We start from the raw sequence: 69,809 nt of genomic DNA, 5'->3' as shown, positions 1-69,809 counted from the left end.
GTATCAGAAAGAGACATTATAAGAGACCATATGAAATGTAATAAAGAGAAAAGTCAACCAATAGACAGAGATGCTAAGATGATTAAGTCAGATGTGTTGGGTGGTGGTGGTGGTGGATGGCGCCCTCTACTGGTGAGAAACAGTAGGACAGGGTGAGATGTGAGCAGAGCTGTGCAGGTTCGAATAACATCCATGCAGACAGACAGGAGAGTGAGACATACATGGTTATTAACTAGAACTAGCAGAGATCAGCATGCAAGCCTACAGAAAAGGAAGAGAGGAAAGAAAGGAAGAAAAGCTCAGTTAGAGGTGACTGTTTGGTGGCATCGTGAGGACCAGATGGATGTCCAAACTCACAGTGATTTGGAGGTGGGCTTCTTCACTTTTGGCCACTTTCTGCGTTGAAACTGCCTGATGTACAAGCGACAATAAGACAGACTGTTACCCAGCCCATTCAAGCAGAGGAAAATAAGCCCTCAACCCTCTCCCAACCTCAGTCAGAAGGAGTGCAGAGACAGTCAAGCATACGTACAGTGTACCCCCCAGGTTAGAAAAGTACTCAGTCCCCCCAAACCAGCTGTCATGCAAAGAAGCAGAGGAAAGCAAGAGAAACAGCACACCAAAAAACACTCTCAAACGCAATCGCCCCACACCTATGTATTCTCTAAGTGTTGTGTATTTTGTCAATGTATTCTAGACCAAGTATGTGTGCTATCTTTTAGGAATATTTATATAAATCTTATATAGTACTAATATCTAATAAATAGTGAAGTGCTGAGTGGTGTTCAAGTCAATGAGTAAAGATACCTGTATTCATCAAAGCTGCTTCGCTCTTTACCTCCTGAAGAAGAGACAATAGCAGTGGTTAGAAAACATATGAACAGATTCCTATCAATGAAGGCACAGAGACCTAGTTAAGAGAGGTTTTTAAATGGTTTAGAAAGAGCAGTCGTTTTAAAGCCAAAATGGTATCTGAAATTCAAATAAATACAAAAAAGAAAAACGGAATTGACCTTAATTAAAAGGAACAAAACACATTCCAGAGGGAGAGGTTGTAATTGTTTAAAATGCAGTTATAGAACTGGTACATGAGAAGTAATGCAAGAACAGAAAGCAAGGCAGGACTTGGGTCTGGTGGTGAGTATGATGGTGATGAGGATGACAAACAGAGATCATTCGTCTGTAGTCACAACCCACAACAACCTGGCATAGTGTGTGTGTGTGTGTTAAAGGAACTCACCCAGCTCCAGGTTGCGGGTGCGGGGGTTGCACTGCTTGTGGCCCTTGCAGCTGCGGAGCTCCATGAGTTGAACGTGGAGCTGGTTTAGAATGGTTCGGTCCAACGTGTTCACAGCATTCATCAGCTACACACAGAAAGAGAGAGAGAGTCCGGGTGGGTGAGAGAGAGCGAGAGAGAGAGTCCGGGTGGGTGAGTGAGAGAGAGAGAGTCCGGGTGGGTGAGTGAGAGAGAGAGAGAGAGAGTCCGGGTGGGTGAGAGCGAGAGAGAGAGAGAGTCCGGGTGTGTGTGAGAGAGAGAGAGAGTCCGTGTGGGTGAGAGCGAGAGAGAGAGTCCGGGTGGGTGAGTGAGAGAGAGAGAGAGAGAGAAGAGAGAGAGAGAGAGAGAGAGAGAGAGAGAGAGAGAGAGAGAGAGAGAGAGAGAGAGTCCAGGTCGGTGAGAGATGAATAGTACTGGTCTTCATACTGGTCTAACATCTCTTATATAATAGCTGATTTTCAGTTTGCTATCTTGAAACAAGGCAACAGGCAACCCCTGGGCACAGACGTCAATTCAATGTCTATTCCACGTTGGTTCAACGTAATTTAATTGAAATGAAGTGGAAACATTAGAAAAACATATTAGAAAACATCTTTACAGAGGAGTGATTGTGGTGAGGATTGAGTACTGACCTGGTAGGGATCTGTGTTGAGGTCAAAGTACTCCAGGAAGCCAGTAGCAAACTCGCAGAAGAGGAAGTTGTGTGTCTCGTTGATGGTCCTTAGACACCAGTAGGTGTTGTTGTTGGCACTGGTGCAGGCACAGAACGGACCCACTGCAGACAGAGAATAGTCAGTAATGCTAGTGTGTACTGTATGTGTGTTTGTGAGTGTGTGTGTGTGTAGTGTCTTACTGGTCCAGAAGGGGGCGGTCTGCCAGTGCTGGTTGTCGTGGGTGAAGCAGGTGAGACCAGGCATGCTACAGGTGTCGTTGTTCCTCAGACGTTTCAGCAGCTTCCGCATCTTCTTCCTCCTCTTCTGCTCTTTCAGCAACCACGTCTTCTTATCCTGACCCTTCCTGATGACGTCACACACATAGAAATACACACATCATACAGTGGCACAATGAAACATTCAAATAAACTCAGCAAAAAAAGAAACGTCCTCTCACTGTCAACTGCGTTTATTTTCAGCAAACTTAACATGTGTTAATATTTGTATGAACATAACAAGATTCAACAACTGAGACATAAACTGAACAAGTTCCACAGACGTGACTGACAGAAATGGAATAATGTGTCTCTGAACAAAGGGGGGTTTAAAATCAAAAGTAACAGTCAGTATCTAGTGTGGCCACCAGCTGCATTAAGTACTGCAGTGCATCTCCTCATGGACTGCACCAGATTTGCCAGTTCTTGCTGTGAGATGTTACCCCACTCTTCCACCAAGGCACCTGCAAGTTCCCGGACATTTCTGGGGGGGAATGGCCCTAGCCCTCACCCTCCGATCCAACAGGTCCCAGACGTGCTCAATGGGATTGAGATCCGGGCTCTTCGCTGGCCATGGCAGAACACTGACATTCCTGTCTTGCAGGAAATCACGCACAGAACGAGCAGTATGGCTGGTGGCATTGTCATGCTGGAGGGTCATGTCAGGATGAACCTGCAGGAAGGGTACCACATGAGGGAGGAGGATGTCTTCCCTGTAACGCACAGCATTGAGATTGCCTGCAATGACAACAAGGTCAGTCCGATGATGCTGTGACACACCGCCCCAGACCATGACAGACCCTCCACCTCCAAATCGATCCCGCGCCAGAGTACAGGCTTCGGTGTAACACTCATTCCTTCGACGATGAACGCGAATCCGACCATCACCCCGGTGAGACAAAACCGCGACTCGTCAGTGAAGAGCACTTTTTACCAGTCCTGTCTGGTCCAGCGACGGTGGGTTTGTGCCCATAGGCGACGTTGTTGCCGGTGATGTCTGGTGAGCACCTGCCTTACAACAGGCCTACTAGCCCTCAGTCCAGCCTCTCTCAGCCTATTGCGGACAGTCTGAGCACTGATGGAGGGATTGTGCATTCCTGGTGTAACTCGGGCAGTTGTTGTTGCCATCATGTACCTGTCCCGCAGGTGTGATGTTCGGATGTACCGATCCTGTGCAGGTGTTGTTACACGTGGTCTGCCACTGCCAGGACGATCAGCTGTCCGTCCTGTCTCCCTGTAGCACTGTCTTAGGCGTCTCACAGTACAGACATTGCAATTTATTGCCCTGGCCACATCTGCAGTCCTCATGCCTCCTTGAGCATGCCTAAGGCACGTTCACGCAGATGAGCAGGGACCCTGGGCATCTTTCTTTTGGTGTTTTTCAGACCTTAATTGCCTACCGTCTGTAAGCTGTTAGTGTCTTAATGACCGTTCCACAGGTGCATGTTCATTAATTGTTTATGGTTCATTGAACAAGCATGGGAAACAGTGTTTAAACCCTTTACAATGAAGATCTGTGAACTTATTTGGATTTTTACTAATTATCTTTGAAAGACAGGGTCCTGAAAAAGGGACGTTTCTTTTTTTGCTGAGTTTATATTGTAGATATACAATCATTACACAGGCATAAGCACACATACAGTAAATGCCCCTTTCTTATTCACAAACCCACACCCTTACCTGAATGGGTGAATGCTGCCTCCGTTGTGCCTGAGCTTACTCTTGTACTTAGACTTGTAGCTGAAACACAGACGGATATTTACATAATCAGTCTTTATGAGCATGGAGAAAAGCTATTCAAGTCTGGTAGAGTGCCGTTATGTTTACTGTAAATGCATTTAATGCTGGCGTTTAGTGTGTGGAAGGATATTGGTAATAAAGCAGCTGAACATGAACTGTGGATTCCTAAGAGTTGTTTGGTCCTTACATGTAGCGGTTGCAGTCACACTCCTCTGGGCGGGCTTTCTTCAGGTGACCCCTAACCTCTCTTAGGTTCTTGATCTTTGTCTGCAAGGTCTCAATCTGACAGAGATGCAGGGCATTAGATAGAGAAATATCACAACAATGTGGTCTTCTGTAGCTCAGTTGGTAGAGCATGGCGCTTGCAGTGCCAGGAGTTCGATTCCTGGGACCACCCGTACGTAAAATGTATGCAGGCATGACTGTAAATCGTTTGGAATAAAGTGTCTGCTAAATGGCTTTTGCACTGAGTGTACAAAACATTAGGTACAATTGAGACATTAATTGTGTATTTGTGCCATTCAGAGGGTGAATGGGCAAGACAAAATATTTAAGTGCCTTTGAACGGGGTCAGGTGCACCTGTTTGTGTCAAGAACTGCAACACTGCTGGGTTTTTCACGCTCAACAGTTTCCCGTGTGTATCAAGAATGGTCCACCACCCAAAGGACATCCAGCCAACATCACACAACTATGGGAAGCATTGGCATCAACATGGGCCAGCATCCCTGTGGAACGCTTTCGATACCTTGTAGAGTCCATGCCCCGACGAATTGAGGCTGTTCTGAGGGCAAAAGGGGATGCAACTCAATATTAGGAAGGTGTTCCTAATGTTTTGTACATTCAGTGGATTACAACACTGAGGGTGGCATTCAACACAGGAACTGAATCTGTGTATATATGTGTCAATAGCAGGCTATATTCAACTAATTAATAATAATAATGATGCTGTCCATAATTGTAATTGATTTCGTTGTCAGTCATTGATTGTCATTACACGATCACTGTGACCACTGAAGATAATCAACTGCATTGAGGAATAAAACATCAGTTATGTGAGTGGCTGAGAAGACTAACCTCGTGATCGATGTGGAGTTTGTGGTCCTTCCAGGCCTGCAGGGACTTATAGATCCCTGTATCACACTTCACTGTGTCATTGGCCAGAATAGAGCACCTGAGGACAGGATACACAGTGAGCATTTAGCCTAATCAATAACTAACACAACAACACATTCAACATGCAGTACTAGCACACTACAAACAAACCCACCCATCCACATAGAACATCGACACACTCCCTGACCTGTGTGTGACTTTGATGCCAGAAGGCACAATAGCTAGACTGTTGCTGCTAGTCTTGGGGGTGACGGTGACAGTGACCCCCATGCCACTGAAGTCATCCTCAGTGTCGTCGCGTGGGGTCCTGTCCCCAGCCTGGCTGAGGTTCCTGGGGGCCGGTACAGGTTGGTAGCCATCCTCCAAGTCTACAGCATACAGGTCCCCTCCTATCTCCATCTCCACAGAGCGGGAGTAACGGTTACGGGCGTAGCTCTTGATGGCTTTCATCTCTGTCAGGAGGAGGGCAGGGTGAGTTAGTGGAGGGATTTCTACAGTCAGTATATAAACCCTATCAGGCCCTATGGTACTCATTAAAATGTGCAATATGTAGAAATCGCTCCGCCATTTACTGGTTGCCAAAATTCTATCATCATGTTCACCTAATTTCAGTTTATGTGACAAAACAAGCAATGTATAGTGTAGAGTAGGGGTATTCAAATCTTACCCTATGAGGTCTGGAGCCTGCTGGCTTTCTGTTCTACCTTATAATTAATTGTACCCACCTGGTGTCCCAGGTCTAAATCTGTCCCTGATTAGAGGGGAAAAATGAAACAGCAGTGGAACTGGCGTTGAGGTCCAGATTTTAATTTGAGGGGTGTAGAGAATCATTGTAAAATATATACTGTATATATATATATATATATATATTTTTTAAAATAACCAAACACACATTGTATTTTCAGCTGTTTGAAGCTGGTGTGTGAAACCGAAAGTAAAAAGAAGCAAAAGCTAAACTTAAACACAGAAATCATCAGAATAGCGCACATAGAATGGATCTACCACTTATCAGACTTGCTTTCAATAAGAATGACAGATTACATTTTTATGTGAATTTGGTCGGGTCGCCCACAAAGTTATATACTCAACATTTAAATAATGACTGTGGGTGAAGGTATTATTGTCTCCACAAGGTGATGCCCACATTCCACATCAGTTATAAGAAGCGAGTGACTGTACAGTATTCATGCAAGGTTGAGTGAGTGAGGAACATTTTGTGAAGCAGAATTTTGTGTGTTTACATGAGTGTGTGAGAAGTGTGTGACAAGAGTGTGCCACACATTCTTTCCACTCCACTTACTCTTCTTGGAGAGCAGCTTCTTCTTTTTAAAGGTGCTGAGTCTGAAGCTGGGGTACTGGTCACAGTTACAGCCGTCGGGCTCTGTGTTGCGCTCTGCCTTGCGCTGGGGGTAGTACTTGGACTTGATGTTGGCAGGGCCTTCCTTCTGGGCTGCAGACATGCTGGCCATGCCCTTACACTTATACAGCCTCAGCTTCCCTGTGGCATCCTCCAAACACTGCCACTTCTGCAGGGAGACAGAGGAGAGGGGGACAGAGGTTAACACTGAGAGAAACATATAGTGGATCTTTCCACACACCCCGTGCTTCTCAAGGTGAAATTACTCACAGGTGGAAACAAGCGACGCTAAGTAGCCTAATATTAACTTCCATTCCCCCGTCTGTGATGTTGTTTCAACTGCAATTAACAGGTGATGATGACAAACCATGGCACGGCGGAGAGGAGAGGGCCTGTATTTGACAAGATGCTAGTCTCTTTCCCTTCTCATCTCTGCTTCCACACCATCCCATTCTGTCATAATGAACAGGCAGCTACAGTAGTAGTGTACACAGACAGAGCACCGAGCAGGGCTGCTGCAGCTCCGTCTCAATCTAATTATTATACAGATTCTGTTGACACTTTCTCTGTCAGTGGTTACTTGTGAAATTACAGACAGAGCTTTCTAATTAACATATTTGATGTCAGATGGAAAAAAATAGTAGACGTGTCAAATAGGAAATCCAGCAGCATCCAAGAGAGAGTAAGAGAGCCACTGACAGTGAGAAAGGACTTTCTACTCCAGAAGAGACAGGAACAAAAAGGAGTGAGAGAGAGGGAGATTGATAGGTTGGATACAGAGACACCTCAGGGACTACTGTTCAATGGTCAATCTTGGTAAGATAGATCTAAGTGCTTGAAATTGCAGGTGTGTTTGATCTGACAGCTAGAGAACTGTCACACACACTCCGCCACTGTCTGTCATTAGCGAGGTGGGGGGAGTGTGTGTTTGCGTGTATGTGTGTGTGTCCTGGGAGGCATAGCTAAGGCAACAGACCTGACTCAAAGCCTAATCACCTGAAACACAGCTCTTTAGTTTCAAAGCCTGGTCCTCCTGTCTGTCTGTCATTGGGGACAGAGATTGATAAAAGCACCTGTCTATCCTGTCTAATCCCAGTGAGAAACCAACCTGCATGGTATATTCAGTCTCCTTTCCTCCCCCATACCGCTCCAAAAGAACACCCAGCAGCTCACTATCTCTCTACACCAGCAGGTGATCAAGAGGATACAGAGCCTTTTTAAGTAGATTCTCAGACACCAATTAACTGATACGTATGGAGGTGAGATGCCAAACTGAGAGACGGATGATAGGAAGTGACTTACAGTGCATTCGGAAAGTATTCAGACCCCTTGACTTTTTCCACATGTTGTTACGTTACAGCCTTAATTCTAAAATGGATTAAATTGTTTTTTTTCTCCTCATCAATATTTCTCCCATTCTTCTCTGCAGATCCTCTCAAACTCTGTCAGGTTGGATGGGGAGTGTCACTGCACAGCTATTTTCAGGTCTCTCCAGCAATGTTAAATCGGAGCTCTGGAGCAGGTTTTCATCAAGGATCTCTCTGTACTTTGCTCTGTTCATCTTTCCCTCGATCCTGACTAGTCTTCCAGTCCCTGCCGCTGAAAAACATCCCCACAGCATGATGCTGTCACCACCATACTTCACCGTAGGGATGATGTCAGGTTTCTTCCAGACGTGTCGCTTGACATTCAGGCCTAAGAGTTCAATCTTGGTTTCATCAGACCAGAGAATCTTGTTTCTCATGGTCAGAGAGTCCTTTAGGTGCTTTTTGGCAAACTCCAAGCGGGCTGTCATGTGCCTTTTACTGAGGAGTGGCTTCCGTCTGGCCACTCTACCATAAAGGCCTGATTGATGGAGTGGTGCAGAGATGGTTGTCCTTCTGGAAGGTTCTGCCATCTCCACAGAGGAACTATGGAGCTCTGTCAAAGTGACCATCGGGTTCTTGGTCACCTCCCTGACCAAGGCCCTTCTCCCCCGATTGCTCAGTTTAGCCGGGCGGCCAGGTCTAGGAAGAGTCTTAGTGGTTCCAAACTTCTTTCATTTAAGAATGATGGATGCCACTGTGTTCTTGGGGACCTTCAATGCTGCATAAATGTTTTGGTACCCTTCACCAGATCTGTGCCTCGACACAATCCTGTCTCGGAGCTCTACGGACAATTCCTTCGACCTCATGGCTTGGTATTTGCTCTGACATGCACTGTCAACTGTAGGACCTTGTATAGACAGGTGTGTGCCTTTCCAAATCATGTCCAATCAATTGAATTTACCACAGGTGGACTCCAATCAAATTGTAGAAACATCTCAAGGATGATCAATGGAAACAGGATGCACCTGAGCTCAACTTCGAGTCTCATAGCAAAGGGTCTGAATACTTATGTAAATAAGGTATTTCTGTTTTTAATTTTTAATACATTTGCAATAATTTCTAAAAACCTGTTTTCGCTTTGTCATTATGGTGTATTGTGTGTAGATTGATGAGGACATTTTTTATTTAATCCATTTTAGAATAAGGCTGTAACGTAACAAAATGTGGAAAAAGTCAAGGGGTCTGAATACTTTCCAAATGCACTGTATCAACCGTCAAGAGTCTTAGTATGTTTTAAGTGTCTTCAGTCTAGAGTGTTATACTTGTGTGTCTGTGTTAATATGAGTGTGAGTGTGTGTGTTGCTGTGAATTTGACTGTTAATTGAAGTGTGAGCATATAATGTGTGTGTGCATGGCTGCCTACCTGTCCCAGCTGTTGGCAGGGTGTCTGGTACTCTGCTCTCTGACACAGGTCCTTGACCCGCTGGTACTTAGGCAGGAAGTTCTCCTCCTGTGCCACATCCTTCCCTGGAGGCACATCACGTATGTGGAGCAACTTCCTGTGAAAACACACACACACAGTTATGGAACTATACTGAACAAAAATATAAAACGCAACATGTAATGTGTTGGTCCCATGTTTCACGAGCTGAAATAAAAGACAGCAGAAATTCCAAAACACACAAAAATAGTATTTTTCAAATGTTGTTCACAAATTCATTTACATCCCTGTTAGTGAGCATTTCTCCTTTGCCAAGATAATCCATCCACCTGACAGGTGTGGCATTTCAAGAAGCTGATTAAACAGCATTGTCATTACCCAGGTGCACCTTGTGCTGGGGACAATAAAAGGCCACTCTGAAATGTACAGTTTTGTCACAAAACACAATGCCACAGATGTCTCAAGTTTTGAGAGAGCGTGCAATTGGCATGCAGACTGCAGGAGAAGTGTGCTCTTCACGGATTAATCCCGTTTTCAACTGTACCGGGCAGATGGCAGACAGTGGGCAAACAGTTTGCTGATGTCAACGTTGTGAACAGAGTGCCCTATGGTGGCGGTGGGGTTATGATATGAGTAGGCATAAGGTACGGACAAAGAACACAATTGCATTTTATCGATGGCAATTTGAATGCACAGAGATACCGTGACGAGATCCTAAGGCCCATTGTTGTGCCATTCATCCGCCGCCATTACCTCATGTTTCAGCATAATAATGCATGGCCCCATGTCGCAAGGATCTGTACACAATTCCTGGAAGCTGAAAATGGCCCAGTTCTTCCATGGCCTGCATACTCACCAAACATGTCACCCATTGACCATGTTTGGGATGCTCTGGATCGACGTGTACGACAGCGTGTTCCAATTCCCGGCAATATCCAGCAACTTCGCACAGCCATTGAAGCGGAGTGGGACAACATTCCACAGGCCACAATCAACAGCCTGATCAACTCCATGTGAAGGAGATGAGTCGCGCTGCATGAGGCAAATGGTGGTCACACCAGATACTGACTGGTTATCTGATCCATGCTCTACCTTTTTTTTAAGGTATCTGTGACCAACAGATGCATATCTGTATTCCCAGTGAAATCCATAGATTAGGGCCTAATGGATTTATTACAATTGACTGATTTCCTTATATGAACTGTAACTCAGTAAAATCTTAGAAATTGTTGCATGTTGCATTATACATATTTTTTCAGTGTATATACTATACTAGGCTGTTACTGTATGGTCCTGGATGCTGATTAGTCATGACAATATTCTGTAAACCACAGCTTTGCCTGATATGGTTTGATATCAAGTATCAGTAGGGTAATATTAAGGCAAGAAACTCATTAAATAATGTGGCATTGAGACTTTCCTACTCCATAACCTTCCACACACTCAGATGAATGTAACCAGATTACTTAATGGGCACACAGAGACATAAAAAATAAACTGAGTATGGTTATTTAAAACATTGAGATTATTTCCTGTGACTCACCCTCTCTCCACCAGGAATGAGTCTCTCCACACCTTCCCCTTCTTGTTCACCTGGAACCTGAAAATCATGAGAGAAAAGGACAAATCGATCAGCCATCTCCTTCATTGACCAGGTTCTACATTCAGAACACAATGTAACGCTTGAAGAAATGAGAATTCCTACACTGTGTAGAGCGACAGCCTCCAATGACGACAAAATGCAACAGGTTGGAACGGATATCAAAAACAGCCCTGGGTCAAATTATCTCAGATGAAGAACTATCGATACCACCTTCAGATGTTCTTTTGGAAAAGGACGGGAAAAAAGAAAGTGATCGAACGTAGAAGAAAATAAAAGAAAGTGTGTGGAATAAATTGGTCTCTTGTCTGGGTGCTCTGACCTTCTCCTGGCAGGGTGTTCAGATATGAGTTATCGATCCATCGGCCCCCTCCCTCCCTCTTTCTCCCTTGCCCTTTCTTTCTTTCTCCATCTCTCTTCTTTCATTGCCTTTTCTCTCGGTCTCCATCTCTCTCTCATCTCTGTAAGGGGCATTCTCATCACAGCCAGCAGCAGTGACCAGGCACACACCCAGCACAGCTCTGCTCTCCTCCATCCCACCCAGTCTCTCGCCCTCCTCTCTTCCGCAAACCCATCCCCACAGCCCCACATCAGGCCAGCCAGCTAGACTCCTCTGCCTGCCAGACAATTTCACAGGCTGGAGAGTCCATCTCTCACTGATTGCAGCTGCAGAGCTGGAAGAGAGAATAGAGAATCCCTCAACACATACACACACACATACTCATTATCCGCTGGTGAAAGGCTTTCCTTCACTCAGTGGCGTTGGCAGGGCAGCTCCTGTAGTTATTACTACAGGTCACCGTTGACACTTCTTGGAAGAATGGAGAAGGATTATTTAATATTTTCTTAGATTTTTTTTTTCATTAACGAAAGCAATATCCAGGCTGGGCAGGAGGAAAAAGTGTCGCTGGGATGTGGATGTAATCTCAATGGACGCCATGGTAACTTGGCAGGCCGAGCCAGGTCCAATGATTGGTGCGGTGCCACAGTTTTGAGGAACCCTGAGGGAACTCAGACCTGTCAGTGGCCAGTGCCAATGTACGACTCATAATAATATAATCACCTAGAGGATATATAGCTACTTCTATCAGTGATCTATGGCCTGCCAACATACAGAATACACACATCATATGAGTGTGCCATGAAAGGTCCATGGGCAGGGTGTTTCCCTTTTTGTTCCATATCCCACCTGTTGACTGGTCTCTCTATGTCCAGCAGCTTGAGGATGGACTTGCCGTCCATGTCAGGAGGGACGTCCATGCCAGCGATGTCCAGGATGGTGGGTGCCAGGTCAATGTTCAGCACCATGTGAGGGTTGCTATGGAGACGCAGGGAGAGATAAGGGGATAAAGGTCATTAGCGAGCATCGTCAGATGGTATCTGGTCAGTTAAAGTCAGCTGATAAGAGAGAGGGAGAGTGGGGTCTTTTTGAAGAGCGAGAGAGAGAGAAAGACTGAGAGAGAAACAGAGAGAGAGAGCGAGAGTAGAGGAGGCAGGGGAAGATAACAGATCATAATCTTATGAAGCTGACAAATAACTGCTCCAGAGATCTATAGTCCAGGCAGGAGGGAACATGACCCTCAGGACAGCAAGAGGAAAAGGAAGGGGGGGGGGGGGGGTATTTAACCCTTAAGGCGTCAGTATGCTTCAGTTCGGCTGGCGCCAAATCCAACGTGTGTGCTTGCATACTCCCTTAAAAGACCTTCGCTTCAAATCAAATCAAATTGTATTGGCCACATGCGCCGAATACAACAGGTGCAGACATTACAGTGAAATGCTTACTTACTTAATGCTTGGAAGAGAAGAAAAGCGGCAATAGTGTTTGTCCATTTTGAGACACTGTATTCCTCAAAATAGTCCAAACTAATCTAACATATCTCAAGAAATCTGTCATTAATTTTGAGGTTTTTGCAGAGGAGATCTTAGTCAAGCAATTTTACATCTAACTAAGATGTTTGGTGCAGTATTTCTCTATGAAAAAATGTGCATGAAAACTAGTCATCTGTCGTTGAAGGACAACAAATACTTTATTGAAGAATCCCTACTGTTGACCAATCACCGACGAAGGGGCGTAGACTTCCGCTACCGACTTCGGCTTGCCTCAGAAAAAAGAATGTGTGCCCGAACAGCCGAAATCACCGTTACCGAAGTCCAAAACAAACAAAAACGTCACAAAATGTTGTCATAATATATGCACAAACTCCTCCGAACTGTTTCGGCTGGGTAGCATGCGGACGCCCTTAACCAGTCCAATCACCATAAATATACACTGCTCAAAAAAATAAAGGGAACACTTAAACAACACAATGTAACTCCAAATCAATCACACTTCTGTGAAATCAAACTGTCCACTTAGGAAGCAACACTGATTGACAATAAATGTCACATGCTGTTGTGCAAATGGAATAGACAACAGGTGGAAATTATAGGCAATTAGCAAGACACCCCCAATAAAGAAGTGGTTCTGCAGGTGGTGACCACAGACCACTTCTCAGTTCCAATGCTTCCTGGCTGATGTTTTGGTCACTTTTGAATGCTGGCGGTGCTTTCACTCTAGTGGTAGCATGAGACGGAGTCTACAACCCACACAAGTGGCTCAGGTAGTGCAGCTCATCCAGGATGGCACATCAATGCGAGCTGTGGCAAGAAGGTTTGCTGTGTCTGTCAGCGTAGTGTCCAGAGCATGGAGGCGCTACCAGGAGACAGGCCAGTACATCAGGAGACGTGGAGGAGGCCGTAGGAGGGCAACAACCAAGCAGCAGGACCGCTACCTCCGCCTTTGTGCAAGGAGGAGCAGGAGGAGCACTGCCAGAGCCCTGCAAAATGACCACCAGCAGGCCACAAATGTGCATGTGTCTGCTCAAACGGTCAGAAACAGACTCCATGAGGGTGATATGAGGGCCCGACGTCCACAGGTGGGGGTTGTGCTTACAGCCCAATACCGTGCAGGACGTTTGGCATTTGCCAGAGAACACCAAGATTGGCAAATTCGCCACTGGTGCCCTGTGCTCTTCACAGATGAAAGTAGGTTCACACTGAGCACATGTGACAGACATGACAGAGTCTGGAGACGCCGTGGAGAACGTTCTGCTGCCTGCAACATCCTCCAGCATGACCAGTTTGGCGGTGGGTCAGTCATGGTGTGGGGTGGCATTTCTTTGGGGGGCCGCACAGCCCTCCATGTGCTCGCCAGAGGTAGCCTGACTGCCATTAGGTACCGAGATGAGATCCTCAGACCCCTTGTGAGACCATATGCTGGTGCGGTTGGCCCTGGGTTCCTCCTAATGCAAGACAATGCTAGACCTCATGTGGCTGGAGTGTGTCAGCAGTTCCTGCAAGAGGAAGGCATTGATGCTATGGACTGTCCCGCCCGTTCCCCAGACCTGAATCAAATTGAGCACATCTGGGACATCATGTCTCGCTCCATCCACCAACGCCACGTTGCACCACAGGCTGTCCAGGAGTTGGCGGATGCTTTAGTCCAGGTCTGGGAGGAGATCCCTCAGGAGACCATCCACCACCTCATCAGGAGCATGCCCAGGTGTTGTAGGGAGGTCATAAAGGCACGTGGAGGCCACACACACTACTGAGCCTCATTTTGACTTGTTTTAAGGACATTACATCAAAGTTGGATCAGCCTGGAGTGTGGTTTTCCACTTTAATTTTGAGGGTGACTCCAAATCCAGACCTCCATGGGTTGATAAATTTGATTTCCATTGATAATTTTTGTGTGATTTTGTTGTCAGCACATTCAACTATGTAAAGAAAAAAGTAGTTAATAATATTATTTCATTCATTCAGATCTAGGATGTGTTGTTTAAGTGTTCCCTTTATTTTTTTGAGCAGTGTATTATCTTTACAATCCCTCTAAATGTATATCCCCCATCCTAGGCCCCCTCCCCCCTCCCTAAATCTTCACCCCACTCCGCCCACTTTTTCACACTAACTGAGAAATCTCATGATCTCCTCGTGAAATGGCTTTTGCTGCGTAATCTGCTTTTCCAGGGAACAGAGTGCAGAGACACACACACACCCTGCCGGTGGTAAACAACACTAATGTAATTCAATCCAAAACCTTGTGAGGGAGTAAGGGGAGGAGAGAAAAGGAGAGAAGGGGAGGGGAGGGGAGGGGAGAGGAAGGAGAGGAGAGAAGGGGAGGGAAGAGGAAGGAGAGGAGAGAAGGGGAGGGGAGAGGAAGGAGAGGATACTAAGGAAGTCTCAAGGTTTTGCTCGCCTGAGGTAGAGTATCTCATGATAAGCTGTAGACCACACTATTTACCAAGAGAGTTTTCTTCTATATTTTTCGTAGCTATCTATATACAACCACAAACCAATGCTGGCACTAAGACTGCACTCAAGGAGCTGTATAAGGCCATAAGTAAACAGGAAAATGCTCATCCAGAGGCAGCGCTCCTAGTGGCCGGTGACTTTATTGCAGGGAAACTTAAATCCGTTCTACCTAATTTCTACCAGCATATTAAATGTGCAACCAGAGGAAAAAAAACTCTAGACCACCTTTACTCCACACACAGAGACGCATACAAAGCTCTCCCTCGCCCTCCATTTGGCAAATCTGACCATAACTCTATCCTCCTGATTCCTGCTTATAAGCAAAAACTAAAGCAGGAAGCACCAGTGACTCGGTTAATAAAAAAGTGGTCAGATGACGCAGATGCTAAGTTACAGGACTGTTTTGCAAGCACAGACTGGAATATGTTCCGGGATTCTTCAGATAGCATTGAGGAGTATGCCACATCAGTCACTGGCTTCATCAATAAGTGCATCGATGACGTCATCCCCACAGTGACCGTACGTACATACCCCAACCAGAAGCCATGGATTACAGGCAACATCCGCACTGAGCTAAAGGCTAGAGCTGCCGCTTTCAAGGAGCGGGACTCTAACCCGGACGCTTATAAGAAATCCCGCTATGCCCTCCGACGAACCATCAAACAGGCAAAGAGTCAATACAGGACTAAGATTGAATCGTACTACACCGGGTCTGACGCTCGTCGGATGTGGCAGGGCTTGAAAACTATTACAGACTACAAAGGGAAGCACAGCAACGAGCTGCCCAGTGACACAAGCCTACCAGACGAGCTAAATCACTTCTATGCTCGCTTCGAGGCAAGCAACACTGAAGCATGCATGAGAGCACCAGCTGTTCCGGATGACTATGTGATCACACTCTCCATAGCCGATGTGAGTAAGACTTTTAAGCAGGTCAACATTCACAAGGCTGCAGGGCCAGACGGATTACCAGGACGTGTACTCCGAGCATGTGCTGACCAACTGGCAAGTGTCTTCACTGACATTTTCAACATGTCCCTGACTGAGTCTGTAATACCAACATGTTTCAAGCAGACCACCATAGTCCCTGTGCCCAAGGACACTAAGATTACCTGCCTAAATGACTACCGACCTGTAGCACTTACGTCTGTAGCTATGAAGTGCTTTGAAAGGCTGGTCATGGCTCACATCAACACCATTATCCCAAAAACCCTAGACCCACTCCAATTTGCATATTGCCCCAACAGATCCACAGATGATGCAATCTCTATTGCACTCCACACTGCCCTTTCCCACCTGGACAAGAGGAACACCTACGTGAGAATGCTATTTATTGACTACAGCTCAACCATAGTGCCCTCAAAGCTCATCACTAAGCTAAGGATCCTGGGACTAAACACCTCCCTCTGCAACTGGATCCTGGACTTCCTGACGGGCCGCCCCCAGGTGGTAAGGGTAGGTAACAACACATCTGCCACGCTGATCCTCAACACGGGGGCCCCTCAGTGTTGCGTGCTCAGTCCCCTCCTGTTCACCCATGACTGCATGGCCAGGCACGACTCCAACACCATCATTAAGTTTGCCGATGACACAACAGTGGTAGGCCTGATCACCGACAACGATGAGACAGCATATAGGGAGGAGGTCAGAGACCTGGCTGTGTGGTGCCAGAATAACAACCTCTCCCTCAACGTGATCAAGACAATGGAAATGATTGTGGACTACAGGAAAAAAAAGAGGACTGAGCACGCCCCCATTCTCATCGACGGGGCTGTAGTGGAACAGGTTGAGAGCTTCAAGTTCCTTGGTGTCCACATCACTAATGAATGATCATGGTCCAAACACACCAAGACAGTCGTGAAGAGGGCACGACAAAGCCTATTCCCCCTCAGGAGAATGAAAAGATTTGGCATGGGTCCACAGATCCTCAGAAAGTTCTACAGCTGCACCATCGAGAGCATCCTGACTGGTTGCATCACCGCCTGGTATGGCAACTGCTCGGCCTCCGACTGCAAGGCACTACAGAGGGTAGTGCGTACGGCCCAGTACATCACTGGGGCCAAGCTTCCTGCCATCCAGGACCTCTATACCAGGCGGTGTCAGAGGAAGGCCCTAAAAATTGTCAAAGACTCCAGCCACCCTAGTCATAGACTGTTCTCTCTGCTACCGCACGGCAAGCGGTACCGGAGCGCCAAGTGTAGGTCCAAAAGGCTTCTTAACAGCTTCTACCCCCAAGCCATAAGACTCCTGAACAGCTAATCATGGCTCCCCGGAAAATTTGCACTGCCCCCCCACCCCCACCCCGTCCCCCTTTTTTACTCTGCCGCTACTCTGTTTATTATTCATGCATAGTCACTTTAACTCTACCCACATGTACATATTACCGCAATTACCTCGACTATTCGGGGGCCCCCGCACATTGACTCTGCACCTGTACCCCCATGTATATAGCCTCTCTACTGTTATTTTATTTTATAATAATAATAATAATAATATGCCATTTAGCAGACGCTTTTATCCAAAGCGACTTACAGTCATGCATGCATTATTTTTTTTTGTGTATGGGTGGTCCCGGGGATCGAACCAACTACCTTGGCGTTACAAGCGCCGTGCTCTACCAGCTGAGCTACAGAGGACCACTGCTGCTCTTTAGTTATTTGCTTAGATTTTTTTTGCTTAACACTTTTTTTATTTGTTTTACTTTGCATTGTTGGTTAAGGGCTTGTAAGTAAGCATTTCACTGTAATGTCTACACCTGTTGTATTCGGCGCATGTGGCAAATACAATTTGATTTGATTTGATTTGAGAAGTGGAGGGGAGACGGAGAGCCAGAGGATTGGGGAGAGGTGGGTTCAGGTTGAGGCTGGGGTGGGGGGATGAGACTGGCTGTGCATTGCTGAGAGGTGACGACATAGAGCAGCAGTACAGAGGGACATGGATGATGGTCTGAGTGACCTGTCCCCTGGCTCTACAGGGCTTAACACTGAGTGGTGATGTTAAACTGACTACTTTAAAACCAAATTGAAACAGTTTCTTGACTGTGTCCATCTCGCTAATAATCAATCACCGAAATGAAAGCTAGACAGTCAAGGAGCATAGAAAATTCAAAAAACGATCAATAGAGGACTATGTTTTGCACATTTTGACGGCAAGAAAATATAACACATTTTCAGTGCGGACCTCGTTGAAGACCGAATGCGCCCCCCGGGGCAAAATGAGTTTGACACCCCTGATCTAAATAATCCAAGCTGGATCAGGACTGGGTCTAGAGAAACAAATGAGATCAAAACAAAGTCAATCACTGTGATCAGGCAGATGTTACTGTTGTTCTATTGAACTCCTCATCCTTCCCCCTCCCTCTGTCAGTCAGTCGGTCTCTGTCTGTTACTCGGTCTCTGTCTGTCTGTCGGTCTCTGTCTGTCTGTCTGTCTGTCTGCCTGTCTGTCTGTCTGTCTGTCTGTCTGTGTTTGTCTGTCTGTCAGTCAGTCAGTCGGTCTCTGTCTGTCTGTCAGTCAGTCAGTCAGTCAGTCTCTGTCTGTCTGTCTGTCACTGTCTGTCTGTCTGTCTGTCGTCTATGTCTGTATGTCGGTCGGTCTCTGTCTGTCGGTCGGTCTCTGTCTGTCGGTCGGTCTCGGTCGGTCTCTGTGTGTCGGTCGGTCTCTGTCGGTCGGTCTCTGTCGATCGGTCTCTGTCTGTCGGTCGGTCTCTGTCGGTCGGTCGGTCTCGGTTTTTTCGGTCTCGGTCTGTCGGTCGGTCGTTCTCTGTCGGTCGGTCGGTCGGTCTCTGTCGGTCGGTCTCTGTTGGTCGGTCGGTCTCTGTCTGTCGGTCGGTCGGTCTCTGTTGATTGGTCGGTCTCAGTCTGTCGGTCGGTCGGTCTCTGTCGGTCGGTTGGTCTCAGTCTGTCAGTCTCTGTCTGTCGGTCAGTCTCTGTCGGTCGGTCTCTGTCAGTCGGTCGATCTCTGTCTGTCGGTCGGTCTCTGCTTGTCGGTCGGTCTGTCGCTGTCTGTCTGTCGGTCTGTCTCTGTTTGTCGGTCTGTCGGTCTCTGTCTGTCAGTCGGTCAGTCTCTGTCTATCTGTCAGTCGGTCGATCTCTGTCTGTCTGTCAGTCGGTCTCTGTCTGTCTCTCTGTCAATCTCTGTCTGTCAGTCGGTCTGTCGGTCGGTCTGTCGGTCTGTCAGTCAGTCGGTCTCTGTCAGTCTGTCTGTCTGTCTGTCTGTCTGTCTGTCTGTCTGTCTGTCAGTCAGTCGGTTGGTCTGTCGGTCTGTCAGTCGGTCTCTGTCTGTCTGTCAGTCGGTCTCTGTCTGTCTCTCTGTCAGTCTCTGTCTGTCAGTCGGTCCGTCAGTCTCTGTTTGTCAGTCGGTCGGTCTCTGTCTGTCAGTCAGTCGGTCGGTCGGTCGGTCGGTCGGTGTCTGTCTGTCAGTCGGTCTTTGTCTGTCACTCGGTCTCTGTCAGTCGGTCTCTGTCTGTCTGTCAGTCGGTCTCTGTCTGTCGGTTGGTCTCTGTCTGTCGGCCGGTCAGTCTGTCTGTCCGTCTGTCTGTCAGTCTCTGTCTGTCGGTCGGCCGGTTGGTCGGTCTCTGTCTGTCTGTCTGTCGGTCTCTGTCTGTCGGTTGGTCTCTGTCTGTCTGTCAGTCAGTCAGTCGGTCTCTGTCTGTCACTCGGCCTCTGTCTATCTTTCTGTCTGTCGGTCTCTGTTTGTCTGTCGGTCTCTGTCTGTCTGTCGGACTCTGTCTGTCGGTCAGTCTCGGTCAGTCGGTCTATGTCGGTCGGTTGGTCGGTCTCTGCTTGTCGGTCGGTCTGTCACTGTCTGTCTGTCTGTCGGTCTGTCGGTCTCTGTCTGTCTGTCTGTCTGTCGGTCGGTCTCTGTCTGTCTGTCGGTCGGTCGGTCGGTCTCTGTCTGTCTGTCTGTCTGTCTGTCTGTCTGTCTGTCAGTCGGTCGGTCTCTGTTTGTCAGTCGGTCTCTGTCTGTCTGTCAGTCTCTGTCTGTCAGTCTGTCTGTCTGTCTGTCAGTCAGTCTCTTTCTGTCTGTCTGTCTGTCTATCTGTCGGTCTCTATCTGTCAGTCCAGTCAGTCATTCGGCCTCTAGCTGTCAGTCAGTCAGTCGGTCGGTCTCTGTCAGTCTGTCAGTCAGTTAGTCGGTGTCTGTCTGTCTGTCTGTCACTGTCTGTCTGTCTGTCGGTCTCTGTCTGTCTCTCGGTCGGTCTCTGTCTGTCTGTTAGTCTCTGTCGGTCTCTGATTGTCTGTCGGTCTCTGTCTGTCGGTCTCGGTCGGTCTCTGTCTGTCGGTCGGTCTCTGTCGGTCTCTGTCTGTCGTCGGTCTCTGTCTGTCGGTCGGTCAGTCTCTGTCGGTCGGTCGGTCTCTGTCGGTCGGTCGGTCGGTCTCTGTCTGTCGGTCGGCCGATCTCTGTCTGTCGGTCGGCCGGTCTCTGTCGGTCGGTCTGTCTCTGTCGGTCGGTCTGTCTCTGTCGGTCGGTCTCTGTCGGTCGGTCGGTCTCTGTCGGTCTGTCGGTCTCTTTCGGTCTGTTGGTCGGTCTCTGTCTGTCTGTCTGTCTGTCTCTCTGTCTGTCTGTCTGTCTGTCTGTCTGTCAGTCTGTCAGTCGGTCTCTGTCAGTCGGTCTGTCTGTCTGTCTGTTGGTCTCTGTCTGTCTGTTATGATTATTTATTGCACTATTAGGCTATGAGCTACAGTTAAACTTTCCACTCAAATTGTGAAGACGTTATATATTGATGGCTCCATAATAAACATGATATTGATATTTGTGGGTATGATAATAAATGATAATAACAGCCTAATAGTCATCATCACCATCATTATCCTTGTAATTTACATTGTCATTATCTACTAGCCTATGTATTACTATACAAATGGATTTGCCTGATTTAATAATGGCTTAAGTAATTGTATTCAATATATTGTAATTTGGTTATTAATGAGAAAACGGACTATCCTAAAACAGCTGTCTCTCATCTGCGGCAGCTGTGTGCATATGACTTATTTATGACTATGTAATTCAGGGACAAGATTGTAGACCTACACAAGGCTGGAATGGGCTACAAGACCATCGCCAAGCAGCTTGGTGAGAAGGTGACAACAGTTGGTGCGATTATTCGCAAATGGAAGAAACACAAAAGAACTGTCAATCTCCTCCCGGCCTGGGGCTCCATGCAAGATCTCACCTCGTGGAGTTGCAATGATCATGAGAACGATGAGGAATCAGCCCAGAACTACACGGGAGGATCTTGTCAATGATCTCAAGGCAACTGGGACCATAGTCACCAAGAAAACAATTTGTAACAGTCGGATGGTCTCAGTCTGTTTGTAAGTCGGTTTCTGTCTGTCTCTCTGTCAGTCACTGTCAGTCAGTCAGTCAGTCGTCAGTCAGTCAGTCAGTCTCTGTCTGCCTGTCTGTCTGTCTGTCTGTCTGTCTGTCTGCCTGTCTGTCTGTCTGTCTGTCTGTCTGTCTGTCTGTCTGTCTGTCTGTCTGTCTGTCTGTCTGTCTGTCTGTCTGTCTGTCTGTCTGTCTGTCTGTCTGTCTGTCTGTCAGTCAGTCAGTCGGTCGGTCGGTCAGTCTGTCTGTCTGTCTGTCTGTCGGTCTCTGTCTGTCAGTCTCTGTCTGTCAGTCAGTCGGTCTCTGTCTGTCTGTCTGTCTGTCAGTCGGTCTCTGTCAGTCGGTCTCTCTCTGTCTGTCGGTCTCTGTCTGTCGGTCGGTCTCTGTCTGTCGGTCGGTCTGTCTGTCTGTCGGTCTCTGTCTGTCGGCCGGTCGGTCGGTCGGTCTCTGTCTGTCTGTCTGTCTGTCTGTCGGTCGGTCTCTGTCTGTCAGTCGGTCCGTCAGTCTCTGTTTGTCAGTCGGTCGGTCGGTCTCTGTCTGTCAGTCGGTCGGTCGGTCGGTGTCTGTCTGTCAGTCGGTCTCTGTCTGTCTGTAACTCGGTCTCTATCTGTCAGTCGGTCTTTGTCTGTCACTCGGTCTCTGTCAGTCGGTCTCTGTCTGTCTGTCAGTCGGTCTCTGTCTGTCGGTCGGTCGGTCTCGGTCTGTCGGTCGGCCGGTCGGTCGGTCTCGGTCGGTCTCTGTTTGTCTGTCAGTCTCTGTCTGTCGGTTAGTCTCTGTCTGTCTGTCAGTCAGTCAGTCGGTCCGTCAGTCTCTGTTTGTCAGTCGGTCGGTCGGTCTCTGTCTGTCAGTCGGTCTCTGTCTGTCGGTCGGTCTCTGTCTGTCGGTCGGTCGGTCGGTCGGTCTGTCTGTCTGTCGGTCTCTGTCTGTCGGTCGGCTGGTTGGTCAGTCTCTGTCTGTCTGTCTGTCGGTCTCTGTCTGTCGGTTGGTCTCTGTCTGTCTGTCTGTCAGTCAGTCAGTCAGTCAGTCAGTCGGTCTCTGTCTGTCACTCGGTCTCTGTCTGTCTTTCTGTCACTCGGTCTCTGTCTGTCTTTCTGTCTGTCGGTCTCTGTTTGTCGGTTGGTCTCTGTCTGTCTGTCGGTCTCTGTCTGTCTGTCGGACTCTGTCTGTCGGTCAGTCTCGTTCGGTCGGTCTATGTCGGTCGGTTGGTCGGTCTCTGCTTGTCGGTCGGTCTGTCACTGTCTGTCGGTCTGTCGGTCTCTGTCTGTCTGTCGGTCGGTCGGTCGGTCGGTCTCTGTCTGTCTGTCTGTCTGTCTGTCTATCTGTCTGTCTATCTGTCTGTCTGTCTGTCTGTCTGTCGGTCGGTCTCTGTCTGTCTGTCAGTCAGTCGGTCGGTCTCTGTTTGTCAGTCGGTCTCTGTCTGTCTGTCAGTCTCTGTCTGTCAGTCTGTCTGTCTGTCAGTCAGTCTCTTTCTGTCTGTCTGTCTGTCTATCTGTCGGTCTCTATCTGTCAGTCAGTCAGTCGGCCTCTAGCTGTCAGTCTGTCAGTCGGTCGGTCTCTGTCTGTCTGTCTGTCAGTCAGTCAGTCGGTGTCTGTCTTTCACTGTATGTCTGTCTGTCTGTCGGTCTCTGTCTATCTCTCGGTCGGTCTCTGTCTGTCGGTTGGTCTCTGTCGGTCTCTGTTTGTCTGTCGGTCTCTGTCTGTCGGTCTCGGTCGGTCTCTGTCGGTCGGTCGGTCTCGGTCGGTCTCCGTCTGTCGGTCGGTCTCTGTCTGTCGGTCGGTCGGTCTCTGTCGGTCGGTCGGTCTGTCTCTGTCGGTCGGTCTGTCTCTGTCGGTCGGTCTGTCTCTGTCGGTCGGTCAGTCTCTGTCGGTCTGTTGGTCGGTCTCTGTCTGTCTGTCTGTCTGTCTGTCTGTCTGTCTGTCTGTCAGTCTGTCAGTCGGTCTCTGTCTGTCTGTTATGATGAGTTTTCTGGTATCGAGTAATTCAGGATGTAAGAGAATAGTTAAACACTTACAGTGAGGGAAAAAAGTATTTGATCCCCTGCTGATTTTGTACATTTGCCCACTGACAAAGAAATGATCAGTCTATAATTTTAATGGTAGGTTTATTTGGGCAGTGAGAGACAGAATAACAACAAAAACATCCAGAAAAACGCATGTCAAAAATGTTATGAATTGATTTGCATTTTAATGAGGGAAATAAGTATTTGACCCCCTCTCAATCAGAAAGATTTCTGGCTCCCAGGTGTCTTTTATACAGGTAACGAGCTGAGATTAGGAGCACACTCTTAAAGGGAGTGCTCCTAATCTCAGCTTGTTACCTGTATAAAAGACACCTGTCCACAGAAGCAATCAATCAATCAGATTCCAAACTCTCCACCATGGCCAAGACCAAAGAGCTCTCCAAGGATGTCAGGGACAAGATTGTAGACCTACACAAGGCTGGAATGGGCTACAAGACCATCGCCAAGCAGCTTGGTGAGAAGGTGACAACAGTTGGTGCGATTATTCGCAAATGGAAGAAACACAAAAGAACTGTCAATCTCCTCCCGGCCTGGGGCTCCATGCAAGATCTCACCTCATGGAGTTGCAATGATCATGAGAACGATGAGGAATCAGCCCAGAACTACACGGTAGGATCTTGTCAATGATCTCAAGGCAGCTGGGACCATAGTCACCAAGAAAACAATTGGTAACACACTACGCTGTGAAGGACTGAAATCCTGCATTTCCCGCAAGGTCCCCCTGCTCAAGAAAGCCCATATACAGGCCCGTCTGAAGTTTGCCAATGAACATCTGAATGATTCAGAGGAGAACTGGGTGAAAGTGTTGTGGTCAGATGAGACCAAAATCGAGTTCTTTGGCATCAACTCAACTCGCCGTGTTTGGAGGAGGAGGAATGCTGCCTATGACCCCAAGAACACCATCCCCACCGTCAAACATGGAGGTGGAAACATTATGCTTTGAGGTTTTTTTCTGCTAAGGGGACAGGACAACTTCACCGCTTCAAAGGGACGATGGACGGGGCCATGTACCGTCAAATCTTGGGTGAGAACCTCCTTCCCTCAGCCAGGGCATTGACAATGGGTCGTGTATGGGTATCCAGCATGACAATGACCCAAAACACACAGCCAAGGCAACAAAGGAGTGGCTCAAGAAGAAGCACATTAAGGTCCTGGAGTGGCCTAGCCAGTCTCCAGACATTAATCTCATAGAAAATCTGTGGAGGGAGCTGAAGGTTCGAGTTGCCAAACGTCAGCCTCCAAACCTTAATGACTTGGAGAAGATCTGCAAAGAGGAGTGGAACAAAATCCCTCCTGAGATGTGTGCAAACCTGGTGGCCAACTACAAGAAACGTGTGACCTCTGTGATTGCCAACAAGGGTTTTGCCACCAAGTACTAAGTCATGTTTTGCAGAGGGGTCAAATACTTATTTCCCTCAATAAAATGCAAATCAATTTATAACATTTTTGACATGCGTTTTCTGGATTTTGTTGTTGTTATTCTGTCTCTCACTGTTCAAATAAACCTACCATAAAAATTATAGACTGATCATGTCTTTGTCAGTGGGCAAACGTACAAAATCAGCGGGGGATTAAACACTTTTTTCCCTCACTGTACATGGAGAGTTGATTCAAAGTATTGAATATTACAGTACCGGATTCACATGGCAAGCGGTACGGGCGTAGCCTATTGTTATCTGAATGACTTACATAGAAAACCTCTTAGTTTATATAATGCTTTCTGAGCTAATTCCATCCAACTGTTGCCAACCATTATTGACTGTCACTCATCACCTACAATAGGATCCCCCTATATGGTATTGTGTTGCACCCTAGTCAGTATATTCCATCACATACTCCTTCTAAGATTAGCACCAGTGGCCCCCCAGCTATCTTGGCCCGCATAACTTCTGGTACCCACCAGTGACAGAAATAAATACATGGAATGTCCTCATCCTCCAAATCCTTATGCAGCTCTCAATATTCCAAACATTAACTAATACTGTAAAAAAGACGTAATATCACTGTCTGTCGGTCTCGGTCTGTCTGTCGATCTCGGTCGGTCTCTGTCTGTCGGTCGGTCTCTGTCTGTCGGTCGGTCTCTGTCGGTCGGTCGGTCTCTGTCGGTTGGTCGGTCTCTGTCTGTCGGTTGGTGTCTGTCGGTCGGTCGGTCTCTGTCTGTCTGTCTGTCGGTTGGTCTCTGTCTGTCGGTCGGTCTCTGTCTGTCGGTCTGTCAGTGATCTTAAGGAGTCATAAGTGGGATAGACCAGCTATATAGAGGATTTAGAGGTTTTGTAATTATACATTTTACTTAATGTACACTACCAGTCAAAAGTTTTTTTTACATTGTAGAATAATAGTGAAGACAACTATGAAATAACACATATTAACTTTTGACTGGTAGAGTACATTAACTTTTAAGAAGGCACATCTGTTAATTGAAATGCATTCCAGGTGCTACCTCATGAAGCTGGTTGAGAGAATGCCAAGAGTGTGCAAAGCTGTCATCAAGGCAAAGGGTGGCTATTTGAAGAATCTCAAATGTAAAATATATTTTGATTTGTTTAACACTTTTTTGATTACTACATGATTCCATATGTGTTATTTCATAGTTTTGATGTCTTCACTATTATTCTACATTGTAAAAAATAGTAAAAATAAAGAAAAACCCTTAAATGAGTAGGTGTGTCCAAACTTTTGACTGGTACTGTATGGATGGATGTATAGATGATTGAATCAGTCCCACAGGGGTTAAGTCATCCACAGTACCCTTCCGGGTAAAGATAATACAGCCATACCACCCACCCACTCCCACACACACTTACATGGCTCCTGCCTCCACGTTGGGTCCTCGGATGTAGAAGGGCACTCGGATGTCAAACTCGTAGGGCATGGACTTGCCCTTGACCAGTCCAAACTGGCCAACGTGGTAGCCATGGTCAGCTGTGTAGATGATATAGGTGTTGTCCAGTTCCCCAGTCTCACCCAACATGTTATACACCTAGAACACAGAACAGATACCTTCCAAACATGTCTCAATAAACAATGGGGTGTGTTTATCATCTTCTAATGCCACGGAAAGGTACAGATGGAAAAGAAATTGAAGGAATAATATCATATAATATATGTAATTTAGCAGACGCTTTTATACAAAGTGACTTACAGTCATTCGTGCATACAATGTTATATGGGTGGCCCCGGGAATCTAACCCACAATCCTTGCATTGCAATTGCCATGCTCTACCAATTGAGCCATACAGGATCCCTTGGAGAGGTGCAGGTAGGGGGCGCTCTAAGCTCACCTTCTCCACGCTGTCATCCACAGAAAGCAGGGTCTGCAGCCTCTTCCTCTGTAGCATGTTGGTGAACTCCATGTGGATGGGCTTCATAGCCCCAGTGTAACGCATGATCCAGTGCTTGTCCGGGTTCGGAGCATAGTTGTAGCTGGGAGTGCTGAGAGAAGGGGGGGGGGGGGGGGGGGGGGGGGGGTAGTGTTCAGAGAAGTTTAGTGACATTGTATTAACACTGACAAAGTGTCTTTGAAAAGTTTTTGACTTCGTACCCCTTGAGTTTTAATTAAGCTTTAGGTGCTTAAAGAGTAGCCTACCTTGAGTGACACAAAGTCTCTGCCATAATTAACTCTTGTCCCAAGCACAGCATTAAAGGGTCATGGATGCCAGGTAGGCAATTCCATTGTTCTGATTGGTGATGGGTTAGTCTGCCTTTAATGAAGAAAGCTTACAGTGCATTCGGAAAGTATTCAGAACCCTTGACTTTTTCCACATTTTGTTATGTTACAGCCTTAGTCTAAAATTGATTTAAAAAAGCAAAAACTGTTTTTTAGAAATTCTTGCAAATATATATATTTTTTAAAACGGAAATATTTACATAAGTATTCAGACCCTTTACTCAGTACTTTGTTGAAGCACCTTTGGCATCAATTACAGCGTTGAGTCTTCTTGGGTAAGACGCTACAAGCTCGGCACACCTGTATTTGGGGAGTTCTCTCCCATTCTTCTCTGCAGATCCTCTCAAGATCTGTCAGGTTGGATGGGGAGTGTCACTGCACAGCTATTTTCAGGTCTCTCCAGAAATGTTAAAATCGGGTTCAAGTCCGGGCTCTGGTTGGGCCACTCAAGGACATTCAGAGACTTGTCCCGAAGTCACTCCTGTGTTGTCTTGGCTGTGTGCTTAGGGTCGTTGTCCTGCTGGAAGGTGAACCTTCGCCCCAGTCTGAGGTCCTGAGCGCTCTGGAGCAGGTTTTCATCAAGGATCTCTCTGTACTTTGCTACGTTCATCTTTCCCTCTATCTTGACTAGTCTCCCAGTCCCTGCCGATGACAAACATCCTCACAGCATGATGCTGCCACCACCATGCTTCACCGTAGGGATGGTGCCAGGTTTCCTCCAGACGTGACGCTTGGCATTCAGGCCAAAGAGTTCAATGTTGGTTTCATCAAACCACAGAATCTTGTTTCTCATGGTCTGAGAGTCTTTAGGTGCCTTTTGGCAAACTCTAAGTGGGCTGTCATGTGCCTTTTATTGAGGAGTGGCTTCAGTCTGGCCACTCTACCATAAAGGCCTGATTGGTGGAGTGCTGCAGAGATGGTTGTCTTTCTGGAAGGTTCTCCCATCTCCACAGAGGAACTCTGGAGCTCTGTCAGAGTGACCATCTGGTTCTTGGTCACCTCCCTGACTAAGGCCCTTCTCCCCCGAGCAGCCAGATCTAGGAACAGTCTTTGTGGTTCCAAACTGCTTCCATTTAAGAATGATGGAGGCCACTGTGTTCTTGGGGACCTTCAATTCTGCAGACATTTTTTGGTACCCTTCCCCAGATCTGTGCCTCGACACAATCCTGTCTCGGAGCTCTACGGACAAATCCTTCGACCTCATGGCTTGATTTTTGCTCTGATATGCACTGTGAACTGTGGGACCTTAAATAGACAGTTGTGTGCCTTTCCAAATCATGTCCAATCAATTTAATTTACCACAGGTGGACTCTAATCAAGTTGTAGAAACATCTCAAGGATGATCAATGGAAACAGGATGCACCTGAGCTCAATTTCGAGTCTCATAGCAAAGGGTCTGAATACTTATGTTTATTTTTTATTTATTTTTAAATATATATAAACATATATACATTTGCAAAAAGTTCTAAAAACCTGTTTTCGCTTTGTCATTATGGGGTATTGTATGAAAATTGATGAGTATTTTTATTTTTATTTAATCCATTTTAGAATAAGATGTAACGTAAGAAAATGTGGAAAAAGTCAAGGGGTCTGAATACTTTCCGAATGCACTGTATATTGTACAGAAGACAAATGTCTACAGTGAAAAATGTCTATACATGCATGGCTGCTTTGGGGTAAAAATATGTTTAGCTGGGAATGTGTGTGCCTGTGTGAGGCAGGAGAGTAATTCTATAATATATCAGGACAGTGGGGATGTTTTCTAAGATGTGACTGCTGTGTGTAATTGGGGCTGGTGGCTGGTCATTGGTTTAATTAAAAAGACTGGCTTGCCTTTTGGCACACAGAGAGATGAGGCTCCTGTGAGTTGTGCAGTGGGAGGATGTTGTGTGTGTGTGATTAATGACTAGGAGCAAAGACCTTCATTACTCTGCCCTGCGCATTCACTCACACACACACACACCCACACACACACACACACAGCAGAAAGCGACAAGGCGAGGGACATCACCACCATCTGAATTATCTCCAGAATCATGTGATTGAGTTACTCCCCTCCACTTTCACCGGTTCTCTCCATCTCACCCTCCCTCCGTAACTGCCTCCCTATCTCTCTTGCTTTCTTTCTCTTTCCTTTCTCCCCCTGTATATCGCACACCGACTGTCCATGGCTACCACTAGCTCTGTGGTGTGGTGAAGCAGCTTTGATAAAACTGGGTTGTTCCACCAATTCGGTACCTTTTGAGAAGTTTAACTTGGTCAAAAAGAAAACGTTTGATTTCACTTAATTTTAACATTGTCATAAAGAGCACATGTGCAACTTAATAAAAAATCATGTTTTCCCATCTCAAGTGCCAAATAAAGTAACAGGGTTGACCGTAAGAGGGATCCCCTTGTGACAGGGGGAATTGAAGCTTGTTGTGTGCAACAGGGAGTGGCAATTGAATGCCAGCTTCACAAAAAAAAAAAAAAAATTGTTAAAACATTTCTAGCCTGTCTATCTATGGGTAACAGGGTTGACGTGTTATGCTCGACCTGCTCAGTTTTTCACCACAAAACACCAGAAAATGGCCAAAAAGTATAGAACCAGCTCACATGCTTGTACTCTATGATTTGACTATTAGGTATTCAATGTTTCTTTTGATAGAAAATATTTTTAAAAGGAATAGTTTCACCATATTAAAACGAGAGTTCAGTTCACGTAACAGGGTTGACCTTAAAATGAGGGACAGACTTAAATGAAACACTAATCTAATGAAATAAATAATCTTCAGAAATGACTTTGTCGAAGCAACAGAATAACTAGGGTTTTATAATGATGGTGAAACTTGGAGAAATTTTTGGGAAAAAATAAAGTTGGTTAAAATCTTCCTAGAAGTGACACGGGGTTGACGGAGGGACAGTCAAAATGCTGAATGTTAGCACTTTAGCAAGCCTATTCAGATTTATTGAATTCTCCATGTGGTCTATATTAAAGGGCACTTCATTTAAAATAAGCTTTTAAAATTCAATTTTGATGCACAATTTCTACTTAAAATATCAAAGGAACACAAAAGGCATTCATTTTGTGGAAAGACCAAGCTGTGAGAGTGGGCAAGCTGGGCAACACAGTTATAATGGATCAGCTGCATTTGTTAATCTCTGGTTTAGAGTAAAATTTCCTCTCTAAACTCTAGATTTCCCTCCCTTCCGCTCTCTCCTTTTCTCTTTCTCCCTCACCATGCAGGGTCTCCACTTTATTGGACAATGTGTAATCCATTCAATTCTCGCAGGTCTCTCTCTCTACCCTCTCTCACGTCTAAGAATCCCAGCTGCTTCTGAACCACTAAGCTATCTCCACTTAAAAGGGGAGAAAAAAATCTGATTGTTGGGGTCAGGGACAATCACCACTGGGTCTCAAAGGCAATCAACCGTTTTTCCTCTCTCCCACACAGAACAACTTCCAATAACCGAGTGGAAGTCGGAATTGCACAGAAGATGGAAAAGTGAGAAATTTCATGGTTGGAGATTGGAGGCTATAGGGGGCATAGAGTGCTTTTGAAACCATGGCATGATGGAAGCAGGGGTGAAGCTACAGGGGAAGGTGAGAGTGGAGGGGGTGCAAATAGAAGGGGGATTTGATTTGACTACGTAGGGGGCAAAAAGGTCTTTGATGGAGGGAGGAAGTGAGGGGAAGTGGTTAAGAGGAGGTTTCCATGGTGCAGGGAGGTAATTACTGGGAGGTAAAGGATGCTAGCTGTGTAGCTAAGCAGGGCTAACTGAACGGGGGCACAGAGGGATTTGATATGGTGGATTATTGGGGTAACTATAGGGAGGCCAAGGGTGTTTGATGAATTCATGAAAGACAAGGAGGGGTTCTTTGGAGGGGTTCTTTGGGTTGGGAAAACAGTCTGGACCACAGGGACAGACCACAAGGTGCAGTAGGAGAGAGCAGAGTTGGTATGAAAAATCCCTGTGAGAGAGAGAGCCCAAACTAAAAACGTAGTCCTGTAAAAAGTGAAAAGTTCCTCAGAGAGAGGTAATGGGGGCGGACAGGCCGTCAGCATGATTGAAGCAGAGAAAATAAAAGCCCTCTACAGAGGAAAGAGAGCGAGAGTACTGACGCAATTAAAAAACAAACACCACACACATAAAATAACACACCACTAAGCAAGCGAGAGTGGCATTAGAGCGGGCTCAGCTGACACTCCTACTAATGGGTTTCTACTGTTAGAGGGGACAGATGAGAGGAATACTAGGCTCTCTGAGCTTCTCTCAAGTGGCTGGAATGAGAGGTCCTATCAGGACAAAAAAGACCATCATCAGAGGGAGAGAGAGAGAGGGGGGTCCTTATGAAGTTGTGATTAATAGAACGTTAGAACATTTAAAAGCCATTAGGACAAGAATAATCGATTCTTGGATCTGTCCAAGCTACATGGACCACTGCATGCTTTTTGTTCTCCGCTCATCCCGACCACGGACTAACAACAACCTGCCAAACACTTATCTTTCTTTCTTACTTTCTCTCTCTCTTTGTCACCATTTATCTTATATCCTTATTGTTCTCCTCAATCCCATCGCTCACCTTCTCTCTCTCCCCGTTTCTTTCTTTCTATCCATCACCCTCACTCTGTTTCCCCCTTCCCCTGTTCCAGTCCCTTCTCCACCCTCCCTCCGTTCCTCTCTCTCTGCCTTGCATTAGCCTGACTAAGTCTCCTGACTGTTTATCCGTTATGTATCGGAGGGCATGCCTGTTTGTTTTGTCCTACATGCAGCGTGGACGTGACTTTCTACAGGAAGCAGGAATCAGCCATAACCGCCCCCCTTCTCCCCCTCCTCTCCCAGCCCGTTCCACCCTCCACCCATCACAGTGTAATCTCCCAGCAGGCCCAGTTAGGGACCGACAGGCAGTGAAATCAGCCAGCGCCATCTCTGACAGTGTACATGACATGTGCATCGCTGCCTTTATTTACCATCAGCGCACAGCTACAAAGGGAAGGCCACAGAGGGTGAGAGGAGGAGATGAGGGGAAAGAGTTAGTATCAGAGAGAGAGAGAGAGAGAGAGAGAGAGAGAGTGAGTTAGCAGGGAACAAGGTGCACTAAGGGGTGAGGGAGAAGGTGAGGAGGGGCGAGAGAGCAGGAAAGACCCATGCAGCCTCCCATCCCAGCTCGTCTCCATCTCCCAGTTACAGTCTTTCAGGGGTCAAATAACAACAGCAACACGTGCCAACAGGCTGTGTAGTGTAGTGTAGTGTAGTGTAGTGTAGTGTAGTATAGTGTAGTGTCCAGGCAGGGCTGTGGGATAGGCAGGGCTGTGGGATACAGTTCTCTACAGTGTGCCCAGTTCAGATGCAGCACTTCTGGATGCCTTAGACACGATACAGCTGATTGTGCCTCATGGGAGTCCTCTAAATCTTAAGCACAGATGTCACGCCCTGGCTCTGGGGACTCTTAAATGTTGAGCCAGGGTGTGTAGTGTCTATGTTTTGTTTTCTATGTGTTTCTTTCTAGATCGTTTGTTTCTATGTTGGCCGGGGTGGTTCCCAATCAGAAGCAGCTGTGGCTTGTTGTCTCTGATTGGGAACCATACTTAGGCAGCCTGTTTTGCACTTGTCATTTGTGGGATCTTGTTCCGGAGAGGTTTGTGTTTTGTTAACCTTAGGACTTCACGTATCGTTTTGTTGTTTTGTTTTATTGTGTAAGTACTCATTAAAAGATGTATTCTTATCACGCTGCGCCTTGGTCCGCTGCTTACAACGATCGTGACAACAGAGCTGTGATACAATGTGTGTTGATGTGTGCATTAGTGTGTGTTTGTATGCCTGTGTGCTGAGATGGAGGGAGGGTGAGGAAAACCATTGCAGTTTCCCATAAGTAGTTCTCAGGGCCCTCTCTTACCCTCTCTCAGAGACACAACTTTAAGAAACTTTATTACCCCAAAGAGAGTAGAGGTATTGGGGGGATGGGCTTTCTATTGTTTACAGACACTCTGCCCCCCAACTTTCACACCCCTGCTCCTGGAACACTCTGTTGCTAGGTGCAACCAGAATCACATGACCTAGTCAGCCAATCAGAGGCTCTACCTGGGAGCACTCTTTAGTGGTTTCCAGGTGGGCAGGTTGAGACAACCTCTATAAACTCCTGTCCTCCACCTCAACTCACATGTTAACCCCAACCGTGTGTTAGCACGTCACTGACCATAAAACCACTTCCACTATCACTTCCACTACTACTAGTCTCCTCTTACTGTTTGCCGCGTGTGTGTGTGTGTGTGTGTGTGTGTGTGTGTGTGTGTCTGTTTGGTTTGTGGTAATAAAGTGTGGATTGCATCCCTGTCTCCTGCTGGTAATTCTATGTCCTCTAACCGGGACGCCAGGACAGTTGCACCTATATCTAAACTGGCACCTCTATCGGAGTCCGCTCTTTTTCAGCGGGAAAGAGGGAGGGGGAGAGGGAAAGAGAAAGAGAGAGAGTGAGAGAACGAGAGAGAGAGAGAGAGAGAGAATACAGGGGGAAAGTGACACATTGTTCACTGGAGCCGATAACTCCCTTCCCTTGAAGATGATGCTAAGGGAGAAAGTTCTGAGAAAAGGAGAGAACTGAAAATACTGCTTTCTCTTCGAATCATATTTCTCGACATTACTCATTGATGCAAGATACCCGATAGCCTCACATTTAAGCCGCCATTCGATGAAAACATCACTGCATAAAAGGTTCATGTTATTGCTTTTGCAAGTGGATGAGTCAGAATGATGTTGTTTTGCTTACACAGTAAAGCCATTTCATTGTGTGTGAATGCGTGCCAGACACTCACATGTGCTGGGATGCATTGGGGAAGGCAGTGCTGTACTGCGGTGCTGAGTCTTCCGGCCCGTGGGGGGCAGCGTGGCTCATCACCATCATCACTGGCCGGTGGGGGTACATCCTCTTAGAGGAACGGAAATAGTTGATGCTGTCTTCTGTGATGAGATCCGTAAAGTAGTCCTGCAGGAAGATGAAATACTGATTTAACATCCTCACAACGAAAGGGGACATCAGTAAATACACTTTCCACAAATGTCTGTGTATCAGCTTGACTCTCTTAAACAGCTTCTTGCAAGTCACCACATGCTAGCTCTCTCAGTAACCGAAAGGTTGCTGGATCGAATCCCCGAGCTGACATGGTAAAAATCTGTCGTTCTGCCCGTGAGCAAGGCAGTTAACCCACTGTTCCCTGGGCGCTGATGATGTGGATGTTGATTAAGGCAGCCCCCAAACCTGTCTGATTCAGAGGGGTTGGGTTAAATGCGGAAGACACATTTCAGTTGAATGCATTCAGTTGTACAACTGACTAGGTATCCCCCTTACCCTTTCCTTTCCAGTACAATGTTTCATCAAACATTTCAGATGTGTAACTAATATACTATTGCAGTAAATAGTGTCTTCAGATAGGCCCTTCCTCTATTAATACATGAGAATGGAGACTGAAGGAATGACGAGGAGAAGGGTTCCAGATGGTGCTCTGAGAGCAAGCCAAGGGGAATATGCAGTCAGTGCTCCACACTCCTCTATTCCTCTCCTCCTCCTGCCCCTACTCTCTTACCCCCTCTCTGAGACAGTGTCAGTGAGGGATGGAGATAGAGCCTTTTAGTGAACAGGTTGTGTACATCTGCTGGGCAGTGTTCCTGCAATGAGCCAAACCGCCCCTCCCCTCCATCCCTCTCTAGTGTGGGAGGAACCCATTCCTGGCAAGAGTTGGCAAGCACCACTGGAACTAAACTGGGGCCAGGTGTTGTGTTGGACAGGCTATGGGTGGTGTTGGGAAACATGTTGAGAGAAGATACAGTAAGTAAATGTAGGGAAATGAAGAGTGGGTCATAGTTGATGGCTGATGTAAGGTCTGAACCCTAGACTATATCGTGCACACAGCCATAAGCAGAGCACAGCACCAGAGAAATAACACACACACAAATTATACAGACCTTGGGGTACTCGCAGCCGTGTTTCTCTCTGACTCCGTTCCTGCACAGGGTGTAGTTGTAGAAGCGGGAGTTCTTGACCAACCCCACCCACTCCCTCCACCCAGGAGGAATATAGGAACCATTGTACTCATTCAGGTACTTCCCAAAGAAGCCTGCATGGTGGGGCACAGGACACAGGCAGAAAAGACAATTCAATTCACTTAGTTACATCCAATCTAATTGGTTTAATCTGCACACTTCATCATTTGCTTTTCTTGTGAAAGGATGGATGGAGGGAGGGAGGGAGGACTGGGCGGTGGATGCTGAAATGTCACTGACACGTACATCAATACTCATGATTCAGCTGTTGGCGGTTCACTAACAAACCAACAGACGGATCGATGAAAACATAAGCATGGGAAGTAAAAAGCTCTGGCTGTCCAAGTGCTGCTACTGCTGCTTCTGCTGAGTTTGGAATGGTTAAATGTCAGCGACAAGACTGATATGCTCCCCTCCAGGTGGATTACCAGGAAGTAGCTGAGGGAGAACACTAAAGTATTTATTTATTTGACATTTTGCAGGATGAAATCTATTGAGATGCACCATCTTGTTTTCAAGAAACAAACAATACTAAGCAACAATTATATGGCAACTACTGTCTAATAATAATAACAATTAAATAATTATAATTATAAACTAAAACGTATATTGACAACATAAAAAAGTTGTTGTACAACTACTAATAGGCCTACAACTAATAAAGACTACTTCTACAACTACTAATACAACTAATAAAACTAAGTACCTATCAGTGCTTGTCTTGGACTGAAATAGGTGCCATTACTCATTTTGGGTGCCGGTACTGTATATATTTAGGCGCAGGAGCTCCACAATACTTTTGAGCTAATATTCTATAAGAGGTGCAGGAACTCAAGCAGTAGTAAATTTGAGGTGCCGGTACCAAGTCAAGCACTGGTACCTATAATACAGTGAGCTTCAAAAGTATTGGGACAGTGACACATTTTTGGTTATTTTGGCTCTGTACTCCAGCACTTTAAATGGTACATTGACTATGAGGTTAAAGCGCACACTATCAGCATTCATTTGAGGGTATGTTCATCCATATTGGATGAACCGTTTAGAAATTACAGCTCTTTTTGTACATAGTCCCTCCATTTTAGGGGACCAAAAGTATTGGAAAAAATTCACTTATGTGTGTATTAAAGTAGCACAAGTTAAGAATTTGGTCCCATATTCATAGCACGCAATGACTACATTAAGCTTGTGACTTAACACATTTGTTGGATGCATTTGCTGTTTGTTTTGGTTGTGTTTCAGATTATTTTGTGCACAATAGAAATGAATGGTAAATAATGTAGTGTGTCATTTTGGAGTTACTTGTATTGTAAATAAGAATAGAATATGTTTCTAAACACTTCTACATTAATGTGGATGCTACCATGATCACGGATAATCATGAATTAATCATGAATAAGGATGAGTGAGAAAGTTACAGACACACAAATATCATAACCCCCCAAAAATGCCTACCTCCCCTGTTATTGTAATGGTGAGAGGTCTGTAACTTTCTCACTCATCATTATTCATGATTCATTCAGGATTTTCCGTAATCATGGTAGCATCCACATTATTGTAGAAGTGTTTAGAAACATATTCTATTCTTATTTACAATACAAGTGACTCCAAAATGAAGTGTGGGGACTGTGTTCAAAAGTGCTGTAATTTCTAAATGGTTCACCCGATATGGATGGAAATACCCTCAAATTAAAGCTGACAGTCTGCACTTTAACCTCATAGTCATTGTATCATTTCAAATCCAAGGTGCTGAAGTACAGAACCACTGTCCCAATATTTTTGGAGCTCACTGTTTATACATTCATACGGTTTCTCCACATGGTGATGTTTCTAATAGTTAAAACCCCAAACAGTTTGTTCTTAACATTTGTAAAGGCCTGTATTCACAAAGAGTCTAGGATTCCTGATATAGGATCAGTTTAACCTTTTAGATCATAATAAGATTATATGGACTGCTCAGGGGGGACCTGATTCTAGATCTGCAGTCAGCAGATTGGAAATCAGCAGAGTTACAGTATAAGCAGCAACACCAACCACACACTACTGGCCCAGCCACAGTGCATCCCTCTGGGGGAAGGGAGAGTTCTTCAGTGGCTCAACATGAACACAGAACTGATAGGCTTCAGCATGGCAGGAAGCCTATGACAAAGCTACTGTTGGGGTGTTGGTGTCGGGGAGAGGCAGGATGCTGTTTGACAGATACACAGCACAGACATGGTGTAGACAGATGTGGGCTGCTGTTTCCGTCAGTGGGAATGTGGAGGATTTCTATGGAGTCTACTTGGAACAGATGCTACAGTATGTCTAGTTGTCACCGAATGCCATTTTCTTGACTGATTGTAATTCTCTTGAGTTTCTACTTTCTTATTTGGATTTCAAAGAATGCGTGTGGTAATATGATACTGCTACAGTAGTGCAGAGCTTCTCCTTTCATTTTGGAATGAGTCACAAAGAGTTCCCTTTAAATATTTGTGGAATGAGCACATTAAACAATAATGGATTGGAATGTGTGTGTGTGTGTGTGTGTGTGTGTGTATGCATGCTTGTGTGTGTTCTTTACCCATAATTCCAGTGATTTCTGGAGGACAGGAAAAGATAATGACAGCGCAGGCTCCAGAAAGGACTTTCTCTCTGTTATGACTGTAGGCCATGTAGGCCTATCTAATGTAATAGGAACAGAGTGTAAGAGACACAGAACATCAGCGTCTGTCTGGGTGAAACAGTGGAGCCCATCACAGATAATGGCCATCCACTCAGAGAAGCCCGACTGCGTCCCAAATGGCACCCTATTCCTTTTATAGTGCACTACTTTTGACCCGGGCCCATAGGGTGGTAGTGCACTTTACAGGTTATAGGGTGCTATTTGGGACAGGCCCCAGTGTTTTCAGCCCCACTCAGGCTGCTGCCTAGCCAGCACACTCAGCATCAGTAGAGAACAGAACACCAGGCAGTGGAAAACCAATCTAATGGCTTTCACAAGCCCTGACTGAGGATGTGAAATGTGTAACCTAATTATGACAAATATTTCAGTTCTCAATTAAATGAGTGTTTGGCTTAATTGAATCGGAGATAAATGATGCCTACAGAGAGTTGGGTAGCTTCAGGTGTTTGTGTGTGCGTGCTTGTGTGCCTGTCTGTCTGTATGTCTGTGTGTGTGTCACTCTGTATGGATCACTGACCTGTCCTGTAGCCGGTGTTGTTGAGGTACACTCCGAAGGTCCTAGTCTCATGCTGGGCCTGCCAGGAGGGGGAGGAGCAGTTTTCATTGTTGGTGTAGGTGTTGTGATTGTGAACGTACTTCCCCGTCAGCATGGACGAGCGCGAAGGACAGCACATGGGCGTGGTCACAAAGGCGTTGGAGAAATGAGTCCCGCCCTGCTCCATGATACGACGCGTCTTATTCATAGCCTGCATGGAGCCTGAGGTGGGAGAGAGAGTTAGAGAGAGAAACACACACAAACGGGTCAGATCCACTCTGTTCCAGGCAGACATGTAACAAGCAGGAGGCACCCCACACGCACCACTAAACAATTCCCTGTCAATAGAGGGAGCATGTCATCTGTTCTGCTAATTATGCATGTGTGAGAAGGAAGGAACAAGGAGGGGATATGGGGAGAAGAGCCTCGATGTCTGTCCCTCTCCTGGGAGGATAAAGAGGATTAAACAGACAACACAAAGGAGAGGCAGGAGAGGAGAGGAGAGGAGAGGAGAGGAGAGGAGAGGAGAGGAGAGGAGAGGAGAGGAGAGGAGAGGAGAGGAGAGGAGAAGAGAAGAGAGGAGAGGAGAGGAGAGGAGAGGAGAGGAGAGGAGAGGAGAGGAGAGGAGAGGAGAGGAGAGGAGAGGAGAGGAGAGGAGAGGAGAGGAGAGGAGAGGAGAGGAGAGGAGAGGAGAGGAGAGGAGAGGAGAGGAGAGGAGAGGTAGGAGAGGAGAGGAGAGGAGAGGAGAGGAGAGGAGAGGAGAGGAGAGGAGAGGTAGGAGAGGAGAGGCAGGAGAGAAGAGGAGCGGCAGGAGAGGAGAGGCAGGAGAGAAGAGGAGAGGCAGGAGAGAAGAGGAGAGGCAGGAGAGAAGAGGAGAGGCAGGAGAGGCAGGAGAGGAGAGGCAGGAGAGAAGAGGAGAGGCAGGAGAGGAGAGGCAGAAGAGGAGTGGCTTCATTAACAGGGGATGAATGGGGTCTTGCTGGCTTCACTAAGAGGGGATGGATGGGGGGCTGGCTGGCTGGCAGAGAGGAGATGCTGAGAGCAACAGGATCCCAGTGAGGATTGACCTGTGAGTTTGGCAGGGAGTCAGCTGACCTCTTTTGTAATCATTGAGTGACACGACAAAGGGGATTTCAATTAATCCTGGCTTTTCTTAATGAACAGTAATAAGATGATCCTCATCCTATTTAAACCTATAGTATGAATGAATCCTCCATATGTGGCTGAGTTTCATGGGCTTTGTGGGTAATGTGTACAGCCAATCCAGTCACAAAGCTTCAGGAACAGACACACACACACAACCCCTCACATATAGAGAGAGGAGGGGCCAGGAAGGGAAGGGTGAAGTGTACAGACAGAGGAAGTCCTGAGCTACTTGACCTTTTCACAGACAATCACCAGGCCTTTAACAACCAGACACAAAGGTTAAAACACAGAGCTGGCCATTCAGAGAAATGTTAGCACGATGTCCTACAGAGGTTCAGATAGGGAGGGGAAAGTTCTCTGCTTTTAACATGGGAGATTTTTCACAGATAACAGGGCTGTGTGAGTTTCATTCCAAACAGTATTTTGTGATAAGCTACATCAGATACCCATAAGCTTGTACATTTGAAATAAGTAATATGTTGATCGCCCATTGGATCCATTGGAGAGCCGCCTAAATGAGACTGTACAATAGGTAACCATCCCAAAATCTGGAGTCTTCAGGGGCCATTTTCTTTCAGGAAGATCCTCTCTTTTTCCACAGGCTTAATGTAATTGTAAATTGCTGTGAAAATGACTTTGACAAGGTGTTCTTGAATCTGCTTGAATCTCTGCCTCTCCATGGCTATTGAGCTGCGTCAGTCATATCTCTGTGCCAAATGAATGGGAGCCACAATGACAGGATGGATACAGCTGATTGAACTGCATTCATGTCTGATAGGCTGCCTTTCATACTGCAACAACGTGAAAGGAAAAGGGAGAAGGGACTGAAAAAACAGAGGAGGGAGAGAGGTAAACTACTCTAACTAAAGCTTTTTCCTCAATCTGGGCGGAACGGGACGTGTCCATTTTCAGGCACTCGAGGATGCAGTGTGGAAAGAGGAGAGTGGTTAGTGTTTAGGGAACAGCTGCCTAGTCATAAATGGAGTGCTCTGAAGTGGGTCCCGTTGACGGACGAGTAGCCACCTGCGAGTCATTACATCACGGTAGAGCCACATTCTCTTCTAGTCCAATCAGTGGCTGAGGACTCTGTTTGATGCAGAGTTAACTGCCCAGTAGAAAGCGTGCATTTCAACCATTTAACGCCGGGTGGGTCATTGGCCCACAGCAGAGAGGGTCATTGGCAGAGAGCAGTGGTGGTTTCTCCCTGGTCTGGCTGTCATTTCAGGTGATGACAGATAATTGGGTATAAGTGTCCTGTATGGAGTAGAGGCTTTTTTCTAATTTCTTTAGAAAATTACTCCCAAGGATTTGAGCTAAAACCCCACTGGTTTCCATTTGGAATTAGTCTCTTTTCATTCTGTAACAATGAAATTCCTTACATTCTTCTGGTTGCGGTCAGTTAATCTAGTGAGGCTCAGGGGATGAAATCCTCTAAGTTATGAAGTGAGCTGGTGTGAAGCTCTGTCGTTTTTACTCCGTCTCTCCCAGCGCAGTGAAAATGACTGTGGCGGAAAAGTGTTTTATAACCTCCTCTCTCCTACCACTCTCCTCCCATCACGATGCTAGCCCACCACTGAACACAGCAGACATAGAGAGGAGTCTTGGGTGTGCGTGCCGAGCCCTCGTCGTACGGGAAGTGATGCATCGTGGGTATAATGGTTGCTGACGTGCCAAAGGGTTCCTCTCAATGAGAGGGCGTCACACAGCGTCTGGCTTTCCTTTGATAATAACAGCTGCGTAAGAGACTGACAATTTCTCTGTTTGTCTGTCTGAGAGAGTCTAGAAAGATGAGCGTGACAGAGAAAGAAAGAGTCAAGCTCAGCAGCACTCTCTTTCCCCTCCCCAGATTTTTTTTCTTCCATATTTCATTGAGATCTGTGTGTCTGAGTATGTATTGCTATATCCCGGTAACACAAAGACTTGTGTGTCCGGCATCAGTTAGCATAGACAAGGAGGTTCCGTCTCACAGATTGTCTGCTAATCGTCTGATTTTGTTTGTTACTCAAAACCCTCCAGCAGTGTGGCATCTCTTGCTGTGGTCATTTAAAATGGGTAGCTATAAACAACAATCATTACAATGAGACAGTTATTACAAAGAGTGTAGTAGGCCTGGAGGAAGGTTGAATTTTTTAAAAGTTGTATGTTGACAGTCTTCATGGTTTATTGGTGTATATGTGGTCAGATAGTAGATGCCTTATGATCACAATGTTGAAATAGCAGACAACATCTACTGTATAGAGAGGAGGATAGGATGGATGTAAAGCAGGCCTCTCCAACCCTGTTCCTGCAGAGCTCCAACTCGAAATTCTACAGGATGGTAGCTCTCCAGGAACAGGGTTGGAAAGCCGTATGTGAAGCCAGACTCACCGAGCTCCATGTCCTGGTCATCAGTGAGAATGAGGATGATGTTGGGCCTGATGTTGCGGCGGTCCCTCTGGAAGCGGGCCTTGAGGCGCTGGCTGGACAGGAAGATGGAGGCCTGGGCCAGAGACACGACCCCCAGGAGCAGGAGGAGGTAACGGGTCCCCCGCCCCGCCATGGTGACCTCTGACCTCTAACCCTGCTACTGCTACTGCTGCTGGATCACTCTGCTACAGCCGCTGCTAGGACACAGCTCCTGGAGACACAACAGGAGGACATAGGTTAGACTACAGGAACACAGGAACAGTTCACTGGAGATGCAGGTGATCATACCTAAAGCCAAATGACGCTAGTTCAATGGACGACCCATTGGGAGTGAAAACATAGCTCCTGGAGACACAAGAGGAAAGGTCAGACTAACGGAACAAGGGAAACCTTTCTAAAGATAGATGATCACATGGAAACCCACATTTTTGGATAACACATTGAAAGAGATAACCTTTTTGCTTAAGTTTTTGAGTCTCACTTGAGACTGTTAATGTTCATCAGACAGTGACAGAGAGGAAGCTGTAAGCTCTCGACAACGGCAAAGGACCACAGCCCTAAAGGAGCATCACTGCACCAATGAGAGCTGGGCTGATGTACTAGTTCAGTGTTAAGTATAGGAGGGCAGCTAGGGAGACCTGCCTGGAGACTGCCACCATCTGCCCCTCAGCGTGTCACCACGGCAACCCTGGTTGTCACCGGAGCAGTAATGAATCCCCTCTGGGGGTGCGGTCCCTGGGATCTGTGTGTCTCCATGTGTGTCTCTGTATGTGTGAATGTTGCTGCCATTAGATTCATCCCACATCACATCCCCGCATGTGGAGGGAGACGCTACAACACCAGCAGCAGTGTCCACTCACACCTCACATGGAGAACAGAACAGGTTACAGAATCATAATGAAATGCAGAGACATCTTTTTCCCTCTGTACTCCCCATCCTCCCACAGTATCCCTGTCTCAATACTGAACAGACAAGGCTCTCAATACAAGCTCTTCTATGATGATAGTTAAATTCCAAACAACTACTATACATTTTGACATTTGACATCCAAATAAACAAACATTTGCCTCATACCTAATTGAGATTATGAATTTAAAGCATAGAACGCTGAACCATTTAAACGTAGTTATTGGTAATCTGTACAGTATTCTAAATCAGGTCGTAACTCTGAACCGTTCTGCCTCACAGAAGTGACTGGAGAGAGAACAGATTAGTCACACTGTTACAGTGTATTAATTACCAGCCTCCTAACTGAAATATTATACAGCCGGTTGGCTAGTAAAGCATGCTCTCACACACAAACATCCACCTCCACATTCACATACTCAGTCACATTCACAGCTGAAAATGTATTTTCAAATGTATTTTCATGAAGATTCAAATAAGATAAATACCTACACATTAAAATGGATGATAAAAAGATGTACGAATTATGAAGCAATAACTTTGAGCAATTAAATGTAGTATATAAAAAATTAATTGCATTTAATCTAGGATGTATTACCCAAATTATTTAGTCAATTCACAATATGACGGTGCAAGCGTCAAAATAATTGTGCTTGATCTGGTTTTAAAGGATAATTAGGTTTGAATGCTTTTTATTTATTTTGAACACCATAATGGACTATAGCTGTTCTCTCACTTCCGTCAACTAATTTAAATCCCTACTTTCAATTGCAAAGCATGGGGATGTCATTTACTTAACTCTTGTTTTTGTACAACAGTCTTAAGTAGCGAAGCCCCCTTCCTGCTCTTTGATTTCTGGGTAATCTGCATAGAGTGCTGGGCGCACCCTGTAGAGAACCATTACAAAAGACACAGTGAGGAATAAAGGACAGAAACAGCAGCCAGATATGGCACGCACTCACACAAGCACGCACATACACACACAAACGCACGAACACACTCTCACAAAAGACACACAGCTTGCAGCGGTGGAAAAACCCTCACCGCCACACTATTCACACAGAGCATACTGAGATTACACGCACCCCCCACCTCGTGTCTCTCTCTCACACACACACACACACACACACACACACACACACACACACACACACACACACACACACACACACACACACACACACACACACACACACACCCCATGTATGAGATTTCCCATTTTTATATATTGTATGTGTACGGGACAAATATAAATCTGTCTGCACTAATCCTGTCCGCTGTTATGTCACCAGACATATGTCATGTTATTCTGAAATAATATGAACATTTATATTTCTAATAACTCTTGTTTCTATTCTGACACTGACACAATGAAGAGCTTTTCTTTTGCCTTTATCTGTGTTAAATCACCAGATTTGATTATTAATTTGTTGTATATGGAGAGCAAGCCTCCCAGACCATTGTGTGAATGAGCGGGCTAGATTTGAATGGACAGAAAAAACAACCCCAAAATGACCAAAGTGGAGAATAAATGTGTACACTGAGCACATGATGTCAAGAGACAAAATCATCTCCAGTAGATTACCCTCAGTTTCCAAAAATTCTGAGTAGATTTGAATTCGAAAAAGGGCTCTCTGACATTTTATCACGCACGATCACAAAGATCTGGGATCTACTATTACACCCGTGCTTCCGTTCCGTTCTATCTCTGACTTTCAATATACTGCACACTACCTATTTACACATATTTCAATATAAAACACTGCATGGTAAGCAACATAATAACATTCAAAAAAGAGAATTGTGTGTAAGTACAGTATAGTGTAACAGAGTAACATCAGACAAAGGGACCACCAGAGACAAACGAGAGATTTGAGTGCTTCATATTGTATTTGTGATGCACACGGCATCACCCAGGTCTCTGAGACAGAGTCATGATGTTGGTGGATCGAGAGACAGCGAGAGAAAGCGAGAGAGAGAGAGAGAGAGAGAGAGAGAGAGAGAGAGAGAGAGAGAGAGAGAGAGAGAGAGAGAGAGAGAGAAAGAGAGAGAGAGAGAGGGGTAAGGGGAGCCAGGCATCCTCTCCCAGTAGCACATCTCTTAGCTGGGGCAGAAAGGACAGACTGACTGCTACAATGTTCTCCACCACTGGAGGGGCTTCGGCCCCTTCCCTCATCCCAAACACACAGCTTCACTCTCTCCCCCTCAGCCAGCTACACCGTGGGCTCCAGCAGTCCTCCTGCAGATTTCACGCCAGGGCAGCTTTTGTCCCAAACACAGAGCCGAGGCAGCCCTGGGGCACAGAGAGCCTGTACAGCCCACTCCATGACACAGAACCATAGAATTACATCTTACAGTGCATACCAGAAACTAGACAACCTCTGAGGAGAGTCTGACAACTTGTGACAGAGCACTTCTATTACAAGCCTTCAATTCATGGGTCTAGATTTATACTCCACATATAGATATATATATATAGACCACCACAAGTTTCATGGGAGACGCAACTCCCTACAGACAGCCACTACCACACAGCGCTGTATATCTCAAAGCCACTATTCTCCAGCGGGAATAACAGCGGCCAGACATGCTTTATACCCACCCAACTTCAGATGGAGCACATCATGTACAAGACTGGAAGCCGTAACTCCAAATAAAGCAGCAACAGGGAGCCTTTACTTCAAGCCTTAAAATCATCACTGCTCTGTGGTGGATAGGAACAGATCCTAGATTCAAGTTCCTCTGACTACACAGGACAGTGAGTAGAAGCTACAAAGCGGGCGAAAGCAGATTAAAACTTCAATCTCTGACAGATACCTATAAATGGCCTGAATGTACGGTAGGGAAGAATATAGAGGATCATCACTCCATCCCTACAGACAGTGCTCTCACTACCGCTAACCCAGCCAGTCCTGCTCCAGCTCCTTCTCACATCGCAGCCCTACCTCATTGCAGTGATGCCAGGGCTCGGACTGCACAGCACCGTCTGGGATCTGATGACAAACAAAAATCCTCCACTCACAACTAAGGTTGCATGGCAGTGTAATCCCTGATGGCAGCACTACTGAACCGTGTCTCTCTGTCTCCGTGACCCTGGCTTTATTTATCTCCCTCTCTCTCTTTCTGCTGCTCTCTCCCCCGGCCCGTCTCACTATCGGCACTCCTTTCTGCTCTTGCGTTCTCTCTCTTGCTCTGCTGAGCTCTCCCTCTTTCACTGTGCGCTCTCTCCCTCTCTCGCTCTCGCTGCGCTCGCTTTCCCCCCACTCTCTCCCTGTGCACTCGCTCTCACTCTCTCTGCGCTGCCTCCCCTCTCCCTCTCTCCCTCTTCACCCTCCCTCTCCTCCACAGCTGCGTTCTCTCCACTTTAATTCCCCCTCTTCTCTTCCCAGGCATCTAATATCGCAGGATTGATGTGCTCTAACCTTAGGGTCTGCTGTTTTCAATTTAGCACCCACGCCTCTCCCTGTGCCGTCCTCTCTCCAAGGGGCTCTGGTCTGGGGATACGGCTAGGGATACTGTTTCCATAAAGGGTTAACAGCTAGAGAGACAGAGCGCCTCACAGCACTAACACACCAGAGACACAGAGCACCGACCCCATCTGGGCACTACAGAGACCACAGGCTACAGCATGAATTCAGAACCATGGACTCATACAAGGATCTCTTCGTTTATATTTCACTCTCTCTCTTTGTCTTTCTAAGAAGCCACGTTCTCTCCTGTATTGTGTGCTATTACTGAGCACACAGGGAATGTATGATTTATGGTTTTGAGATCAAATGAAACATTTATTTAATTCTGTGATGGGATCGAACACAACTACAACTTTTATAGCCATCATCCTTTGAGGTTTTGTGTTGTGGCTGACATTACAAAGAATTCCGTTAGATAGGTCATAATTCTTTTTGGGACCACTTTGATGGATTCACTAACATTACGGGGATGAACAGAATATCTAGAGTAATCAAACATAAGTATTCACCATGTAAAGAACGTATTCAATGGTGGGGCTACTTTTCTTGTCTATCTCTCTTCATTCTAATCGTAAAAGTTTCAGCCCCATAATAATATAGAATGATATATACAGTACCAGTCAAAGGTTTGGACACACCTACTCATTCAAGGGGTTTTCTTTATTTTTACTATTTTCTACATTCAAAAAAATAGTGAAGACGTCAAAACTATGAAATAACACATATGGAATCATGTAGTAACCAAAAAAGGGTTAAACAAATCAAAATATATTTTATATTTGAGATTCTTCAAAGTACCCACCCTTTGCCTTGATGACGGCTTTGCACACTTGGCATTCTCTCAACCAGCTTCATGAGGTAGTCACCTGGAATGCATTTCAATTAACAGGTGTGCCTTGTTAAAAGTAAATTTGTGGAATTTCTTTCCTTCTTAATGAGTTTGAGCCAATCAGTTGTGTTGTGACAAGGTGTGTGTGTGTGTGTGTGGGGGGGGGGGGGGGGGGGGGAGTATACAAAAGATAGCCCAATTTAGTAAAAGACCAAGTCCATATTATGGCAAGAACAGCTCAAATAAGCAAAGAGAAACGACAGTCCATCATTACTTTACGGAAAATGTCAAGAACTTTGAAAGTTTCTTCAAGTGAAGTCGCAAAAACCATCAAGCGCTATGATGAAATTAACTCTCATGAGGACCGACACAACAAAGGAAGACCCATAGTTACCTCTGCTGCAGAGAATACGTTCATTATAGTTGCCAGCCTCATAAATTGCAGCACCAAATAAATGCTTCACAGAGTTCAAGTAACAGACACATCTCAAGATCAACTGTGCGGAGGAGACTGCGTGAATCAGGCCTTCATGGTCGAATTGCTGCAAAGAAACCACTACTAAAGGACACCAAGAAACACGAGCAATGGACAATACAACGGTGGAAATCTGTCCTTGGTCTGATGAGACCAAATTGGAGATTTTTTGGTTCCAACCGCGGTGTCTTTGTGAGACGCAGAGTAGGTGAACGGATGATCTCCGCATGTGTGGTTCCCACCGTGAAGCATGGAGGAGGAGGTGTGATGGTGTGGGGGTGCTTTGCTGGTGACACTGTCTGTGATGTATTTAGAATTCAAGGCACACTTAACCAGCATGGCTACCACAGCGTTCTGCATCGATACGCCATCCCATCTGGTTTGCGCTTAGTGGGACTATCATTTGTTTTTCAACAGGACAATGACCCAACACACCTCCAGGCTGTGTAAGGGCTATTTGACCAAGAAGGAGAGTGATGGAGTGCTGCATCAGATGACCTGGCCTCCACAATCACCCGACCTCAACCCAATTGAGATGGTTTGGGATGAGTTGGACCGCAGAGTGAAGGAAAAGCAGCTAACAAGTGCTCAGCATATGTGGGAACTCCTTCAAGACTGTTGGAAAAGCATTCCAGGTGAAGCTGGTTGAGAGAATGCCAAGAGTGTGCAAAGCTGTCATCAAGGCAAAGGGTGGCTACTTTGAAGAACCTAAAATATAAAATATATTTTGATTTGTTTAACACTTTTTTGGTTACTACATGATTCCATATGTGTTATTTCATAGCTTTGATGTATTCACTATCATTCTACAATGTAGAAAATAGTAAAAATAAAGAAAAACCCTTGAATGAGTAGGTGTGTCCACACTTTTGACTGGTACTGTATATATATATATATATATATATATATATATATATATATATATATATATATATAATATAATATAGATGGGAATACTATGATGCACTGTAGAAGAAGGGGCAGTTTGGTAGAATGAGTAGGAGAGGACAAAATGAACAGTGAAAATTAGTTCCTCCCATACAGATAGTGACAGAGCGATCCAATAACAAGTAATTTAACACACCAATCACCCGTACAGATAAAGACAAAGCAGGCAATTAACAAGGCCAGTGAAAAGGCATCCAATACAAAAACAGGAGGCGAACAAGCAAACTTCTACAAGCAACAGTACAGTCTACCACAACATGAGGGATGGAATCACTGAGCTGGCAAATTCCCAACAGTTTAAAAAAGAGCCTGTCTCCAAAAGGAGAGAAAACAAAAGGAAATGTGTCAAATTGACTGCCCTATCTTTTTAATTAACTTTGTCCATTTGCTCTCCTTATCGCAGTACATTAACAACTGCCAGCCAGAAAGTGTAGCAGTAAGTGAAATGTGTGTGTGTGCGTGTGTGTTTGTTTGTGTGTGAGAGATGGTGAGAGAGAGATGGAGAGAGAGAGAGGTCCCCTTGGAGTACTCAGAAAACCCACACAATGATAAGGGGAGTGGTGAGAGAGAGGGAGAGATGACGAGAGAGAGAGAACGAGAGAGAGGGAGAACAAGAGAGAGGGCGATGGGGTTAGTCTACAGATTCCAGGAGTCCTGGCTGGTCCAGTCAATAGGAAGACAAATGGGCCTGGACGTCCATGCCAATAGATTAACATGTAAATCACAAATTATTGTGATTGTGTAGCTAAGGCTGGGCTGTGGCTGAGATTAATGCAGGGGGAACTGAGTGTTTAAATGATGGATGGGGGCACCGGTGTGACTCAGGCTCTGGGGCCCCTCGCTGAAGAGTGGGGATTTAATGAACCCATGGTGGGCCAATGGGCGGCCTGAGCTCAGGAGCCAATTTGTTTGATTGATAAAGTGCCTTTTTTTTCTCAAAACAAAAAATCTTCCCTGGAATGGCACAAGTCATTTCCCAGGCATGGAGTTTCTTTCCCCCCCGAGGTGGTTATGTGTTACTGCTACTGCTGCCTACCACTGATGGGACAGAGACACCGGTCCTGCAGGGATGGCAGTCACATGTCTCACTCATGTGTATCTCAACATGCTAGATATGACTACTAACATACGCATGTGCACGTCAGAGACGTGGTGATAAAGACATAGGAGAGCCCTAATCTTGAAAAGGATATTGATGCTTTATCACACTAGTCTAATGGACTTCCCCACAGTGTGTATTAAATCCCATGACAGAGGACCATTATGGGGGCATAGATAGGCCTACTGCTTCATCAAGTCATCCAGTGTGTATTTCTGACCCTATATCACCAGGATGTTCTATTATTCCTTCTCTCTGCCCCTCACCCATCCTCTTAACACACTGCGTACAGAGTATACAACACCACTGTGGTGCAGATCCTGCCAAAACATGCTCACTACAGCAAAGCACTATCACTCATGCAAATGAGTACTGAATAAGGCTACCTCCTGGGGAATATACTGTAATATAGGGTTTGATACACTGTTAGCCTGGTATGACTGTGAAGTAGTAGTAGTCTTGGTCCTGATTGGATAGCTCAGCGTGTCAGCTCTTTTCTATCATTGCTTCTGGTTTTATTGGTCGCCGTGAAGAAGGAGGAGGAGGAGGAGGGGTGAAGTGGGCAGAGCATTTGAAGAGATAAGGAAAGCATAAACTAGTAGGTGAATAGTATAAAGTTAAAAGATAGTAAGAGGGATATATAAAAGGGTTTGAGTAGTATAGTTCTCTCTCTCCCGGCCCCTGAGTGTGACAGACATGCCCATCACTTGTAGCACATATTTGCATGAATCCAGATAGACAGGCGATAGTAATGACAGTTAATCTCCTTCATTAGTGTCAGTGTGTCTGTCACAGTGTAATTGCATGGCTGGTAATTACATCTCGTGTAGAGAGATTACATGCTCCTTGGTCATAGTGTATAAATCTCTGCATGGCATCTTTATCAGTTGATGAGCTGTCCAATCCAGGGTTGTGTTGATGTAATTGATGGTGTAGTGAAGGGCGGTAAAGCCAAACTCTAACTAATTGTCCTTTAACAACCTTTGAACAGTATTATTCATCAGTATATATTAGCATCTAATTAGAAGAGAAGATAAGACATTTCTATTGTCACTGGGGACTAGTTTGTTAGCGATAAACATCTTTCTGCCATGTTAATGTTTCTTTGTTAGCTAATTGTTCGGTTTCAATCCCTCCACGGTGTTTCTAGACAAGAGATAAGGCAGTTTTCAGACCCAGAATGCAAATAAGAACAACTTAAGCAGAGTTGGTTGAGCTCATAGGTCAAAGTCTCCGTGACCCCTGTCCAACACTGCATATTTAACTCTAAAGAATTCATTACCAGTTCATCTGCATCTTTGGGTGTTTTCGAGGTGCCCTCTATAATGTGTGGGAGCTAGTTTGCCTCGCCCAAGGCTCCTTGCCTCGCCTCAGTGTGAACACATAAGCGAGGATATAGTGCGAGGGCCTGTCAAGGATTAAGCACTAAGCTTGATCCCTGTGGTAATGATTTGTAATGGCAGATATTGAGCAATAAGCCTGCACAGCTATAGCAGTTACAGACAGGGAGCATTACTCCACCATGTCATCTCTGCTAGCTGACAAAATGTGTCTGTAGCTATCGCTCTGCGCCAAATCAGCTTATGGGGGCCACAATGTCACCCTTATTATGGATTCAGGAAATCTCCGAATACCACAAAATAATTTATCCACAAGAAAGAAAACACAAGTCAGCTCTCTAATAACAAGCCTGCAAATCTGCATAGCGCTTCCAGAATACCTTATCTTAATAGCTCATCAACGTTTTGTTTGAGATTTCCAGCATTTTGTACTCTCCCCTCCTCCTCCCTCACTGTTTCTTTCTGCAATAGATAAAACACTTCTTCTGGGGGAGTGAATAGGTGACCCATGCCTGGATCTTGAATTGCTGGCCACCTGCCAGCACACACAATTAATTTGCTCATTAATGAAACGTGTAATTGTGAGAATGATTGCTTGAACAACATCACCTTTGGCACACGAGGTACAAAGCGGTGAGAAATACAGATTATTCTGGCAGTCTTTCTCCACGTCATTCCTCAGAACAAACTTAACAAACAAATATAACTCAAACTGTTTCTCAATTTAATGAGTCTTTTCATCCAGGAGAAACGGTTATTTCCCTCTTTTGTTCGGAGCAGGAATATATATATACAATAACGGTCTAAAGTTTTAGAACACCTACTCATTCAAGGGCTTTTCTTAATTTTTTACTATTTTCTATATAATAGCGAAGACATCAAAACTATGAAATAATACATATGGAGTCATATAGTAACCAAAAAAGTGTTAAACAAATTAAAATATATTTTATATTTCAGATCCTTCAAATAGCCACCCTTTGCCTTGATGACAGCTTTGCACAGTCTTGACATTCTCTCAACAAGCTTCATGAGGTAGTCACCTGGAACGCATTTCAATTAACAGGTGTGCTTTCTTAAAAGTTAATTTGTGGAATTTCTTTCCTTCTTAATGTGTTTGAGCCAATCAGTTGTTTTGTGACAAGGTGGGGGGGTATACAAAATATAAGCCAATTTGGTAAAAGACCAAGTCCATATTATGGCATGAACAGCTCAAATAAACAAAGAGAAACGACAGTCCATCATTACTTTAAGACATGAAGGTCAGTCAATATGGAACATTTCAAGAACTTGCTCTCATGAGGACCGCCACAGGAATGGAAGACCCAGAGTTACCTCTAATTCAGAGAATAAGTTCATTTGAGTTACCAGCCTCAGAAATTGCAGCCCAAATAAATGCTTCACTGAGTTCAAGTAACAGACACATCTCAACATCAACTGTTCAGAGGGGACTGTGTGAATAAGGCCTTCATGGTCGAATTTCTGCAAAGAAACCACTACTAAAGGACACCAATAAGAAGAAGAGACCTGCTTGGGCCAAGAAACACGAGCAATGGACATTAGACGGGTGGAGATTTGTCCTTTGGTCTAGAGTCCAAATTTGAGATTTTTGGTTCAAACCGCCGTGTCTTTGTGAGACGTGGTGTGGGTGAACGGATGATCTCCGCATGTGTAGTTCCCACCATAAAGCATGGAGGAGGAGGTGTGATGGTGTGGGGGTGCTTTGCTGGTGACACTGTCAGTGATTTATTTAGAATTCAAGGCACACTTAACCAGCATGGCTACCACAGCATTCTACAGCGATACGCCATCCCATCTGGTTACGGCTTAGTGGGACTATCATTTGTTTTTCTACAGGACAATGACCCAACACTCCTCCAGGCTGTGTAAGGGCTATTTTACCAAGGAGGAGAGTGATGGAGTGCTGCATCAGATGACCTGGCCTCCACAATCCCCCGACCTCAACCCAATTGAGATGGTTTGGGATGAGTCGGACGGCAGAGTGAAGGAAAAGCAGCCAACAAGTGCTCAGCATATGTGGGAACTCCTTCAAGACTGTTGGAAAAGCATTCCAGGTGAAGCTGGTTGAGAGAATGCCAAGAGTGTGCAAAGCTGTCATCAAGGCAAAGGTTGGCTATTTGAAGAATCTCAAATATAAAATATATTTTGATTTGTTTAACACTTTTTTGGTTACTACATGATTCCATATGTGTTATTTCATAGTGTTGATGTCTTCACTATTATTCTACAATGTAGATAATAGTGAAAAAATAAAGAAAAACCCTTGAATGAGTAGGTGTTCTAAAACTTTTGACCGGTAGTGTATATAAGGATAGTTCTGTAGAAGCAGCTGCCAAATACCACTGCTTGGCCTTCTGTGCTCCTCGAAGTTCTGAGAAAGGCAGTGGGTGGATGAGTGATTCTTCCCCTTTGCTTCTGAATCTGAGCAGATTCCTGGAAATAGCATCAACCATCAACTGCACTAGGTAACTCCAGGGACAGTAGGTAGCAGCTGTGTTCCTTTAATATGGTGAAGGATAGCATGTGTACAGTTTTACTGAACCTCTTCCTCCTCAATCAACCTCTTCCTCCTCAATCTTCCTCTTCCTCCTCAATCTTCCTCTTCCTCCTCCATCTTCTCCTGCCATTCCAGTGTAAAGGGAGCACAACGCCATCTCTGGCTCAGAGCCTGTACACTTGTCTGCTGCCCCAGCCTCAACGCTGCGTGATCATCATATGATGCTTCACTGAACGGAAAGTTTCGGCGAGAGGGTTTTTGTTAATTAGGTGAATAGAGTCTTTAGCAAACACATAAAGGAGAGCAGAGGAGAGCACTCTTACATCAACCTGTCGATAGATATATTAAGTATCTTTACCCTATAGGTGAATGTTTCTGGAGTTGAAGCTCATCGCATGTAAGAATATTAAAATAAAAGTAATCTCTGGCAAGCAGGAGGATTCAGAAACGCACAATCACCCACCCACACACACACACACACACCCACCCACCCAGACATTCATGTGCTAATATTTGAATTTGGGCCCTATGGGAGGCCACTTTGCTTTCATATTAATCTTCTGCCTCTCCAACCCTCAGCAGCACTGTCTCATCTCCACATAGAGAATATTAATGGGATAGACTAGAGAGGAGGAAGTGAGAGAGAGAGAGAAAGAGAGAGAGAGAGAGAGAGACTGTGAAGGGAGAATACAGGTTTTCTTCATGTACTGGGGAGCTGAACGTACTCATTGCATTTAACATTTAAAAAATGTCCATTATGCAAGAGAAAGATATTGGGATGGAGAGAACGGGAGGAGGGGCTGCTGCCTTTTTGACAAACCTCCAGTAGATCTAAGGGCTGTCCAGATTCCTTGGGGGAGTGGTGTGTGAAAAATAGACGAGACGCAAATGTAATCAGGCGACAGACACCAAGCTAATGTGACTGACGCGAACATGCCTGGCCATTCATCTGTTTTCCTGCCACCGCTGAATTCTTGCAGCAATATCGTTTTATTATTTATATATTTTCCAAATGTCTGAAACCATTAGCTGTGCCTGGGGTTCTTCTGGGTAGACGTTGCTTCCACTTTGGCATTCTGCATACATTTCCAGTGGGAATATGTAAACTCGCTTGGGTTCCTTTCAAATTACCAACAAAAAAAGGCATTCAAATTCAAATCGAGTCATGACAAGCCGCTTTGCTTAACAATTCTGTTTTTTGGGTTGCTGGTAGGACAGGAGGGGGTCTGGGGGATAAATAATGAAAAAATAGTGAGGGTGAGAGTGAGGGTTGGACGTGCCACCTGCTAGTGTGCAGTGTGCAGGATCATCTATTCAGCTTCACTCTGGCAGCATGGCCTCAACCCCCCTCTACGACCATGCAGTTTGAGCTCATGTAAACATACATCAAATCATCTATATCCTGTTAACAGACATGTCAGATGTATATAATCTCAGTGCCCTGAGGGAAAACAGTTATGGTGATTAACATATCTATTCAAATGGTGCTCAGATCTATCAACCCTTCTTATTGAAAGACTGACTTTGTCATGGCAACTATTATTATGTTCATTATGGGATAGACACTCATTCTCTAGGACGGATACAACACAAATTGAGCCAGATACAGTTGTTCATAACCAGCGCAGTAGGGGACCTATTGTATTGTGGTGTGTGTGTGTGTGTGTGTGTGTGTTTGTGTGTGTATACCATGCATGTGTGAGTGATGTGTTACCAAGCAAGATAGGTATGCTTTCCATCCACATTATTTCCAATGAAATCAACTGTGAGTTGATGTGTTCCCATTCTGTCTATGTACAGAATAGCATAATTCCTGAGTGGTTAGAAACACAGTGCAGTAGAGGGACGGAGGATGGACAGTTGGAGGTCAAGCTCTGGCAACGTCTGTGGTTATTTTCTGCAGTCCAATCCAACCACATCCTATGTCCCATACCCAGTACTCTAGATCTTTCACCCAGTTGGCTGTGCTCAGTGAGAAACAGTTGGAAACAGAGACATTCCCAGTGGGTGACACCCCCCACTGACACTGTCCACCTGGCTCACCTACTCCCTGGCTGTCTCGCCCTCTCTGTTTCTTACTCTGTTGCTCTCTCTCTCTAGCTAGGGAACACTGGACCTCTCACACAGATCTCATTAGTGCTCAAAGTTGGACCAAGAGACTCCCCAGGGAGGCACGCGCACACACACACGCCTCAGTGCAAGCCAGAACAATGTCATAGGCTAATATGGTCAAGCCTCAAACAGGCAGGTATAACCTGGGCACTGATTGAGCCCTTACTACACTTGATAGGAAAAAAACTACTCATTGTCCCTTTCTAGTGGTCTACCCTCACTGTGTTTCTCCACCACTGGCTCGCTGATCATGTGGTGAGTCAGTTTCCTGTAAAGCTTCCAGAGATGGACCAGTCATCCCAGATGATCATCACTCATAGCAACACCATAGCAATACCACATCCCTACGGTTACGTGGCGTAAAAGGACTAAAGAATGAGAGTTACTGTCTGTACTCACTTATCTCTGCTTTATTACACCCAATCCATCTCTCTCTCTCTCGCTCTCTCTGAAGAGCCAGTCAATAGGATAGGACAGCCTCATGCTACCTCTGAACAGATGTCATGACAGGCTAATATGGGGGCTACAACCAGGAGCTCTGGGGGCTACAACCAGGAGCTCTGGGGGCTACAACCAGGAGCTCTGGGGGCTACAACCAGGAGCTCTGGGGGCTACAACCAGGAGCTCTGGGGGCTACAACCAGGAGCTCTGGGTGCTACAACCAGGAGCTCTGGGGGCTACAACCAGGAGCTCTGGGTGCTACAACCAGGAGCTCTGGGGGCTACAACCAGGAGTGCTGGGTGCTACAACCAGGAGCTCTGGGGGCTACAACCAGGAGCTCTGGGGGCTACAACCAGGAGCTCTGGGTGCTACAACCAGGAGCTCTGGGGGCTACAACCAGGAGCTGTGGGTTCTACAACCAGGAGCTCTGGGGGCTACAACCAGGAGTGATGGGTGCTACAACCAGGAGCTCTGGGGGCTACAACCAGGAGTGCTGGGTGCTACAACCAGGAGCTCGCTCTCTCTATCTGTCTGTCCGAGTACTTCAAACTCAATTATCCCGCTCAGCAGGTAATCCCGAAATGAAATGGAATCTCCAATTCACACCGCGCAATCACCAGGCAAGAAATCGACACACACGCACACACACACACACACACACGCACACGACTGCTGCAGTAACAATCAAGGAATACAAATGTATCAGGCAGATTGGATTTCCTGTTCCCACGCGGTCAAGAGATGAGAAGGGAGAGGCCCGTCAGCTCGTGTTAAACAAGACTAGCTGAATCTCAGTGTTTGGCACAGAGTAGACAGCCTTACTGGATTTCCCATAGGCTAAAGCTACTGCCACATCTGTTGGCTGGGCTTGAAAACAGCTGTTACTTTCTTCAGCACAAACTTATGTAAGTGATTTGCTGCTCTGAAGAGGGAACTTGCCGTCTGTAGGAATCTCATATGGATTAGTGCTGTAGAACACAACTAGGCTACTGTCTGTTTCTCTGTCAGTATGGCTTGAATATCCCAATATCTATCTCCCTTCTCTTCCTCCCTCTCCCTCCCCCTTCTCTTCCGCCCTCTCCCTCCCGTCTGGTTAGGTTTCTGTAGTGAGATGTGAAGGTTTAGGCTGGTTGATGGGTCATTTGTCCCACTGAGAGTGTTTACTGGGAGAGAGAGAGAGAGAGAGGGGGGGGGGGGGGGGTGAGGCTGCCCAGCTGGTTCCCACACACGCACACACACACACATCCAAGAATACGCACAAAAACACACATATGCATGTGCACACACACACACATTCTATCACCAATTCAATTGTAAATGGTTCCGATAAAACCAGAGGAGGAGGATGAAAGATCACAGCTGGGAGAGATTGGGACATATTTTATACACATATATAAGAAAAGAGGGGAAATAAATAAACAGTCTGAGAGGAAGTGTTTGACTATACAACCAAACAACAGTCAAAAGTATTTCGGCACTGTGTGTGCAGAAAAATGTCAAGAAAAACTCTTGCCAGGGCTAATGTTTGGAGCATGTGTGCTAGTATGTGTGTGTGTGTTCGTGTGTGTGTTCATGCGTGTGCTTCTCGTCTGACAGACAGCTCCTATAGCTCTGCTCTCTTCTCAGTGAACCTACATTACTCTGGCCTGTCACTACCTTATTCCCTCTATGGGCAACAGGTGTTAGACTAATCCACTTCTCCTCATACAATGCTGCCCCCTGTGCCAAGCCTGTGCCAGCTGCACAGTGTCTCACTACCCCCCACTGTGTTTTGTACTGTCCCTCTCTCTCTGCTGACACAGCAGACTACAGTGTTTTGATTTCTTTCTAAGCCTGGTGTTTCATAAACAGTGCAGACTATGAGCCAGGGCTTGTTCTTACGTGTTTGTTCCTGGTAGTTTGAAAAGAAGTGTTTTGCAAATAGAAACAGCTGTGACACATTTGACAGTTTCTAAATAAATTACTTTGTAATTTTCCTCAGAGCCACATAATGTGCCTGGAGTCACTGAGAGACTTCCACTCAGTCAGCCTCACAATGCATCTCTAAAACATCATAAGAAAAACAGTCTCACTTTAACAGCATCTCTCTGTTTGACTCAGTCCTGCTTTTCACACCTCCACCATGTTACCTCTGGGCTCAGATGACAACTGGACAACCTGACTGACTAAACTTGAACTTGTTTCTGAGCAAATCTCCAGGCTGCATGATGTAACATCCTCCCCCACAACATCACCACAATCATGTCAGCATGTCACCCTGCCTGCATGTCTCCCCCCAGCAGCAGCAGCCCTGTTCTGTGTGGTGTTCAGTAGTAACTGACATGACGTCCCGTCCTGTAAGACTTACTGATGTTAAGTAAGGCTGACATAGAGCTGGAGGTCATGGATGGGGTGACGAGACGACCTCCCCGGTTCGTTGTGGGGCAAACACACTCAGGGAAGGAAGTTGGGACTGTGAAACACACTCAAGGCATGTAGGGCTCTATGTGTGTTTGGGACGGTGGGGTTGAAGAACCACGGGTTAGGAAAGCAGGAAGTGAGTTTGTTATGTGAAAAAAAGAATAAACAGATAACTATATCTCCATAGCTACATCTCCACTACGGCAGGGTTCTACGGCAGGGTTCTTCAATTCCGGTCCTGGAGGGCCGAAACACTTCTGTTTTTTATTTCTACCTGGTAGTTAATTGCACTCACCTGGTGTCCCAGGTCTGAATTAGCCCCTGATTAGAAGGAGAGGATGAAAAACAGAGGTGTTTCGGCCCTCCAGGACCGGAATTGAAGAACCCTGCACTACGGTAAAAATACAACATTGATGCTCTCTTTCCTTTAGCTATGACTCTTCCTAGCACTCCCCATCTGGAAAATCTTTATTCTAAAAGCGCAACCACTCAACAGCCTCTCAGTGGAGCAACTGTGAGAACATATTTGTATGTGTGTGTGTTTGTTAATACATAAACATGGACTGTGTGTGTGTGAGCATGGGTATTTACAGGCTACTGCTCCCCCGTAGTCTACCATTTCTCCCCTCTCTGGTCCTGCTGGCAGGGAAATGGGTCCCTCTCGCTCCCCTTCCCTCTCATCACCCGTATCCACAGGCAACCAAATGGAATGGCGGGCGGTGCAGGGGCCATGGGGCGGCTGCTGGGGAATTCTGGGAAGTGAAAAGGCAGAGTGACCCGGAGGTCAGGGCACTTTGGCTCCCGCTGCCTGGGTCATAGCACAGTGACTGCCCTCCACCCCGTGCCCGCCGAGACAGAGAGAGGGGCACACAGCTACAAGAACCCCCCCCAGGACACAAGATGGCTCCGCTTGGCTCCAGTGGCCCTGGATTAAGACAGGGAAGAGGAAACCACAGGAAACCACACTGGGGTGGAAGGCAGGCAGGAAGGAAGGGCCAGTCTGTCTCCCACTCAGCAGGTTAAGTGGGTGTTTAGCACAGTGGTTTAGGGTTGAGAGTGTAATTACCACGCAAACCACGTCCAACCAGACAACAGAAAGGGACGACGAGTAGGAGGAAAAGAGGATACTTGACCATCTTCAACAAGAAGGCAGGTTCGATGACATATCATTGTGCCAACATACAATCACCCCATCTCTTGTTCTCTACGTCGCTCTCTCTGAAGGGGAGATACAGATACTGCATGCACAGTACTTTCTCTACCTCTGTACTTATATTTCATTACAGTGTAGTCAGCTTGAGCAGCATTTCTCCCCTCCCTAAGCTGTCAAACACAATCATGTTCCCCTCACCATACACACTGACAGAGAACCCTCAATAACACTGCCTTATAGCCTCTCTGTGTGTGTGTATGTGTGTGTGTGTGTGTGTGTGCATGTGTGTGTTTTAATGATCTGCCAAAAGCAAATATGTCTTGCCGCTGGAAGCTGTGAACTAAACTAATTATGACATCCCCTCTGTTCACTTCAATCCCAAATGTGTAAAATATTAATACAACTAGAGTACAAAGATGCTCATCATTCTATTTCCCTCACGTCATCTTTCAGTATTACAACTTTTTAAAACAAGCGTTGCAGTTTGAGGAATATTATTAGAGTACCAAGAAGACAGACTAAATACGGATAGGAACACTCCCAACAAAACTCCACACTGCCTGCCACCCAGTTACTCTAAAACATCAGATTTCGATGAAGCTTGAATGTAAAACCCAAGTCACTTCACTTTTTACTTTTTTTTAATAAGATACACCTACAAGGTTTTCTCATGTCTCTTGTTTCCATGGCATTTATCATTATCGTGGCCGTGAGAAAATTAGTATTTACGTCAGTAATCCATGTTAGGAATACTTCACAATCAATCATTTCTGACTCACCATAATGCAAACTATTTAAACTCCCCTCTTTCTGTCATGGTTTGTCTGTCACACAGTGACTCAGTTAGCCCCTGTATTTCCATAATTCATTATTTGACTTATTTCAGTTTAACTATGTGTTTTTCACATTCTCTGATTGCATTAACTTAAACGACAGGACAAAGGCTTGAGCGGCCAGCCAATTAGAATGCAGCGTTATTGCTTTGGCCTTTCAGTAAGCACGCCAGCCTACTGATGTTTTAAAATAATCACTGTGGAGTTCAGAGACAGAATAGAAGCAGACCATATGTGCTTTACCAACAATGCCCTTTAAAGACCAGACTCCTCTGTAATGACGTCATCTATAAGCCCAGATCTCATTTGATAATTAGATAAGGCTTCCTCCAACAGGATTTAGTTGATGAAATAAAAGATGAATTGATAAAAGAAGCAGACTGTGATTCTGGCTCAGTGGAGGCTCGGAGGCGACCCTCCCTGGCTCCTGTGACATTATATTTTCCTCATAGAAAAGCAAGATACAAATTTCCATGTCAAACATTCCTATAAATCTTTCCCACTGTCTGTATGTAGTCCAGATCAGTGTACAGTGGGGAAAAAAAGTATTTAGTCAGCCACCAATTGTGCAAGTTCTCCCACTTAAAAATATGAGAGAGGCCTGTAATTTTCATCAAAGGTACACGTCAACTATGACAGACAAAATGAGAAAAAAAAATCCAGAAAATCACATTGTAGGATTTTTAATGAATTTATTTGCAAATTATGGTGGAAAATAAGTATTTGCTCAATAACAAAAGTTTCTCAATACTTTGTTATATACCCTTTGTTGGCAATGACACAGGTCAAACGTTTTCTGTAAGTTTTCACACACTGTTGCTGGTATTTTGGCCCATTCCTCCATGCAGATCTCCTCTAGAGCAGTGATGTTTTGGGGCTGTCGCTGGGCAACACGGACTTCTAACTCCCTCCAAAGATTTTCTATGGGGTTGAGATCTGGAGACTGGCTAGGCCACTCCAGGACCTTGAAATGCTTCTTACAAAGCCACTCCTTCGTTGCCCAGGCGTTGTGTTTGGGATCATTGTCATGCTGAAAGACTCAGCCACGTTTCATCTTCAATGCCCTTGCTGATGGAAGGAGGTTTTCACTCAAAATCTCACGATACACGGCCCCATTCATTCTTTCCTTTACATGGATCAGTCGTCCTGGTCCCTTTACAGAAAAACAGCCCCAAAGCATGATGTTTCCACCCCCATGCTTCACAGTAGGTATAGTGTTCTTTGGATGCAACTCAGCATTCTTTGTCCTCCCAACACGACGAGTTGAGTTTTTACCAAAAAGTTATATTTTGGTTTCATCTGACCATATGACATTCTCCCAATCCTCTTCTGGATCATCCAAATGCACTCTAGCAAACTTCAGACGGGCCTGGACATGTACTGGCTTAAGCAGGGGGACACGTCTCGCACTGCAGGATTTGAGTCCCTGGCGGCGTAGTGTGTTACTGATGGTAGGCTTTGTTACATTGGTCCCAGCTCTCTGCAGGTCATTCACTAGGTCCCCCCGTGTGGTTCTGGGATTTTTGCTCACCGTTCTTGTGATCATTTTGACCCCACAGGGTGAGATCTTGCGTGGAGCCCCAGATCGAGGGAGATTATCAGTGGTCTTGTATGTCTTTCATTTCCTAATAATTGCTCCCACAGTTGATTTCTTCAAACCAAGCTGCTTACCTATTGCAGATTCAGTCTTCCCAGCCTGGTGCAGGTCTACAATTTTGTTTCTGGTGTCCTTTGACAGCTCTTCGGTCTTGGCCATAGAAGAGTTTGGAGTGTGACTGTTTGGGGTTGTGGACAGGTGTCTTTTATACTGATAACAAGTTCAAACAGGTGCCATTAATACAGGTAATGAGTGGAGGACAGAGGAGCCTCTTAAAGAAGAAGTTACAGGTCTGTGATAGCCAGAAATCTTGCTTGTTTGTAGGTGACCAAATACTTATTTTCCACCATAATTTGCAAATAAATTCATAAAAAATCCTACAATGTGATTTTCTGGATTTTTTTCTTCTCAATTTGTCTGTCATAGTTGACGTGTACTTATGATGAAAATTACAAGCCTCTCTCATCTTTTTAAGTGGGAGAACTTGCACAATTGGTGGCTGACTAAATACTTTTTTTCCCCACTGTATGTCTCTCTCTGGTCCCTCTCCTCCATAGTGTAGCGAGGAGAGAGGAGTGGTGGGGATATTAGGGCCAATGCTCTCTGTTCTACCTGTGATGATGGCCCAGCCAGTTGATTCTAGTGCTGGCATTGGTTCTATTTGGGTTGGGTTTAATCTGGTTCTATCTGGGTGCCTTGCTGTGTTGTGCAGCGCTGTGCACGTGTTTTCTAGTGGCTCTCTGCTGTGGGCCCTTGTTTAGCCCCTGTGACGGCACTGCCTTTCTTTAGTCCTTGAGAGATTGATGAATCCATTATTTATGCTACCGGCCCATAAATCTCAGAGTCGAGCCCTAAAGTGAGCGCCTCGCGCCACGTGGCTTCTCACATTACCCCCTTATTCATCATGTTTAATCATTCATTTAGGCCGCGCTGACTGCCTGCCGCTGGGCCGGCCGCAGGGGGAGGGGCACTGCACAGGAACATGCCTGTGGGTTACTCTCTCCTGTGACACGTGTGTGTGGGTGCATGTGCTCGCGTGTATGTGTGTGTATGTCTGTGTATGTGCGTGTATGTTTGTGTATGTGTGTGTACAGTTGAAGTCGGAAGTTTACATACACTTAGGTTGGAGTCATTAAAACTCGTTTTTCAACCACTCCACAAAAATAATTTTTCCAACAATTGTTTACAGACAGATTATTTAACTTATAATTTACTGTATCACAATTCCAGTTGGTCAGAAGTTTACATACACTAAGCTGCCTTTAAACAGCTTGGAAAATTCCAGAAAATGATGTCATGGCTTTAGAAGCTTCTGATAGGCTAATTGACATCATTTGAGTCAATTGGAGGTGTACCTGTGGATGTATTTCAAGGCCTACCTTCAAACTCAGTGCCTCTTTGCTTGACATCATGGGAAAATGAAAAGAAATCAGCCAAGACCTCAGAAAAATAATTTTAGACCTCCACAAGTCTGGTTCATCCTTGGGAGCAATATCCAAACGCCTGAAGGTACCACGTTCATCTGTACAAACAATAGTACGCAAGTATAAACGCCATGGGACCACGCAGTCGTCATACCACTCAGGAAGGAGACGCGTTCTGTCTCCTAGAGATGAACGTACTTTGGTGCGAAAAGTGCAAACCAATCCCAGAACAACAGCAAAGGACCTTGTGAAGATGCTGGAGGAAACAGGTACAAAAGTATCTATATCCACAGTAAAACGAGTCCTATATCGACGTAACCTGAAAGGCCGCTCAGCAAGGAAGAAGCCACTGCTCCAAAACCGCCATTAAAAAGCCAGACTACGGTTTGCAACTGCACATGGGGACAAAGATCGTACTTTTTGGAGAAATGTCCTCTGGTCTGATGAAACAAAAATAGAACTGTTTGCCATAATGACCATTGTTATGTTTGGAGGATAAAGGGGAAGTCTTGCAAGCTGAAGAACACCATTCCAACCGTGAAGCACGGGGGTGGCAGCATCATGCTGTGGGGGTGCTTTGCTGCAGGAGGGACTGGTGCACTTCACAAAATAAATGGCATCATGAGGAAGGAAAATTATGTGGATATATTGAAGCAACATCTCAAGACATCAGTCAGGAAGTTAAAGCTTGGTTGCAAATGGGTCTTCCAAATGGACAATGTTGTGGCAAAATGGCTTAAGGACAACAAAGTCAAGGTATTGGAGTGGCCATCACAAAGCCCTGACCTCAATCCTATAGAAAATTTGTGGGCAGAACTGAAAAAGCTTGTGCGAGCAAGGAGGCCTACAAACCTGACCCAGTTACACCAGCTCTGTCAGGAGGAATGGGCCAAAATTCACCCAACTTCTTGTGGGAAGCTTGTGGAAGGCTACCCGACACGTTTGACCCAAGTTAAACAATTTAAAGGCAACGCTGCCAAATACTAATTGAGTGTATGGTAACTTCTGACCCACTGGGAATGTGATGAAATAAATAAAAGCTGAAATAAATAATTATCTCTAATTATTCTGACATTTCAAATAAAGTGGTGATCCTAACTGACCTAAGACAGGGAATTTTTACGAGGATTAAATGTCAGGAATTGTGAAAAACTGAGTTTAAATGTATTTGGCTAAGGTGTATGTAAACTTCCAACTTCAACTGTATATCTGTGTATGTGCGTGTATGTGTGTGTATGTCTGTGTATGTCTGTGTATGTGTGTGTATGTGTGTGTATGTGTGTACGTGCATGCGCCTGTGTCTGTGCTAGCCAATGGGCTCTTGGTTGGTTAACCCCAGGAGACAGTCTGATTGGCCATCTGTCGGTCCTTTGGTAAATGTCAGCACATTGATAGAAGAGTATGATGACATATGGAGAGGAAATGTCAGCAGACACAATGACTACAAATGTCTGTATGTGTGTGGATGGAGGTAGGGGACCAGGGGGATTGTGAAGATCCCCAAGGACCCTAGAGGACACAAAGCAACTGCCTGTTCTGGTGACACTGTCTGGGGGTAGAGAGAGCGAGAGGAATGGGCTGGGGGAATACGCCTCTGTGTGTTTGTGTTCATCCAGTTCTCCTCATGTCCTACAGGGCCTTATCTAGCAGTGGGTACGTCTCTCTTGCTCACTCATGTCCTACAGGGCCTGATCTAGCAGTGGGGACTTCTCTCTGGCTCTCTCTCAGAGTACTCTGTCTAAATCACCTACCAGTCACATGGACTGTATAATTTACATTGAGCTGGAGCCACTACCAGGGACACCTGCTTTTCCTAGAATGGGGAGAGCTGGTCTATACTGTGACGTGGTAGAGACTTGGAGGAGAGGTGACATCCTCATAGGCAAACAAACATGACACTCTTTCCCCCTGCATTGGCTGAGAGAGACACACACACTCACAACCACACACAAACTCCCCTTCCTTCCCACACAAACATATTCTGCAAGCATTAGTTTGTGTTAAGTGACATTTTTTCCTTACGCTGGCATTTCCTGGGCGCTGAGGGGCAGGCTGTGAGTACATGTGGTCATATTAAATTACTCCGAGGTGCCTCAATAGCGATGACACGGACACCTCTGCCACTGCTGCTGCCACGCATATTAATAATCTTCTTAATTAGTCACTTACATCCTCTTGCTTTACCTAGGCTGTGTCACACACTCAGCTCAGCAAAAACACCGCCCCCTCTCTCCCTCTGCCTCCGTTAACTCAGCAACACAACACAGCCACTTCCCTTTCTCTCCCCTACCCCTCCTCACAACCCCCCACATATGACTACAAAGCAGCACAGCAAAATCCCCACCACCACCACCCTAAATCCCCTAAACCATTACAACAGCGAAACAGAAAAGGACCACTAATCACCTCGTACTGCCGTCAGCCCCCTCTGCCCCAGAAACCCCTGCCCTACCTCAGTAGGCAAAGATAGTTGAAAAGATGTCATTATAGCCATTTCACCATCTCAAGCCAATTTGCCTGCTGGAACCATCACCTCTTAGAGGGCAGACTGCACATTCAGAATAATGTGGCAGGGGTTGGTCTGAGACAGTAGTGTAATTTACATGTGAATGTCCCTTGAGGGGAGTGGAGGCCCTCAGGCAGCTCTGTCTCAGGCCCTGGGCCCGGGGCTGCTTTGATCCCCCCTGGGACCACTACACTACTGCTGCTGCTGCTGGGGTGATCTGATAGGCAAGGCATTAGCAGGGCTCACTGACTACCAGGCTAGCCAGCCAGTCAGAGCACCCAGTGACCTGGAGGGTGGGCAAAGTCACCTCAACCTCTGAACCTAGAACAGGTGATAACATGTAGCGGTCCATTGGAGCTCCAACTGTCTCATACCTGTAGTTGGATCGACTGAACTACACTGCTCTCATCATGTATTAAGAGGAAGATATAGTAAATGGTTTGCCAGAGTTGACCTCTGCATGACATCACATAATGTAACCATGACATTTACATTTACATTTACGTCATTTAGCAGACGCTCTTATCCAGAGCGTCTTACAAATTGGTGCATTCACCTTATGATAGCCAGTGGGACAACCACTTTACAATATATATATATATATATATATATATATATATATATATTGAAAAATTTTTTGGGGGGGTGGGGTAGGGGGAGGGTAGAAGGATTACTTTTATCCTATCCCAGGTATTCCTTAAAGAGGTGGGGTTTCAAGTGTCTCCGGAAGGTGGTGAGTGACTCCGCTGTCCTGGCGTCGTGAGGGAGCTTGTTCCAACATTGGGGTGCCAGAGCAGCGAACAGTTTTGACTGGGGCTGAGCGGGAACTGTGCTTCTGCAGAGGTAGGGGGGCCAGCAGGCCAGAGGTGGATGAACACAATGCCCTCGTTTGGGTGTAGGGACTGATCAGAGCCTGAAGGTACGGAGGTGCCGTTCCCCTCACAGCTCCATAGGCAAGCACCATGGTCTTGTAGCAGATGCGGGCTTCAACTGGAAGCCAGTGGAGTGTGCGGAGGAGCGGGGTGACGTGAGAGAACTTGGGAAGGTTGAACACCAGACGGGCTGCAGCGTTCTGGATGAGTTGTAGGGGTTTAATGGCACAGACAGGGAGCCCAGCCAACAGCGAGTTGCAGTAATCCAGACGGGAGATGACAAGTGCCTGGATTAGGACCTGTGCCGCTTCCTGTGTAAGGTAGGGTCGTGACCCGAACCTACAGGATCGGGTCACCGCTTTGATGTTAGCGGAGAACGACAGGGTGTTGTCCAGGGTCACGCCAAGGTTCTTTGCACTCTGGGAGGAGGACACAACGGAGTTGTCAACCGTGATGGCGAGATCATGGAGCGGGCAGTCCTTCCCCGGGAGGACTGGAATGCTGTCATCTTGCTCGGAGTACCACAACTAGGCTCAAAGAATACAACATAAATACAGCACCAACCGACTCACACATTCTACATGACCAATTATTAAATCCTCCCATGCTTTTATGAGGATATCACCCCCCAGTTAAGACAGTGCTTCCCAGTGCGACCACTGGCTAATTGGCTGCTCCATCCTACCGAGCAGCAGATTGTAAATGCCACCTCCTACAGCGTGGTGGGTCCCCTGGCTTCTCCTGGTCTCTCCTGGTGTGGCTCAGGACTGCCTGGTCCTATTGATAACATATCATTTACTGAGCCTCCTACCAGCAGCCTTCAGCCTCCTAATGACTGGCTCATTAATAATGCATCCACACAGACCTCCTCTGGATCCTTCTAATTGCCATAATTTGTTTCTCCCAGCAGAGAGGGGGCTTTAAGTGTAATCCATACTGGACCAGCGACTCACAATTAGACACTTTCACTGAACACACAGCACACACACCTATGAAAGCTAGCATGTACATAAGCACACACACACACAGAATCTTGGAATGAACGACACACTCAGTCTTAACTAGTAGCCTACTACACGTGCACATTCTTGCATATAGGCCATGGTGGAAATATAATGAGTTACTGTAGCAGCAGCTCAGTCTCTGATTAGAAGAGATAGTGGTGATTGAAGTGAAAAGGTGTGGTGAGAGAAGAGAAGAGAGAGAAGAGAGAGAGAAGAGAGGCCAGGGACTTAAAGAGAGCTGAGGGAACAGGGGAATGAGAGAATGGGAAAGATGCCTAGAGTCCCTGTGTGACTGAGCCATAGAGGCGCCTCAGAAACAGGATACACTTCCCACAGAAAGAGAGAGAGAGAGAGCGAGAGAGAGAGAGAGGGCGAGAGAGAGAAAGAGAAAGAGAAAGAAAGAGAGACGAGAGCGAGAAAGAGGGAGAGGGAGAGCGAGAGAGAAGAGAGAGAGCGAGAGAGAGATAAGGAAAGAGAGAGACCAGGAGAGAGAGAGAGCGAGAGCGAGAGCGAGAGAGAGAGAGAGCGATAAGGAAAGAGAGAGACCGGGAGAGAGAGAGAGGAGGAGAGAAAGACGTCAGTGACCTGTGAAGTCCATAGTTAACGTGAAGAGGAACATTTTACATTTACATTTTAGTCATTTAGCAGACGCTCTTATCCAGAGCGACTTACAGTTAGTGAGTGCATACATTTCTTTTTTTTTCTTTTTTTATATGATATGCAACATGGGTGGAAAGATGAATGTTTTCGAGGTTACATAGCCTATTTGCAAAAACACATGTAAGGCCAAAAAGAAAGTAGGCTATTGATAATGAGAAAAAAATTATATCTACACTACCAGTCAAAAGTTTTAGAACACCTACTCATTCAAGGGTTTGTACGTTTACATTTACATCATTTAGCAGACGCTCTTATCCAGAGCGACTTACAGGAACCAACTGAGTGATGTTCATTTCATTCTCTATTTCTTTCCAGTGTTTCATGGGTTCTATGAGTCAGTTCCTCTTCCTAGCCTCTGGTGGATCCTTCTGTACATTTATAGGTTGTGTCCCAAATGGCACTCTATTCCCTATATAATGCACTAGTTTTGACCAGGGCCCATAGGGTTTGGGTCAAAAGTAGTGCATTATGTAGGGTATAGGGTGCCATTTGGGACACAGCATAGAGTGAAGCCATAGCCCTTAGTGCAACTCCCTGTGGACAGTAAAGTCAGGTATTACTGTACTTTATGAGCCTACATTATGTGTTTACTGCCTTTGAAGACCTGCCTGCAGCTCCCAGCCTGGGGCAACAACAGCTCCATCACTTTCATCAGACACAGACAGGTAGAGGCTGCCATGACAAGGGGCTCAGCAGACTATATAGTGCCCTACTTTTGACCACCCATTCCGTATATAGTGAACATTTTGACCTAGTGCACTAGGAAGCTGTTTCAAATGCAGCTCTAGTGTATGGGAGGGAGTGGTGATAGAAATGCCCCCTCTGAGGTAAAGTGAGCCCCTGCCTGGCAGTGAGTCTTCCTCATGCTGGGATCACAGCACTAATGAGTCCTAGAGACAGGCCCTGTTCTGCTCCCTTCTGGCCGCCCATAACCCTGCCACTGGGCCGCATGCACACACGATGGCCTGTCAAAGTTTTTCTAAACCAGCAGCTGCTGCCATTATGCTTCCTCAGGAGCACAGCTGTGTCACCAGCCACCACCACAGCCACTGTCATGACTCCACTCCACACCGCAACAGAGAGGGGGGTCAGCAGGGGAAGCAGTTATCCACCCCGTTCTCATTAGTTTGTCTGCGCTGGTGTTGTTTACCAGCTGGATTGTATGCTCATTCCTTACACACACATTTTTACATTTACATTTTAGTCATTTAGCAGACGCTCTTATCCAGAGCGACTTACAGGAGCAATTAGGGTTAAGTGCCTTGCTCAAGGGCACATCGACAGATTTTTCACCTAGTCGGCTTGGGGATTAGAACCAGCGACCTTTCGGTTACTGGCACAACGCTCTTAACCACTAAGCTACCTGCCGCCCCACAATATAGAAACACA

At 45.9% G+C, this 69,809-nt stretch overlaps 2 protein-coding genes across 2 annotated transcripts in view; both read right to left on the bottom strand.

The window, feature by feature from the left end:
* The window catches only part of LOC311147463 (uncharacterized protein), a 3,647-nt gene extending 2,300 nt beyond the window's left edge, over window positions 1-1,347 (bottom strand). The window contains exons 1-2 of the mRNA XM_084184166.1: window positions 1,241-1,347; window positions 808-841 (exon numbers count right to left, since the gene is read on the bottom strand). Coding sequence (XP_084040292.1) covers window positions 808-817 — 10 coding nt within the window. The 5' untranslated portion in view covers window positions 818-841; window positions 1,241-1,347. The remainder of the gene's footprint in view (window positions 1-807; window positions 842-1,240) is intronic.
* Window positions 1,348-10,702: 9,355 nt separating this feature from the next.
* Window positions 10,703-42,032, bottom strand: LOC311147462 (extracellular sulfatase Sulf-2-like; the record flags this gene model as incomplete). The annotated part of the gene is made up of 8 exons (XM_084184165.1): window positions 41,794-42,032; window positions 38,263-38,502; window positions 35,009-35,160; window positions 33,862-34,031; window positions 26,682-26,832; window positions 26,205-26,380; window positions 11,953-12,081; window positions 10,703-10,763 (listed from the first exon to the last, which is right to left on the bottom strand). Exons 1-8 carry the CDS (start codon window positions 41,963-41,965, stop codon window positions 10,703-10,705), a joined length of 1,251 nt encoding a protein of 416 aa, XP_084040291.1. The 5' UTR covers window positions 41,966-42,032.
* Window positions 42,033-69,809: the final 27,777 nt, after the last annotated feature.

Source organism: Coregonus lavaretus (genome assembly GCF_964263955.1).
Source record: "Coregonus lavaretus genome assembly, chromosome: 20".
NCBI lineage: Eukaryota > Metazoa > Chordata > Actinopteri > Salmoniformes > Salmonidae > Coregonus > Coregonus lavaretus.
This window is presented reverse-complemented; position numbering and strand designations above follow the sequence as displayed.